The following is a 57,945-nucleotide window of genomic DNA, read 5'->3' on the forward strand; positions in this document are numbered from 1 at the left end:
TGAGACGGCGGCAAACAACAGGTTGGAGTGGAACTAAAAAAACACAAAGAAGTGAACACTCGCTCTGTTATATTACTTAGAATAGAATAAAACAACCAAAAATACCAAAGCTTTGCATTGTCCGCATATTATGCATGTCAGGACACGGGCCGACATACCGAACGGCTTAACAAGGGTTCAAAGGTCACCGAAACCCCTGGAGATACTACTTATGCTCAGCATCTGCTCCCCCCGCACTCATAAAACAAATGTGTCAAAGCTGTATTTTATTTTTGTTGTTTTTTTTCAAGCGTCTTTCTTCCTTTCTTACATTATTTATTATAGTTACAGTTACAAATAAGTCATAATGATATCTGAAATAAAAAATAAAGGAAGGACAACTCAGTGGAATTGAATTGTGTGTTTACAAAACTTACTGAAATTGTCGTCTTTGCACATTTTTTTCATACAAAAGCCTTTTGGGTTTTGAGTTTTTCCCTCTGCCAGCAATTTAGAAAGGTTGTATTTGATTTGTTTTGTGTTTACGATGTGGGACGTAAGGCCGTGCAAGTTAAACATAGCATTTGGGTTGAGTTGCTTCATCTAAGTGAATTAAACCTTTAGTCTAGGGGTTTATTGTGTTGTTTTATTTCAAATTTGTGCTCAGATTGAGCTCCCTGAGACATTGTTTATGTTGTTATGTTCACGCGTGTCTGATTTTTAAAGGCGCCATATGAAAGAATGTGGCCAAGAACAGTTACTGCACTCAAATTCAAAATACCGAGGTCTTTTTAGGTTTCGTTTTCTCCACCATTGTAGCTTAGAGGTACTGTAACTGGCAACCCGCAGTTGCTCGGCAGCTGAGACTCCACTGACTGCAATGATTGGTAGACGGCGGTAGGTGGCGCCACATGGCAAGTCTCTGTGACATATTAGGAGGATTTTATGGCCAGTTGCTTTAGATTTATTACATAATGCACATTTAACCGCATCCGACCTCAGTATGAAGCACTTTACTCTACTTTCTTGTACTGTTATGTTTGATTCAAGGATGGATTAAAATGGCATTTTTTTTTATGATACAATTCTCATTATGACATTTTTTTTTATCATGCAATTGGCAAATACGCCATATTCCCAAAAAACTAACACTCAAACTAATCATTAAAAACCAACAAAAAATGAATTAAAACTCACTGATTCACACAGTCTGGAGGATTTGGGAATGTGAGTAACATCGGCAGGAATGGTGCGGCTGTTGTTGGTGGGGGGGAGAGCTGCTTTCTTTTTTAACTCTAGACGTCTAATGGCTTCACTGAGACCAAGCAGACAGACAGTGAGTCATGACCTCTTTGCGAGAGCGGAAAAAAAAACAACGTCCCTGAACGCCCCTTTTAGTTTCATAGTAAATGCTTCCATATAGAATCAAATTGCATCTTTTGCATGTATAAAACGGTTTTAAAAGGATCTCACTTTTCCCCACTAAGACACAGGCATTTGCATCATTGTAGTCGTAGCATCCATCTCCTCCCTCCACCTCAGCCACAGCCTCTCTAGTCTGTAATTTTGGTTTTTGGGGTGTAGGCTACTCCCTGAGGACCAAACAAGAAAAAAAGAAAATCTCCACAGTCTCCAAGCCAGTTTTTCACCACAGACAGGGAAACACACACACACACAGTTGAGTATGTAGCATATCATACAATAAAATTGATGGGCCTTCTTTGACGCGATACCAGCAACCATGGAAAGTTTAAGTCTGATTCTGTGGTTTGCGTTTGGTCAAATAGAAACTGAAACGCAGCTTTACTTGACACTTTTACAGTTGTTGATCTGAAACAATGAGCATAAAGAAACGAGACAAACAACATTTACGCCTCTTGTTTGCACGTGACTCCACAAAACACAGTGGAAACTTGACTTACTGTACCCTTAAAGCACCCTTAAAAATAACGATTTGAATCTGAAATCCGAGCACTAATGAATATGTGGCTGAATAACCTATAATCAAAAGTGTATGATTTAATTTTTAAAGAGCGAGCACACATATTTAACACACTGTAACACAGATTTTCCGATAGGAAACCCCAGACAACATGGCTTTTTAACGAGCAGACTCTCCAGGAACAACAATCGGAATTTTTTTTAATTTTCCCTCAGAGATTCCTTTATTCGCCATTTATTAGTGGTGACGAGTGACGGCGTCTACCAGGTGTGTGTCCGCGAAAAAAACCCCACAAACTATAAAAAAGTACTGTATCATAAGCAGGAATTCTCTGGAAGGATGTGGCTGTGTGTGGATGCCTGAGGCTGGGATGAAAGGGGAGGAAGCCCCCCCCCGCAGGATTCTTCCCTGGATCTATGGGGAACACGGACATTAAGACAGACACACACAAGCACGTACACACACACACACAAAGCAAGCATGTATGTAAATGAGAGGCTATCCTCGAGATCTGGCAAACAGATGAAGTTAATTGTTTCCATCCTTCGACAAGCAAAGTCAAATTACACACACACACACACATTCTCATATTTCTATCCTTTTTAAGACTTTCGTTTACTTCCATTCGGTTTTACACGACCTTATAACCTTAATATATATACAATAACCACTTAATACCTAACCTTAACCTACCCACGATACAACGAAAGGTCCTAAATATGTCACATATACAAGTTTGTACACACACACATTCCTGTACAGCAGTCTTAGTGGGGACACTCATGTATTCCCTATTGCCCCTTGCTCTATATTTAACCATCACAACTTAATGCCCTCACCTTTGACCTAACCAAATAGCAACCAGTCATGAAAATCATCTAGTTTCCTCTAACACACAGGTCTCAAACAACACTTGACGTCCTACATATGTTTATATTGTGTGATATTTATTGTTTTATTTTGAAATTATGTGAACTATCATCATAAATATCATGTCTTTTTCCTTTAAAAAGTTGTACTTTATTTATTCACTCAAATATTCACCAAACCCTCAGTAACGCCCAGGTCATTAAAATGCGAGACCCCTGCTTTTAAACATTATTTTATGTGCCGTTGAAGATAACCTGAAATTAGCAATTAAGATCTCTATCCTCAAAAAATGTTCAATGTGAAAAATCAAGGGGAATGTACAGGAGGCACATTTCCCCATAGATTTCCATTCAAACAGACTGGAGAGTTGCCCCGTAGTGGCTATTCAATATATTATTATTTCCTGGTTGGCTTCAACGGGAAACCAGAAGTATGATCTGTGACCTAAACCCAATTCTAACCCTTAGACCAGGTCTTAACCCATGCACAGGTGTGATAGAAAGTGTATCCTAGTATTTCTTTGCATCCCATGATTTATACGTGGTTTTGGTCCTTACAAGGATATTTATTTATTTATTTATGTTACCCATCAAAGACAGACATATATGGTCTTGAGGATGGGTCGGCTGCACACATGTCTCACTTGCTGGTGATTGTGTTCCTTTCTTTTGTCTGTTACTGTGTTATGTAAGGATGGGAGTAAAACAATCTTCAGATGGTACCAATACCACAATATAAAAGTGCTTAAGTCATGTGGTCACCAGCCTACAGTTGGGGATCAGGCCTCCTCTGAGGGTATGCTAAATATTAAAATGTCAAGAAGTAAAAACAAAACAACATATTTCTTGGATCTCTCTAACCTGCTGCATAATATTAAAAATGTTTATTAAATGTTATATTAATGGATTTTCTATTCTATATAATTCAATGATTATTCAACTCAAACCTTAAAAGTCTGTTTAAGATTTTTAATATACAGCCTAGAAGCACTTAGACAGTTTGAGGTAATTACCAAATTGTGCAGCAGAGGGCGCTGTGAGCACAGATTGGCCTATATCCATGCCTTCTTTGCTCATCAGGAAAACACGACAGTGATGTTTTATTTTGAGGTGACAATGGAGATAAATATCAATCAGAAAATCTAATTTTAATACAGGAAACACTGATTGATGATTGGGGGACAAGGAAAACATGTGGAGTTGAAAAAGTGGCACCTACTATATTAACTCTGCTTAAAAATGTTTCTGTAACTCGATTCTTTCTCCGTGAGAAAGAATCTGCCTCTCCTCCTGTGCCAGACTCCGTCTGACCCGCTCTGTTTATTTGCACTCGACATTCAGATTTCCATTAAGCTGACGGGGACCTGGTGTGTGACCTCACTGCGGTCGCGCAATCCTCCCGATCCTTGCCCACGAAATCCTCCCAGTTCTGTGGAAAGCAGTCAAATAGATACAAGAGGACAATTCCCTCATTTCCTCAGTGGAAACTCTAATCCCTCTGGACATTTGCAGGGTGTCCTGGGATGGATTCCACGTCACGGGGTCACAAACCTGCAATCAGTTAAATTTTTTTCTGTCTTTTGAACACACAAGCACGGGTGTGTATCTCAATATGTGAACCGTGTTTTCTTTCTTCTTCTTAACACAGGATTCTCTTCAAGGAAAGAAATCAGATTTTTTGATCGATTACAGCATCTCGATTCTTCCCTTTGTGTGTCAGGAGAGGGGAAACTGTGTATTGCCTTACAACCTTACATCAGTCACGTAATCAAAGACAGTTGATTTCCAGGAAACTATCATCAGATTATTATCAAATGTTGATTCAGTTTTTTTTATGTGGAATTTAAAGGTGCATTATGTAATAAATCCAAAGCAACTGGCCATAAAATCCTCCTAATATGTCACAGAGACTCAGGAATAATGTTCATATAACAAACTGAACTCACCAACAACAACAGTACAGCCGAAATATTTGCATTAAAATAAATCTTTTGCAGACTGCAAATCATATTTATGTTTTGAAATCATGTTTTGCTATGTGGCGCCACCTACCGCCGTCTACCAATCATTGCAGTCAGCAGAGTCTCAGCTGCCGAGCAACCACGGGTTGCCAGTTACGTCAGAAAACGAAACCTAAAAGACCTTGATATTTTGAATTGGAATGCAGTTACCGTTTTTGGCCACGTTCTTACATATGGCACCTTTAAATATGGTTTATACTGTTCAAATTTCAAATTCAACACGCACAATCTGGTGTTGGTGTACAATTACAGTGTTTTTTACAATAAAACTTTTCTTCATTTTAAAGTGTTAATACACCATTTTAACATGGCAGTACATTCTAAATAACTGCCAGATATTGAAAGTTATTCTGGAAAAAATGGGCAAAATCACTTAGTTACAGGACATTTTATGGTTAAAATAAGCAAAGCAGCGCCGTTCAATAACGGCATAGAACACATCAAGGTTACAAAGAGGAGACGAGGCCTGTAAATAAGTTTGGTTTCCACATCAGGGACGACACATATACTCGGGTAAAGCTGATACTGTTGTGAATCCTCATGTGTCTACGACGTACTACTCCAACAAGTTTAAATATAGACATTGCAGACTGCATGAATCATATAAAAGTGAATGTCATATTAATATACATAGTATTTGTTGACAGGGAAGATATTACTTCACTCCAGAGGCCGGCAACGTGGCAGATCTCAACCCGCCGCAACGCTTAAATGTCAAACGTTTGCTTAAAAATAGACACACATGCACAGACACAAACAATTTAGACCAGGAATTGTTGCCAAAATGCTTTAAGAATGTCACTTTTCATATATTTCATATACATTTATCATTGCTTGATGTATTTTATATTGTTTATTATACTCATATTTAGTACTTGTCACTTGTCTCCTACTTTAACAAGTGAATGAGTGGACGATACCAGCTGTCAACACAAAATGACTTCTTTTTTTTTTCAAGCAATGGAGTTGCCCCCTAGTGGCGATTCAATATATTGCTACTTCCAGGTTTGCTTCAGCAATGTCCAACTTTATTTCTATGCAGCCTATGAGTGCAAAACGACGCTATATACTGCAAACTTTAGAGATTTTCAATGTTTTCTAGGTGGTTTTTCACCTGATTCATAACGGTGCAACACGTATTTCACAATGCGACCCTGTTTTCTTCCTCATGCATTGGTAGCGTCCATAAGATCTGTGTACATTTGTCACTTCCTATGCGAAAGTTACTTTCCACAGATCACATTCGTTCCATATGAGTCACGGTGTTGTTCCAGTAAATGTGTACAGTCTCTGCTGACGCAGCCGAAAGACATTTCTGTGGAGTCACTTAGATACTGAAAACACAGGCTAACACTGTCGGCCGCATATGTTTTTTTTTTTTTGAGGTTTAGGCTGCGGGAGGTAAGAAAGTGAGTTTCCTCCAGTCTGCCGACAACGCGAGGACGACGACGACGACACAACTGTGGAACAATAACCCTTGGACTGTGCACAGAGATCCACTGTCGTCTCTGAAGAATGACATCAGGAACCACAGTTTCCCCCAAATGCACCATAAAAGACATAAATGACGCTGATTTATGTTGTTTTTGTGTGTGCATGAAAGCCAATGAATTATCTATCCAACAAAGAGAACGAGTTTGATTGAGTGTCGAACGTAGACGCGCGCACGTGATTTGACCATCTGTAAACAAAGAGTTAAGAGACTTTAAAGGGAAAAAAATAACACTTTTCATGTGTGTGTGTGTGTGTGTGTGTGTGTTAATTGGGATATTTAAAACAGTCCCCCAACACTCATGAAAGAGAGGCTCTGAAGCAGGAGGGGGTTGTAAAAAAAAAATCGCCCGCACAACCCCCAGGTTGCGTTTGTTGTGACTACAATGCAGCGTTAAAACAGAGAGCTGGATCCTGCCTCCTGGGTACGCAGTCACTTTTTCCAAAAAAAAAAAAAAAAAAAAGCCTGATTTATGGTGCGACCAGTAAGCAAACAAACACATGCAGGACATGCTAAATACAGCATCTCACCATTTTTCATCAAGTGATAAATCCTCATCACTTGTACATGGACTGTGCACACACACACACACACACACACACACATTGTGGTGTAAGGAACTGTCCTGGTGACTGATTCCACAGACGACGTCAACATCTGTCATGGATTATAGGTTACACTTTTTTTCTTTCTTCTGCGAACTGCGAAGACCAGCAATTTTGGCCGAGTTTATGGGAAAACATGGTGAGACATGTCTTAGAAGACAGATGGGTGAACAATTAAAGGGGGGGGGGGGGGGGGAACAACAACTGAAAAATAAGTGGAGAGGTACAGGACGTCCAAAAGACACAAGTGGTCACTGAGTGAAGCTGATGTGGATTTTTACACTTTGGCCTTTTTTTTTTTACGGCCACCTGATATGAGAATGGTGGACTTATTATTCTATTTAATCACACGGATAATGCAGCATCTCATACAAACAACAGATATAACAACATAAACCCAAAGCAGGCACACTTTATTTCAACTTTCACATACTTGTGCAGGTCTAATCTGGAGCCCAAAAATAGCCTACAAAACTGATTTTATCCAAAAATGGTAACGCTACACTACACAACACTACACTACACACACACACTAATAATAAGAGGCTATTTTTGACCAGAAAATACATGATTTAATAGTTAAGATTGTCCAGGCGACCAGCGAAGATTGAAGGTTATTTTGAGGAAAACTCACCAAAACTATCGTAAAATGGCAGGTAATTAGTTGAAATCAAACGAGGCGTGGTGAAAATTAGGCCAACGCCATTAACAGGTTTAATTAGAGGGTTGCTTTTGAGAAAGTAAAGCGTCCTCTTTCACTCCCCTTCGTTTTCTTTCAGTCAGGAAAAACAACATGACAACATTCATAGACCTTTACGAGGAGAATAAATCATGTCGAAGAGCCAAACTGCGAATGCTAAAGAAACTCTTTAGACATATTTAGCCACTATTTGGTGGAAAATGATTATTATTAGCCCGAGTTTTCCTCCAGATTATTATTATTACATCTTTTTTGAGGGGGTTAACATAAATAAAAACGCTCTGCATGGAGGTCAGCTGTGGCAAAAATGCAATATTAGCATTAGCTCTATATAGCGCCACCCAAAAGTGAAACACGGATAGGGCAAGCCAAAACTAAGTTGCACCAAATTTCACAAAACCTGGTGGAAACATGTTATAGCCCTAGACGAACAAAAAAGTCAATCGGGACCATGGGCTCAACTCAGCAGGAAGTCGGCCATTTTGAATTTGGCGATTTGCAAGCTTCGCAAATGGAACAAACTAGCCTGAGCACGTTTATCGTCCATAAAAAAGTGCCAATTTGCACTAGAGCTGGAACAATCACTCGATTAATCGATTACTAAATGAATCCTCAACTATTTTGATATTTGATTAATAGGTTTGATGCTTTTTATCATGATTAAAACAAGATTTCTGATTGTTTTAGCTTCTCAAATGTGAACATTTTCTTGATTCCGTTGCTACACATAACATTTTTTCACTTTTTCTTACATTTTATGGACCAAACCATTACTTGATTAACCGTGAAAATAATCAACAGATGAATCGATTATGAAAAGAATCATGAGTTGCATGTCTAATATACCAGTTCTAAATATTATTATTTTATCTCTTGTACCAGAACACACTGAAGAAGGTCAGTTGGTCAGATTACAGTTACATAAAGCAATATGTACACAGTAATAATAGCAGTTAAATTTGAAAGCGTCTCATGTGCATGTGGTTTGTCCCGTTCTGAATTAAATAAACATGAACATGTGTGCATTTTTGCCCATGTTTTAACCCCAACAGCAGATACTTGGAACATATGGTGTTCCGGGAAGCCCGGGAAGGTGACGGCGATGTCGGCGACAGCTCGCACACGCGGGGGTAATGAGGAACATGCTTTACTGTATAAGAAAAAAAAAAGTCGTCTGAACCCTTCACCCATGATACATCACTGAAATGACTTTTTCCATATGGGAGACAGGGGTTAAGGAGACTTATTGTTTGGTGTCCCACACAGCATTTTTTAGCAGTTATGTCATGTCTACAACACAACATGCTACATACCCCCATCACACCGATTATATGCATGCACGCACTGTACTTCGCTCCCATTGGATCCCTGCATGCAGCTGTTGCTGGGAGTTATATGGGCCAGAGTGCATTGTGGGGCAGAGGGTGACGTGAGAACCAGCAGCATTGCATCACCGCCATCACTTTTCACCTTGGATTCAGGTCAGCTGACTCCACCTTCATGTCAGTGCTTTCACTGCTCAGTGATTCAGGGTGTTCAGACAGCTGGCCTTTAACGCTGCACTGTGCAGCCAGTGCATGACATACTGAATAATGGGTAGTCAACGGTAAATTAGCTGTAAAAATCCATCATCATTCCTTTGTATTCCTGAATTAAATTGCTTTTACTACTTTTATTTGCTCCCATATGACATTGCCTTCTCGTTTTTGTTGATATTGACTGATATTTCTGAATTTTTCAGGCTCTGATTTGTGTTTTTTCTCTGTTACTGTCCAGTTATATGATTTGGAAATGCAATTATTTAGTGTAAATTAATATTTACCGCCATCTGCTGGCCAGTCACTGCAAGTGCAACATGATTTAGTGACTACGTCTGTTTAAATAAACAACTTTTTCGTCTTCAAAAATAGCAAAATAAAGTTCACAAATACACAAACAAATTAAAGTTGTTATAAAATATATCCACGTGATTTCCCCCCAGACAAATACTGGGCGATGTGTTGAGCCGTTGCTATGGTAACCAGGACACAGGACATTCGGCTAAAACCAGAGTGAGACCAGTGATTGTGTATTTTTCTTTGCTAACTTGCGCTGTAAAGTTATTCAATGTATTTAACTATTTAAGTTCATGCAGCTTTAGTGGACAAAAACACGAAGGTTTTGAAGACGGAAACGGAAACTCAAGCCACTTAAAAGTAAGACTTTTGTCGAAATGTTTATTGTTTTTTATTTGTTTCGTAAAACAGCAACATAAAGCACATTAAGCTAACTAAGCTAGCTAGGTTTGGGTTTGTGTCGGTTTTAAATGGACACGGGGGGGACTTTAAGTGTTTTAGCGAACTTTTAAACTACGTGGAGAACTTTTCACAGCAAGTGCTCAATTAGTAATTAACTTGAGTGAATTTTAGACATGGAAAAACAGTGTTTTGGTTCACAGTATGACAGTTACAGTCACAAGAACTAAAACGGGACTCGTACAAGTGCAGGTTTTATGAGGTGTTGACACATTTAAAAATAGCAGAGCGGAGATCACCTAATACAATCTGTGTTTGTCTATGATAGATAAGAAAGTCTACAATATCTTAAGAATTTGGCACTTTTTCTTGCAGTCAGACAGAGTTTTCCAACTGGAAATTGAGCCTCACACCAGTGTCCATAGAGAAAATCAGCACATTTACATCAGAACAAAGATTTTTAATTGACTGTTAATTGACAGAGTTTTTAATCATTTGTTTGTGATTTTTCAGACTTATTAAAATAGATTCTCTCACTATAATTAACAGTTAACCTAAACTAAAAAGTATGGTTTGAATAATAAAAATAAATAAAAACACTGTTGTTATTGACAGCCAGGTTTGGGGAGCAAATGTCTGTACAATAACTACTTATGTGCATATGTTAGGCTCAAATAAGAAGCTGTAATTCTTAATATTAACAGTACAGTATCTTAAAAAGATATTACATATATCAATCACATAAACTATGTGTAAAACTGTTTATTTACTGTGTGGCTTTGCTTGAGAAATGTACCCACACTGCTATTCCCTGTTTCAAAACTGCTTTTCTCTTTCTCTACCTCCCTCCCTTGCAATCACCAACCCTCTATCTGTGAATGCCGGGTGATTAGTGAGTCTATGTGAGCAGGATGGTAGCAGGCCACCCAGCAGAGGTGAAGTGGAGGTCACGGAGGAAGAGGAGGATGCGGAGAGGAGAATGGATGAGGACTTCCCTTTATCGGCCCTTGCACCTGATGCATCACTTCCAGAAGAGCAGCCTTCTGCCGCCGGCACTGATGATGTTTTCCAGTGCCTAGATGAGGTAACATCTCATAAATGTTGTGAGGTGATTTTTGTGTGAACGGTCGTTCGGAGGTTTGATAGAGAGGATAAACATCTCGCATGGCAGATGCAGGGCCTTGTAAAAAAAAAAAAAAAAAAGATAATGCAATTTCCAGCTGAACAGAACCGTGGTATTGTAAAATACTTGGTACGAGAAACCATTGCATGGAAGAGCACAATACTTTTTATTAGCTTGATCATCACATACAGTGTACAGACAATAATGTGACTGGCCCACAGTTGAGTCATTATATCTCCTGCAAAACTGATATAAACCCACTCTCATTGAATCTCATACACCCATTCAGAATGGGCACACAGCACCTCATCCCCCCATTTTTTACAGACATCATGTTGTCCCTAAAACAGGAATGTAGACACTCTACTCATGGATACTCATGCTTTAATCGTGTGTACTTTTTTGTCTACATTGAAAAAGAATGGGTGACTTTTACACAGACGATGCTTGAAAATAAGCATTAGGCATCAGTATTTTTTCAAAACTGCCAAACACTGCAATATACAGAGCCTTGTAATTGGAACCATATGATTTTTTTTTTTTTACATATAAAAGTGCATTTTTTTTGGCATGACAGCTTATTATGAGTGATAGAAAAGATCAATATTATACAAAAAAAAAGCTTCAAATACACATATATGGTCACAACAATACTCAGACCTTATCACTCAGCTCAAAAATGTCAACAATCGTTAGACTTTGCACGGCATAACCTACGTATTATATAAAAGCTATCGTTACCTCACAAAATAAATTAAATACTGTACACATCCTTCAAAGTGAAACACTCTTCCTTTCCCATTCACAGTGTATATAAAATGGATTAAATGATGCTATACACTTTTCTAACATTAGGTAGCAGTATTGTACAAGTTGAAAGTGGATTTGTTTTTTCCCCCACATGAAATTTGGTGTCTATCATCAAGAGTTGTGTAGTTGTTAAGTGCACCCACGGCTATGGAGGAGAAATAATTTGAATATTTTCTCCTCTTTTTTTTTTTCATTTCTGGCAGCAGTGTGGCTGCTGTCGAGCCCAATTTGCAAAAACATCCATCGTGCACAATGTACTTTGGAATGACCCAACATAAATTTATCTCAGGCTACATATTCTTACTGGGATGTTTTATATTGCAGTGAATGATGATACAATAGGAAAAAAAAGTGTCTCACCGTAATTAAATAAACAACACGGAAGCTATTAACTTGTTCACCGCTGCTCAGAGACCGGCCGTGTATCATTGTCTGTAGATTTTTTTTTTTTTTTTAGATCAGTTTAAATCTGACCCCAGCGTGCAGGGTTTTCAGACCTGCACAAAACTGTATCATCAGCTCTCGTATACCTCACTTGAGTGGTTGCTGTTAATTATAAAACCATTTGGAGTGGAGAAAAATGATAGCTCATTAGTTTTTACTACTACTGTGTGCCGTGTGCTCTGTGTCCTGGCTGGGTTTATAGTGAGAGGCAGCACAACAGGAACTGGAAATGTCAGAGAGGAAGTGAAAAATCTCTTATGGTAACCCTCCATATAATATTACGGCCCCTGCAGGAGCCTGGCCTTTACACTGTGTGGCTTTTTTATTAGTCTATCATCGTTAATAGTCCATTCTCCTTTATTATTATTATGATTTTATTCCAACATTTTGAAGGCCGCACACACACGACAATGGGAAAAATGTAATGGGACACTTAATTTGTCTTTCTTTCTTTTTTTGTGTTACACGGTTATTTTCATTACTACTGCATTCAAACTTCTATGGGGCTTGCAGACTTTTTCACTGTACAAGTATGCATGTGTGAATGAGTGGAAATGAATATATGCAAGTTTCGGAGTCTACTTCTTCGTCCGTGTTCTTGTTCCTGTTTGTGTCTGTCCTTGTGACTACACTGAGTATATTTACCTGTCCCGCTTAAGGGGCATAGTTCTTGGGCCGCAGCATCATTTTGACAGTTTTGAAGGCCTGCCTGTAGTTGGTGGGGTAGTACTCCGTCGACATGTTGTGCCACGTTCCCCAGAAGATCCCGTTCCGGACTCCTTTGTACCTCTTGTGGTAGTACTTCCCGTTGAGGTTGGCCGACATGCAGGCATCAAACCACCAGCCGGAGCTGTAGTAGGCGCCGCAGTTTCCGGAGTGGTACATGTCGTTGTCGCGGTCGGGCGTGGTGAAGAACTTCTGGTCGTGGTTGAAGTGCCTGTTGAAACTCATGGCGTTGCCAGCAGTTCCACTGAAAATGACATATTGGCAACTATTAGATGGTGTGTCCTTTTTCATATTTGAGTTTATTTGAATGCAAGCAGGCACAGAATCAAAAGGATCTACCTGTATCCACTCAAAGACAACCGGTAGCGAAGGAACTCGTTGGCGACGTAGAACTGGTCATACTTGGCATATTCCCGGACACCCTCAAAGTCTTCCAGCTCGATACGCAGAACCATGTCTTTGGCCTTTGTTAGCAAGTGGATGTGGTCGTTGCCCGACCAGAATTCACCTCTGCATGGAGGACAAAATGAGTGATAGGTGATATAAACAAGATTTGAAGCTGGATGCAGTTGCTCAAAGTGAATTAACCTTTCGCCACAGGGTAGAGTAGAGGAAAGACAGAGAAGTCTGACAGTTAAATAAAAAAAAAAAAGAAGGAAAGAAGACCAAAACAAGTTGTTTTTCTTTTCGTAAGAGGTAGCCCTATGTTTGTTGATGACGAAACCATGATTATATGTGAAATAAAAGTCAATATTGCAGAAGGGGAGAGGTGAAAAATGTACTACGTTTAAAGAAATGACAGCATTGTTGCTCTTTAAAAAAAAAATGTGTTGAATTTCACTTCACGGATTAATAAGCTGTTAAATGCAATATTTTTATGTTGCTTTGCACACGATAATCCATCGGTGAGGGCGAAAACAAACAGGTGGTGAACAATCAGTGATAGTGACGCACAGGTGTGCCTCATTAGGCTGGACAGTCTCATGTTGTGGTAGGAGGGGGGGAACTGATCTGTAACTGATTATATAGTTACACGCGCGGGACACTAATTAGTGCCTATAAATTTGTTGTATTAATTCAGATTTGCTAAACTCATATCAGAATTTGAAAATGAACATTTTGTTTCATTGTTGTTTGGAAGCTTTGCATCAGTCAAGTACACCCCTATGACGACCTGAGGGAATGGAACATTCTGGCTAAGATGGGTTGAAAGCCATTGACTTGGACACAGACAAGAGTTTGCTCTTGTGCTGTGTGTATGTGGGGGAGGAGAAGAAATGTTCATTTTTATTCATTGTGTTTCACATCTGTGGCTCTAGTCGACTTTTGTTGGGGGTTTCACAAAAAAATGGCCACTTTTCTGCACCCAAACCTGCTTGTCATACTATATTTTCCCCCTCTGCAGTAGCTTAAATTTTCCTCTGCCACTCAATATGAATTGTCCTGTGGGGTTGCACTACTGCAGACTCACTGCATGAAAGTCAGCGACTTCCTGTCGTTCACCTGACTTTGCTTTGTTAGATTTTTCCACGCTGCTGAACGCTGATTTAAAAACGCATCAAATTCAGAGTAATGTCATAAGGATCGAAGTGCAATACCTGAGGTTGCCGAAGCCCTTCTTGTACTCGGCCCAGGTGCGGTTAAAGCTGACGGAGCCGTTGAGCCGTTGCTGTATCACAGTCCATCCGCCTCCGAACGACTCCATGTCGCAAAAGACGTCAAACGTCCCGTTGCGGGGATCGGGGGTCACGCGATACACGCCGTTCTTCCTTGTCTCCAGCACGTTGTAGTCCGAACAGTCCCGAGGGGCTAAGATGACTGCATGGACATGGGTTGGGGGGGAAAAAAGAGAGGTCACTTTTAATGGGATTTTACAAAAAGACATTTGATAATCTTTTACTTGGCTGTGGCATTTTGCTCTGCACGACCAAGAGACTGCAATAGAAATGGCCCCCGAGGCTCGGAAAGACCAAAAAAAGGAAAAGGGAATGAGATGTCTATTTTGTCCCAGACTGTTCCTCTTGACTTAACAACAATTGCTTGTGTGACTCCAACTAAATTTCAGCATGCCGCAGAGCATAAACGTTTCACTGAATGCTGTCCATAATAACTTCAGTATTCAAGTCTGTTCCCATCCTGCTTAATATGGCACTCCTTATCTAAAGATCTTACTAAGAACGGGAACACTCAAGCATGAAGTCCACTGTCAGAGGACAAAAGTCGGTGAACACCCTTTGTGCTGTTGCGCCATAGGCTCTTTTTTGTACAACTGAGATCTCGTCTCCTATGTCTTTTTATATCTTCCCCTCTTATTCTTCGACCGTCGTGTCCCATCCCTTATGCTGCACTGCAGGCCACTGACCCAACCCAGAACCAAGGTCCAAAAGCCCCTATCAGATAGTGTTTGGCAACCGAAAGGAAACCGACCTGTCAAGTCGTGGGAAAGTGTAAAACTGGATTAGAGAAGCGTTCCTCCTCCCTGTAAACTCGACACCTGGGGCCTGAATCATCCTGACATTGGACAGGCAGTGTATATGTGGACTCCTCCTGAGTTTCACTCTCTCTCTGCTGCTGTTAAAGCTTTGTCGTACTTTGAAATCTGTTTATTGGTTAAGTAGATTAGAATAGCACAGAGAGTGCAGGGTGGTGGTCATTATGTACATTAGGTTTTTGAAAGGTGTCGAGAGGAAAGTCTAGGGAAATCTAGGGAGCCAGGTTATCGTTTGTGATTGAAACTCAAGTGTTTTTTTTGTTGATGTTATTGTTCTCTGTCCTCAGTTTGTTTTTGTGTGGACAGAAACGACGTTGCATGATTTGTATGCTGCAACTCGATGTTTGGTTTCCTCCTCCACAATCCAAAAACATGCAGAATTGCGGGGGGAACAAGAGGCATTTATCCTGTCAAGCTGCTCTTTAAACTTTTTTTCTGGGTGCCTCTTTTGTGTTTTCGGTCGTACTCAAACCTGTTTGTAGTCATTTCTTTACTCTGTGCTGCTCATGGGAAAACGTTGTCCTTGTACCACATGAAATATCGGAATAATGGTTTAAATGTGAAAGACGCGTTTACAGGCTGCAGATTTAAAGACCTGTTGCCTAACATAAAGGCTTCGTCCCAATACCTCCCCTAACCCTACATTTTTCCCCTAACCCTACATTTTGCGCATTCACGTGTAGGGGGGAGCAAGGGGAAACGCGATTTTGCCCCTATAATCAACCCTCAAAATGTAGTGAGCTCTGATGCGGGCTTAAAAAGAAGTGGAAGATGCAATTACCCATGAGGCTTTACGAATTCAGTGAGCCGGCTATCACATTCGTGATATATCGTTTACGAGGACGGAGAAAAAACTGCGTTGACTGAGCTGGACAGCTGGATCCGCCGGCATTTTTCCTGAATGAAAATAGCACGCTCCACCGGTAGAATTGTCAACATGTGACGTAGGCTAGCACGTTCGTTACGTAGTGATGTCCCAATACCACTTCCCTCAATGAGGGGAATTTACGGTTGAGGGCACTCAAAACCAAGGGGAAATTTTAAGGGGGAGGTATTGGGACGGAGCCAAAGTCACCAACCTCCCTTTTGTTTTGAAAATACTTGAGGTCCAAAGTAGCCACAGAGGGAAAATCACTCCTTAAACGGTCTGGGAGTTCAGTGTGAGGCTGAAATGCATCCTCGTCACGTTAGCAGCTTTGTCTGCGCTGACCTGTAATTTCTTTTTAGTGCCTCCTTGGCTGTTAGCGTCTGACTGTGGTTTCTTGATTTCACATCTCCCGCTCTCTTCGTCCGTCTCCTTCTATGTGACCGGGGACTGTCGCCATCCCAAGACACGGAGACACGAGCCAACCTCATCTCACTCCCTCTGGCGCGCTGCCTGACCTAAATAACTCTAATATCAGCCACTTACTGATGCCCAAACGACTGTTAGCTGATTGGCTGTCTTGACTTGTTCAGATGGCTGGGTCAAATTAGCCAGCTGATTGCCTTGCGTGCTTCTGTGCTTTATTAACTTGCATAACTGTGTACGTGTCACCCCGCTCTCTTTTTAAACGCTGATTTCTTGGATGACTGACGTGCTTTCTAAAGACTGACCGTTTTAATACGACGTCGCTTATTTGACTCTTGACAGAAAAGGAAACACAGGTGCGTTTTTAAGGAAGTATCCCTTTTTGACAACCAGTCCTCGTGTGAGATTAGCACACTTTTAATTGAAAGGAAATGTGCATCCAAAGTGATTAGTACAATCTTTGCCAACAACAGCTCTGACCCCGAGTACTACTGTCACTTTTTGACGCAATGAAACTTTCATCTAAAAACGACACCCTTCCTATAGGAAGTCGAGCAGTTCCTGACAAAGCAGACAAGGCTCTTTCCCCCGAAAGACAATGGTGTAGCTAAACATGAATTGCTGTCAATTCACCTCAAGGCCCCCACGTTAGAGTCTAATGGGCGTGAAAGTGAAGATTAGTGCTTCCAGAAAGGAGTGAAATAAATACTTTCTTTTTTTTTTTTAGCGTTGCGAGCTGGATGAGATAAATGCACCTTGACAATTCCTTCTTGATGTTGAAATTGCTTATACACTGGTGTTTTATTAGCTACACGTTCCTCATTAGCGCTTGTATTTTTCTGGCTTGCAACAAAACAGTGCAGATAAGAGGACGGAAAGTTTTCAAACATTCGAATGTCCTCAAATGCCCTTTCTAATCCCGCTGTGTGTGAATGTTGCTCGGACTTCAGTGTGGCTTAATGAGCTGTGTACAGTGTTGACTGTTTTCTAGTTCCCTTCACATGTGACTGGTTATCATTTGCTTGCCAATGATCCATCACCACAACTCCTGTCAAGATATAAACGCACATCTGTCTCGTCACGGCTCTCCCAAGTGTTTTATCCGTTCTGTCTTTTGTAACAAAAGCAGATTTTACATTTTGTAAATTTCTATTTGATTGTTAATGATGGCATCTGGGCAGTTTACTCGTGATTCAAGCAAAGACATTTAGGCATGAAGTGCTTCACTAAGCACTTTTTGAAATTGTGATGACATTTTTCATGAAAGGCCGTCTTCCACTCCAGTATTAATGGAAAATGGAGAGGTGTATTAAATCAGCATTTCTGTATTTTCATTTTAAAAACGAGGAATTAAGGATATTCGGTTTGTTTGCTAAAGCGGAACTTTAGCATACAAGGCAAAAATTATTATCACTTTGATAAAAACAACAGTCGCAGCACTGTTGAAATCCGGACTGTGAGAGTGCACAGGTCTTAGAGTCGTGTTTATTTCCAGATTACCAGCAGCTGTCTCCTCTCAGATTAAATTCAAACACCATCAAACATAATTGCCAGCAAAAAAAAAAAAAAAAGTCTGTTGTTGCTTGATCTTACCATGACTGATTGATGTACAAAGATGAGTGTTCCTGACCCTGTGCGCCATCCGTGACTAATGTCGCGGAAGCTGCCTACATTACTACTAATGTTTCTGGCAAGAGATAATGAGAGTTGGTTGTTTTATGCAGGAGTGAGCATGGAAGTGCGTGACCTCCAAAGCAAGATGGGTCAGAGGCGAGGAAGAGGAAAGAAAGGGGATTAAGGAGTAAAGAATTTACTTCAGAGGAGAGATGGAAGATGAACTGTAATAAGTGAGATGGAGAGCAGATGTGCTTATAGGATAAATCTATGAAAGAGAAGGACTATAAATCTGAGGAGAGTTTTGAAGGAGAAAGAGACAAGTTTTAGAAAAAAAAACAGAGAAGCAAAAATGCGTGTATTCCCTTCACACCACTGTCCCAGCTAATCATTTTAGAGATGAGCTCACATCTGTTTCCACATAAAAGCCATAATACAGTGCGACATTCACTTGTGCAGTGTCGGGACATTGTTCCATTTCAGCCTGAAAAGAGGCTGACATTTCAGCGTCCAATCAGCTTTAATGTAAAGTGGAGCATCACTTAAGCTCAGCCAGTTTGCAATCTCTGCTGATGGCTTTGGATGGTTGTCTCCAGCGAGGGATTACACTCTTTTTAAGCTATATATTTTTTTTATATGTTAATGCAATGCAGTGCTATTTTTCTCTCCCTCCATTTTGGGTTTTCTCCATATGCAGAATCACAGTGGAAAGCCAGGCAACTACTTGAATTAATAAGATGGAATGTACTACTTCACTCATGGTCCAGTATGATCTCAACCTTGAAATATTGTTTTGCTATAGCTACAGTAAATAGACAGGCTGTATACTGTAGTAATGCATGGACAAGGCACTCTTATGTAGGCAACATCATATTCTTTGCTCGTGATTGTACAAATCACATCAAAATAAGTGATATTATTATGGGTTATTGGGAGGGCATGTCACAACAAGCCTCGTGTATTGAGTTTATTGTCAGTCTGGAAGATTTCATTCCCCATTTCCCAGAAACGATTTGGCCCTCAGTGGGTGAAGGTGATCACCCAGTGTTGGGTTATTCGTAGTAATTACATGTCAACATGTCCCCCCCAGGCATGACTGTATCGACTCTGTGGCAGAAATGTTACCTCTCAGCAGCCCCCGAGCTGCTGGATATGTCTGGTGGTGTGTGCCGGAATTTCATTACCATAATAACATCTGTGGTGAATTTGTGGAAATAGACAAGGGGAGATAACAGGGTTTTTTTTTTTTTTTTTAACCTGCTCAGAGAAGCTAAAGAAACATTCATTAAACTCAGAGCAGCACCTTTTGAAGTAGAAAATGTAGTTTGGATTGGACATTAGAAATATAAGATCAAAGAAATGATTTGAAACCAGACTTACACTGAGGGGTATTCTGTACTGCACACTGGGTGGTGCAGGTGGAGCTGAGCTTGTTGACCACACCGGTGATGTTCTCCACCCGCCTGTCCACCATATCCTGCACGTTGTCCATGTTGAGCAGCTTGAGACCCTCCATACGACCCTGCAGAGCAGAGATCTGGCTCCTGGCGTTGCGCAAGCTGGCTGACATCCTATTCAGCTTCACCTGGGAAGTGCCAGAGAGAGAAAGAGAAGAGGAAGAGGAGGGAGGGAGGGAGTGAGGGTGGTTGTTATTTCTATGTGCGCAGAATACAAAGCAGGTGGATTACTGAAGTCGCCAATCTCCTTCGTCGTTTCACCAGACAATTTGAATTTTTAACAGAAACAAGTCTGCGACAGCGTGATGATTGGCCGTCTGCCAAAGTGGCCGTGAAAGTCAACAGGCTTACCAGACAAAGCGAAATTGACTGCCCTTTGGCTGGTGTCTGAAGCCCTGTTTACAGTACTAGGAATTTTCCCTGGTGAACTGGTGCCAAGTACGACTTAAAACCTCTTAACGTTTTGTCCGGTTTACATTCTAGCTGGGTTACTTTGAATGGGCATGTTTAGATGACTTCATACACAGAATGGGCACATTTTGAGTTTAGTTTGTGGAGATCGGTATCACTGGAATCTTCACAAGGCCGCTAATGAAACTGGCTTAAGAGGAATTTAAATGATATTCATGGAAATGTAAAGCCAGTAGTGTGAAAAGTATGAAGTACCCTAATTTGAATTAGGTTGACAAAAAAATCCACATAACAAGACAGTCAGAATTCTTCCAAAATATTCCTAAAAATGACTGGTTTCATCTTTGCTCTGAATCAAGTGTCTTTACAAAAACAGCCTTCATTCTTTTCAAAAAAATCTTGACTTAGCTGCTTCTTACCTGCATTTCCTGCATGTTGCCTGGACTCGGTGTAATCTTCCCAAAAACAGAGCCTTGTCTCAGTCCAGTGCCGTCTTCAGAAGCTCCTGCTCCGGGAACCATCCCATCTCCCCTCTTCTCTTGACTCGACCCATCCAGAACCTCCTGTCCCATCGGGTCCAGTCTCACTCCTTCCCTAGCATCCTTCTGTCCTTGGTCGGCTTGCTGATGTCCTAAAGGTCCACTGCCTTGCGCCCCACTGCACTCCTGGCACCCACCTCGCAGCTTGTTCACCACCTCCTTCAGACTCTGCAGTTCCTTCATGGTCTTCTCCAGCAGCCTGAACTGCTTGGGAAGGTGGATGGTGAGAGGGGGTAAGGTGAGCTGGTATGGACAGTCCTCACTTTCCTCTGCCCCAGCCCCAGAGCTCCCACACTGGCCCGAGGGTCTTAGTTTCATGGGGCAGGAGGCGGGCGGACTGGATTCAGATCCCAAAGTGAAAGGTCCTTTAGCGTCCCATCTCTGGTGCGAGTTGACGGGGAAGTCCGCTGCCTGGCTGGTGGCCGTGAGAAGGAGACTGGCACAGACGAAAAGCGCAGTTGTCCTCATTCTTCTGCGTTTAAAAAAAAAAAAAAAAAAAGGAGAAGTCTGTGCGAAGTTAAAGTGTGAGCAGCTCGCTCTGATTAAAAAATAAAAACCCTCTACTGTGAGTGGAAGTGCATGTATAATAGAGCAGCTGCAGTTTCTAGAAGTATGTGAATATGTGTCCTATTGGTTTAAGAGTGTGAGAGTGTATCAGCGCAGCCTGCAGGAGGGAGAGAGCGCAGAGAAACTGCCGCTGCCTCAGATAGCTGTGTCATTAATATCAGGACGAGTGAGAGAGGGAGGGAGGGGAGAGAGAGAGAGAGAGAGAGAGAGGGGCAGAGCGAGAGTGCTGAGTTTGAGATGCTGGGAGGGGTGGCTTTATTGCGTAATGTAAAACTCCATATCAGCAGCAATGTGAAAAAAACCACAGAGGTGGGGCGGCGGTAGAGGGGGAGATAGAGAGAAAATCAAGCATGGGTGGGAGGTACAGTTGGTCCTTTTGCCTGCAGTCGGTGCATGGTGCCATAATGGCTCACTCTGAAGTCGGGTCATCGCCCTGAAAAAAAAACTAAATGACTCATTGCCCTGGAACAGTGCGCTCAAAATGTGTTTTGAGTGATGAGTCCTCGTCTTCACCCGAATCAGAGTCTAAATTCTTCCTGAAAACGACCGCCTCCTCCACAACAAGTTACTCTTCATGTCCAAACTAGGACCAGGTGGGCACAATTACTGTAAAAAGCTGGACAGGTTTCCTTTTTTCACAAATGACCTTCTTACCGACCACCAACAGATGGGCAGGTATTGTTTTGACTGTAGAAACGTGCTACTGCTTAGGTTCGGAACAACCGCAGTGTGGCAGCTTATGTGGAAGTGTGTGTTTATGTGGTAAACGGTCTGTATTTATACAGAGCGCGAGTCGTGTTGACCACTCAAAGCACTTTGCGCTGCAGTTTTTGCCATTTTCTCATCCGCAAACCAGATATTCACACTGACACAACCACCAGCAGCAATTTGAGGTTAAGTGTCTCTGAGAGACATTTCAGCATGTGCACTAGACGAGCCTGATTTTACTCTACCATTATGTGCAATATTCAGCTGTTAAACAAGTGTGTAGTCGAGATCAAAATGATCAGACGATGAGTTAAAATCATAGACCATATACTTGCTTCCTCGGTGAAGCCAACCCGGAAGTAAGAACAAACTTAATCACCACCAGGGGGTTGCAAAAAGAACTGGATGGTGGTCTATGGGAACATGTCCACTTGATTTACAACATCAGTAAACATTTTCTTGGGAGTTATTGTGTTTTAATTGCCTTTTTTTCCCCATGTTTCATAATTAAAGTATGTTCATGTTTAGAGGAAACCACATCAGTGTGATTGGCAATTAGTATCGTCAAATAGAGGCCTGGTTAAACCCATAAGTACAGAGTAATCTGATAATTTAGCAAAGGCCGAGCGTTCATGTTGGCGTTTTAGTTGGTGTGGTCCCGTTTCCAGATCTCTGAATGCATGAGGTTTGCTCAGAATAAGATTCATTGGAGTCGCATAATGAATTAGTTTTCCCTCCCGAATCCTGATCCACATCCTAGAATACTAAGTGTGTGCCGATACTCTGCCCCCTGATCTGATTTATACTTCCTAACCTAATGCACCTGCGGTGTTGACTTCACATTAAAATGAAAGCTGAAGTCGTACTTCATCACAAAATCCAGAGCGCACATCGCAGATTATGTTGCCCTAAGTTTGGGGAATGAGTCAGATTTGAGCGTGGATATGCTGGGCTGGATTTGAGACCTTTTCATTTCGACTTGTTCATACCATGATGGTGTGATCATTTTTGGTGGGTTTGAATGAACGAGCAGTGTTTTTAAGATGAGAACCAGCGTCACTTCAACCAGAAGTAGCTCTCACTCTCGATGTCACCTTGTCTCGTTATAAACTTCATAAACACATTATGTGCTTGTGTGGGCTGTAGCTATTGTTTCAGTGCATGCGATTCGATTCACAACCACAGGGTCCTGTAATTGGATTTTTGCTTTTTTTTTTTTCCCCACAACATTCCAACAAGACATGCCTCATGCACATGTCGGCTTTCCGCATAAGTGACACACTTTCTGTAATTGATTTCATTTCCAGCGGTGGCACTCGGCCCTGTTGGAGCAAAGGGGAAATATTCCAGCAACAAAAACACATGTAACAAAGAGATTCAGTCTGGCTGAAAGCTCAACTCCACTTCAGAGACTAAAAAAATGAGAAGATGAAGACAGAGATGCACACACAGAAAGATGGTTTTCTCCACCACATGGTGGAATGGAACGTCGCGCGTCGTGGTGATGGCCATTACTTTTCTCCCCAAGGTGCAGACTATTAAAGCCCACATCTTCTTTTTTGTTGTTGCACGCCAGCTGCACCACACACTCGTACATTGGAGCTTTAGTTTAGCGCGGTAAACTGACAGGTATGCGTGTCCGTGTGCCTGCCTAAATATCTTCCACTGTTTGTCTTCATCTCACTTCAAAGATTGTGCTGCCACATGTGAGCCTCATGCAGCCACCCTGCAAAAGCCTTCAATATTCTACACCGCTAAAGATAAGTCTTGGCACTAGAATTTAGAGAGTCTGCCTTAAACCCCTTCAGGCTGCCTCTCTCAGATAAATTCCCACTCTTTGGCTGGGATGTCTGTCGTGTCACTGATATGCCATATGCACTGCGCACACCACAAACCTGACCTCTTTTTTAAGTGTTATTTAGCCTAACTTTGTGTCTTGAACTGCTATTTTTGTTTCACTGCCCTGAGATCATTTTCAAATGTTCCAGTAATTAGTCTCTTATTTTGGGGACAATATGAAATGGCATACTAAAAGCTGCACTTGAAGCTGTAGCGCATCTGCCTCAGAAATGGACTTTGTCAAGCAAAACTATCAGACCTGAGTGAAGGAGCATTTGTGTGTATACAGCAGCACGGGGCAGGTGGGGGAAGAAGCATTTATCCTGTGCAAGTGCTTACTGAGCAGTGGAATTCACTTGTGAAATTTTTTATGGATCATTTTCAGTGATACACCAACACTGTTTGCAGCCGTCTCGCTTTACTAGCGCAGTTTTGCTGCTGCCTCCATGGACAAACCTAAAAACTGTCAAAACTCATCTGGTTTGAATAACATTTGATGTGTGTATGCAGGATCAGACACGAGGCTGTCAGACTCAACATCGGCTTAATTCGGATCTGATCCAGATTACAGATTTGGTGGCAATTAATTTAACACGATTCGGTCCCAAATTCAGATGCATTTATCTCAGGGACATCTCAACATATCAGGATGAATTGTATCATGCTTGGCGATGTTAATCGCTATAAACAAGTTATCCAGTGGATCAAAATGTAAAATAATGCAGGTGTCGGTTTGTAAAAACACAGGTGACGAAGTGTTTTTTGGTCTATCGTTTGACAGTGGATGTAACATTTGCGGCGTTGTTTGTCTTGACAAACTACCCTCTCGAGCTTTAAAGTGCTGTTTTTATTTCACTGCAGTGAGATCATTTCAAAGGTTCCTGTAATTGGCCCTCTTTCTTTGGAGAATATAAAAATGGCATGACTGAAGTCGTCCTTCACTGAAGTAGGACCAGATGAGACTCCCTTAACGCTTCAAGATGTGAAGACGACAGATTTAACGCCGCCGCTCGTGTAATACTATTTGGTTGTTTTCCTTGTCGTGACGTGACCTTTGCTGACTGATAATCCAGACAAAGTGAGTGAAAAACATCAGAATAAATCACATTAATAAGATCCATTATCTATATCACTCATAATAGTATAAATCTCCGTCCTTATCAGCCCTTGGTACGTGGTCTTTTAACAACGGCGAGATAACATTAAAATGCAGTGAATAAAAAAAGCATATCATCGGCTAATGTTTGAAGTCGGGGGGCTGATATCAGCCTAGTTGTTTGTGTGTGTTCGTTGCTGTTAGATTACCTGCTACACAGTCTGGTCTGAGATATGCTTAGTCCTGCAGCTCTTTGATACAGACAAGGCTATCCTTCATTACCCCCAACTTCACCAACCTGGCTCTCAAGATAAGAGGGGGAACAGCACCTGTCCTCTGTTTCTATCACTGTTTCACCACAGAGAGAAATTCACAACAACCCCAGCAGATAATTTCCCCCCCTCTTTGTGCAAAACTTTTTCACTCACTATCTTTTTCTTCGCCGTGGTTTTTGTTTTGTTTTGTTTTTCGCCAAGGTTTCACAGCTGTGAATCTTTCTTTATCGACCTTCTGAATCGCTACCCTAATGGTGCCTTTTTTCGAAAAAAAACAAATAGAAGTGTTTCTTATCATTATATATGAGCTATTTTCAATAATTTGTCCTCTCCCTTTGAGATTACAGATACTTGGAGGCTTGTTTTATGCTGATCATGATAAGGTGTTCTGATACTGTGATGATTAATGTCTATTCAGGCCAACTTGGTTTAAATCCCTTTCTGGGAGGTTGCTGTGGTCGATCGCACCTTGAGTCCAGATGAATATAACATTTTCTTTCTTTGTAAGTCAGCAATATTATTACAGCAGAAACGTTTTTGTCCAAAAGGAAACATTTTGAAATCCAAAGCTCTTTTGGGGTCTCTTTTGATTGAGTTTTTTACCTGCTGCAACCTAATTTTATCATGAAACAATAACACAAAACTGCTTACGGGTCAGAAAACTCTTGTTCCTCGCTGCGCTGCCCAATTGCATTATTTTATCTGGGATGGGGAAAAATAGCAACAAGAGATTTCCTCGGAATGTGATGTTTTATCAATATATAGCTTTTACGCAGACAGCTCTGAGCCAGATCGGAGACTCTAAATCAAGTGGAATCCTGCGCTGGCAAACCCATGCAGGAGAATCTTTAGCCGACCTTTGTGAATGAAGTCAAACAGTTTAAGGTATAGTGATGCCTGGCTTTAGCCGGATTATCCAGATGTGGGTGATTGACACAAGGATAATGTATAAATCCCAGCTGCCATTTACTGTATATACCAATAATAAATGTTTTTATTCAGGATTTTTAAGCTGTTTTACATTTTGAATTTAATTGATAGAAACACAGAGTGTTCATGTCTGCCTTGTTGGTAATAGCTTGTTTTTTTGTGTCCCTCAGTTGTTGCTACTGGGCAAGATCGACCAGACCAAAGCAGCCAGACTGAAAGCAAGCTACAATCTGCTGCACGCCAGTCTGAAGCGGTACGTGTCCTTGTTTTTTCCCTCCACCAAAGAAGTTTATACTTGTGTCTGTGACTGCAGAGACGCAGAAAGAATTGCACATTAGAGAAATAAATTGGGAGTCATCAGACCTGTGTTCAAGCCAGAGTGAACCCAAAGTAAAGTGTCCTTGAAAACTACTTAAACGCCTTATCAGATCTAGTTTTGCTGCTCGCACACGCAGTTAAAAATACACTGAAGTAGCATCTGTGACACCGAGCCCTGATACCTAAAGCGACAAAGCAAAAATAATGATTTGAGCAAAAACGGGTACTGTCGCTGCAGCATGATGAAGGTGGAACCACCACCGCCACCGACTCAAATAGACAGAGGAAGCGGTCCAAGACATGACCCAAAGCACACTTCTTGTTAATCTTTATTAAATCCACGAACAACGATTCTCATAAATCCCTGCCAAGCCACATTTAAGGCCACATAAGATGGAAAGCGAAATTAACGTTTGACACCTCAGTTTCTTGTGAAGGCGTGATGGTGGAAGAGAATCTGTGCGTATTAAATTTAATTGGCTCATTGCTTAGAGGTATATCTTGAAAATCAGACGCTTGAGTGTGCCTGCATGCATATTATACCACGTATTGTTTTTAAAAGGTGTAACTATGTATTCAGACTAATGATGAGATTAGCATTATGCATTTATCTTGGTTACTGGTTGGTTTTCTTGCCAGAATAATCATGAAATTCTGCAATCATCTCAATGGCCACCTTATTAGGTGCACATGACGCCTAATAAAGTGGCAGGAGTTGTCTCCTGCTGCTGTCGCCCATCTGCTTCAAGGTCCAACATTTTTGCTCAGAGACGGTATTCTGCAAATGTTGGCTAGGATGAGTGATTGTTTGAGTTGCTGTTGCCTTTCTATCATTTCAAAACCAGGCAGTTTGACCGCTTTCCTCTGACCTCTGCCGTCAACAAGGGAGAGAACTGCTGTTTATCTTCTGGAGTTTGCTGTAGGCAACCAGACTTGCTTGAGTGAAGTTTCTGCAATGTTTGGTTCGAACTTCAGTCTTTATATGTTGGACCATGACCCTCATGTGGAGGACAGAGTGGTAGAAAATGGATGGATGGATAAAGCAGTGGAATAGGTGTTCCTAATAAAGTGGCTGAGTGTATACTTCATTTACAGTGTTTCACAATTCACTGTAGACAAAATACATGTGTTTTAAAGAAGATGAAAAGGTGTAAAGCTCCCATACAGTGGTCCTATCGCACATATATGCGAGTTATGGAGATCTACTTACATGCATTAACTTGTTTTTATGGTAGTTGCTGTAAATGAGCCGATAGAAATCTCTCCTCACTGAAGCTCTCGTCAGTCGCGCTGTTTCAGACTGTAATCTCACCCCCAGAAGACAGAACTGTGTTGTGAGAACTGGCCAGCCAGCGTAGAGCCTTCGCTACTGTCTTGTGATTGGCCAATACCTGGAAGTACCAGCTCTCAGAAGCACAGCTCCCCCTCTGCTACTCATTATCAAATGTTTCAAGGTGCTATATGTAAGAATGTGGCCAAAAACATTCAAATTCCAAATTGTTCCCTGAGTCTCTGTGACATATTAGAAGGGTTTTATGGCTATTTGCTTTAGATTTATTACATAATGCACCTTTAAAAATAGCTTCGTCACGACTCCCTGCCGCAGTCCCTTTTACGTCTTTGAGAGTCAGAAGACACTGTCGCAAGTGAAACACCTCCACAACGGACGTTCTTCTTCTGCGGTTCAATGTACGCAACCAAATGTGCCCAGACTAGTGCCTGGAGCAGGAGGCTGTTCAGGAGAACTGCTGTTTGCGTAACCAGAACAGGTTTGAGATCTCACTGAGCCCGAGATTACGATACATCAAAGCGTTCTCAGCAGTGGCTGAACTGTTTGTTTCGAAACCTTCAGGGGTTCATAAACGAGGTGCAGATACACGCCAAATAAACAGCGTTAATTGGTACTTCTGTTTTATGGGAGCTTTAAGAGAACTGTCTTAATCAGTATTTCATCCATACCTACAGATGTGACAATCCCTTGGTCTACCTGGTGATATACTGCTGACCACACTCACTGACACCTTTAAATCGTTGCTTCACCTTACAGAAGTCAGGACTCTGAGCTCCAGTGTTTGGGCGAGGCAAAGAGGCGTCGTGCTGAGCTGGAGCGGCTGCACGCTGAGCTGGAGAGAACAGAGGAGCAGAGCGCTTCAGACGAGCCTGACAGTGAGGTCAAAGAACTGAGGCAACAGCTCCTTCAGGCATACAATGAGCTGAAAGCCGCGGAGAACACGGCGTACAAGACACAACACCAACTCAAGTGGTGAGTCGTTTGTGTACACACTCGACCCGTGTTGTCGTTGCAATTTCTAGTTTCATGACGGTGAGATGTCAAATGGCACATGATGACACACAGGAGAGTCAAGACAAAAGAAACACAGAAGTGAAAGTGGAGAGCTGAAGGCAGAAGTTGTGTCCAGTGAGAGAGAGAGAGCATACGTACGTGTGCTCAGAGACACACACACACTACTGATAGTATTTGGCTTCGACCTATTTCTCTGCTCCACAGATACTGATTGTGTACACAGACAATAATAAAAACTGATATCTCCCCGTTTACTCTCCCAGAAATCAAATTTTTTATATCACTAGGGTGAAATGAAACATTGAAACACTCAGTTAGTGTGGGAAATACCAGTTTCTGGTGGATTTTCCTATGGACGCGTGAACCTGTTTACTCTCCACTCTTGCTCCCAGGTTGACGTCTGTCCTGTACTCGTTCCTTTTTCCTCTTTTTTCCAACTCTTTCCTTTCCTTTTTTTTCTGACAGATTTCCTATTTTCTGCTGCAGGTTTCCCCCAAATATCAGTCATCACCCCCCCTGTCAGTGCGTCCGAAGGGTCAAACACGCCCCCACAGAGAAGGAAAACAGTGCATTCACTCACTCACTCGATCATCTTTTCTCTCTCGTCTCTGTACACAAACTTGACTTTATCAAAAGGCCAACGGGAGGTTATTGGAACATTGCTTAGCAACATGGTAACATACACTGGCGTAAGTGCAAAAACAAAGCACTCAAGGCAGTCGCTTGAAGTGTCGTTTGAATTGATGGGTGCAGTTTATAAATGGTACATTTTGAATAGCTAGGGTTCCCAAGTTTATTCCAATTCTCAAACGCAATAAACGGCAATGGAAAAATTGTTTTGAGAAGAAAGTGAGGATTTATGGGAGGTTTAAAAAAAAGAAGTAAAAAGGGTTGTTGACATTTACAGGTGAAAATATCAGGGGTAAGAAGTTATTATGAGGGTTACAAGTCTGAATAATTTAGTGTGTAATCTCTTAAATGTTAGCAAAAACTGAAAGCAGTCTTTCAGGTTATCTACTGAAGCCAACCAGGAAATGAGAATATACTGAATAGACACTAGGGGGCGACTCTGCTGGTTGCAAATACATTTGAATTGTCTATTATGAGACCAACATCGCACTTGATTTACAATGTCGGTAAAGATTTTCCTGAAGGTTTAATGGTCTCAAATGCTAGTTGCACGTTTTCTTCAATAGCATATTATATAGACAATAAAATATGGTACATCATCGTATGTACGATGACCCAACTGTTTTGCCACTTGCGTTCAAACCACTGTCATATGACTTCACACAATGATCTGATCAAGCCTATCAGCTCCACAAGACTGTTTATCATTCCCGAACTGCACACAGGAAGTGATTTGTTTTGTGTCAAGACGGACGGAGGCAACGGCACCATTGATCTCGTAAAGCGAGCCGACTGAAAACACAGAAGCGTCCACAAAAAGGTCTTCCCCACCCCGCTACTGCGCTTCAGGTACATACACACAAACACTCCCTCAGTCAGGTTTTGATAGCGCTGTATGACGGAGCCCATTTCAAGCTGAAGGACCGTGCAAATAAGGTCACGTTATTTCTTTCACCAAGATAAGAAAAATCACCAAAAGTTGAAAATCATAATTTGATAAAAGATAAATTCATCATTAAAAACACTCACGTCACATAAATTCCCTCCCGTCTTGCCGAAAGGGAATTATCCATCTACTGGATATGGTGATTAGTCACATTCTGAGGCAGAGCGTTTTTCTGCCCAGGAGTAAATAAAATATTAAATGAAAACACTTTCAGGGAGCGCTCCCTATGGATGCAGCAGTATTAGACACTGAGTGGGTATATTATCAGGGATAGTTATGGGTGGTGAGCGTTCTTGTCCTCTCCAGCCTCGTATCACCTCGTCTTCCTGGCGGTCTAAAAAACACCCTCTCTGTCTCTTGTCCACATGGCTAGTTGTCTCTGCATGTGCCAAGCAGATGTTCACCATTTCAAATATGCCTTTTTTTGTGTCCTTTATCTTTAGCCAAACAGACACACAGGAATTCCGCTCTTCTTCTTCTTCTAAGTCGCACACTTGCAGCAGTACTGCAGGTTTTTCCTCCTCTCTCTCTCTTTATACAGTGTATATCATTGACTATCCAGTATAAGAAAGATTAATATCATTTACTTTATGAGCAGAACTGCTGTGTGCTGTTGTGTGTGTGTGTGTGTGGGGGGGGGGGCTTCTCTCTCAATGATGGAGCTGACTTGAAATGATTTTTCACACAAACTTGCTGAAGCTCTCCAGGACGCTTATGCCACAGGGAAATAAGAAATTCATAGAAATTAGGTTTCATATCATGCACATTTGAGCTGGGTTTGGTTATTATTTGTTTGTGTGTGAGAAAGGGTTTTGTATTTGTATGTACTGTATATATAAATAAAATGTTCCCCTTATGGGACTAAAGAAACATTATACACACACTGCTGTGTCTTTAGTTTGAAGAAACATATTCAAAGACATGTTTTAAAGAATATAGACTAAGAATGAGTCAGCATGAGTGATTAACCGAACGCTGTACGTCAATGTATTTTTTTAACGCTACTGCAGAGGCTTTCTTTTGAATCAGGAAGTGAAACGTGTAATTTCCTTATTCTAATAATCTGTTGATGCTTTCCTTTCTCTTTCACACTTCCTCACCAACCCCCCTCACCTCACGTTACCTCACCTCACCTCGGTGCTATGCAGTCTCTGGGAAGAGAAGCACTACCTGGAGAAAGAGAATGAGATTCAGCCTGAACCTGCGGTTAGTTGCACCACGCTGCTCAAAGTTTCAAAGACGTGGATTACTCCTGCAATAACTGTCTTCAGAGAGGATAGATATGACTTTCACTTTAAGCCTCCATTCAAGGCTTAATCCCTCCCCATATAAAGACTTTGCTCTTTTTATAAAAAAGAAACGTGAAATCTTCCATTCGGAAAAAATAATGTTAACAAGGTTTTTCCCCTTTGTTAAAGCAGGCGAACATTGTTGCTGGTAATCACACATGCAAACATCACACTAAGTGATACACCACAGTCCATTGTATAATGCTGCGGGTCATATTAATAGTGTATTACTTTTATTATTCAGCGTATCAGACGTCTGCCACAATGGTTGGCCAAGAAAATCCTCCAGAAGCTGCTCACTCATCAGCAAAAACGATAAAGGATCGTTCCAATAGGACAAAACTGTGAGTGCGAACATTAACGGCCATAAACAAATCTTAAAACTTAAAATTGTTGCCAGTTATTGTTGAATTACCGACTGCAACAACACAATATTTTAAAGAGTCACAGAGGCCCAAGGAGATGGGTGCAAATGGTGCAAAACAAGTAACATTTGGACAATTTTTTGCTTATTTTAACCATAAAAGGGCCAGAAAATGCCCAGTTTTCCAGGATAACTTTCAATATCTGGCAATTTACTGCATGTTAAAACAAGTATTAACTATTCAAAATGAAGGAAAAGCAAAAAGTTGTACACAAGCACCAGATAAACTAACATTTGTTATGAGTTTTTGTCTCAATGTGCAAAAAAACAGGCCAACAAATGGAAACTACTGTATGTACAGGTGTTTTTCCAACTCTCTCCTCTCTGGTGACAAAGACGCTGATTTGCCGGCTTCCTGCAACAACATGAGTGAAATTACCGTAATAACCACACGTTTCAGCTTTTAGAAACCGTTGGATATTGGATTTTTCCGATAGCACAAACCGCCACGTACTATAATTACGATAATGCAACGATACTGTGCTTGTGCAGAAGTGTCGTCCGCGATACGTTCAGTGTTAAAGGGTTAAAAGAATAAACAGTAGGGGGTTTGAAAATCCATCATCATTCTGCTCCCATGAGCATGAATTAACGTCATGTTAAAGAAATTAGGAATGTAAGCAATAACAATGTCTTTTTTTTTTCCATGAGGCACATGTGTGTCGCTTTAAAGTGAATATAAACAAAATACTTCCAGAAGAAGTGACACTTGAGCTGCTCTTTAGGGAACAGTTGATGAAGGATACTGGTTGTGCACAGGAGAATTATTCCCAGACTCCTCAGTTGAATCCTCATGTTCAGTAGTAGGTAACCAGTAGTGGAACCACAAAGGGGGTGTGGTTACATTCTTCCTTCACACACGTACGGTTAATAAACATCTGCGCCTCGTCGCTGACGTCTCAAATGCATCTGTAATTGCTTCGCCGAAAAACACCCGCAAACAATTTTTTTAAGTTTATGACATTTGACAAGTGTAAATTGATAACAGCTGCTTCTGTCGCATCCGATCACTCCTACATTCATACGAGCGAAAGTGCTTACCTCTCTGCGAAATTAAATGTTTAATATGTGACCCCAAAAAAAAAACTAAAACCTCACTCTAACAGAAGAAATACAGTCGAGTTTCGAGTGTTTATGATTTGACGGCATACCTCGTGTGCAAAACAAAGCCTGAGAGATGAGAAGCATCATAAAAGGAGGGGGAAAAAAACAATAGAATTTTAACTGTGGAGCCTGAGCCCAATTAAATTCTCATTACTGACATGAAAATGTTGATTTGTGTGTGTTTTGCCATGGGGTCCTGCAGGAGCTGGAGAGCAGAACACAAGCCCTACAAGACAAATGTGAGGATTTGAGGAAAGAGGTGGCCCAGAGACTCCTGGAAGTCAGGTATCTCATCGCTGTACTTTTTCGATATAGTTGTGGAGTTTGCTTTTGTTTGGTTTTATTCTTTCTCTTTTGCGTGTGCCTGCGTCTGCCGAGTTGCACCGCAGCTAAATCCCTCAAGTGCCTGCAATCACCATGCGTGTTGCTCTCACTCTGCACAGAGGTCTCACTGAAGATGTGGAAGCCCATGAAAGTCAGATGGTGAAAGAACAGAGAGAACTGGAGGAGCAGAAGAGGATCATAGAGCTCAGAGAGGTCTGTGTGCACCAGTGTGTGTGTGGAATGTACTGACCATAGCTTACAGCAAACCATTAATACAATAACATATGTGTGTGCATGTGCGTCATAAGGCCGAGAAAGCGCAGCTCATCAGCGTTCCGGGACAGATTCTACAGAAGATTGAAAGAAAACACTCTAAAAAGGAGTAAGTATATACTATAGTATATGAATTATTAAATGTAAGTTAAATGTTTCAAACTCGAAGAGTAGAAATGTGTAAATTTGCGAAATCCTCATCTGTTTCTCATAGACACAAACTATATGGATTTAACTGAAAAAACCTCTGTCATCATATTTGTTATTTAAGCCATATACATGGGCTTTTCTCCATGCATGATATCATCATATGTTAACCAAAAGGAACATTTAAAAGTGCAGGAAATGCTTGTGCAGCGAACCCCGACTGCAGGTGCAATACTGTAAACAAATAAATGACAGCAGCACAATAGTCATACATTCAACAAAATCAAAAAGTAATGCAAGTTGAGCCCAGAGTGTGTGCTGCTCACAGTTTTCTTCATTGGATCCAGCAAAGCGAACACAGACTGTGCAGAACTAGAGTTTCATATTAGTTTGTTTTCCTTATTATTTTTCAGCAGTAAACATAATTTTCCAGATTAATTTGTTGTTTGGTTTTTCCCTCCCTGTAGCATATCTTTCCAGACACACTCCTTTTTGCAATATGCAGTCGGCTTTTGCAGTCCTGTGGAAAGATGCACATAAGTTTCAGTAATGAGAAAAATAAGGCACCGTTTATAGTCGACAGTCGAGTTTATTCTCAAGAGTTGGATGGCTGCGATCTTTCTCGCTTAATCATTTGAAAGACAAAAAATGGAAACCATGTGTATTGGTTTTGTATGTAAGTGCAGCTGCTGTCAAAAGCCCCTTAATCACCAGAGAATACAGTTCCAGTTGCACCACCACTTCATTTTTCTTTATCTTTATTCCAAATTAATATTTGGCTTGCGTGTGATACAGTGGAGCCGTCTGTACGAGCTTTGTGAGCTACACTTTTTGAAATTCGAGCGGCTATAATTTCACAAGATCTGCACCCTGACGGCGTCTCAAACGACGCTCCATTTGACTCTCTGATCATCTCCCTCGCATCGTCAGGGCAGCAACGAAGACGACGGAAGCGCTAAACGCAGAGATTGCAGAACTGGAGCAGCAGCTGACGAAGGTGGAGGTGTGCAACCGCTCCCTCGGGGTGCAGAAGGAGGAGGCCGCGCAGAAGCTGCATGCTCTCCAGGCCCGAGTAGAAGCCAGTCAGGTGCTGAGCAGGCAGCTGCTCAAAGAGCAGGAGGTCAACCGGGAAGAGCAGACTGAAATCATTGGCACCAGGTGCTGAACAAAAATGCGATTGGTGTTTTCAGCGACATAAATGTACTCGGATAGAAATGCCATATTTATTTATTTTTTTTTTTTTTTTCATCTACACCAGAGGTATCCTGGAAATGAAGCTGCAGAGCATCATGTGTGACAGGAAGCACCTGTACGAGAGGCAATCTGTGCAGCTCAGAGAGAAAAACAGGTACAGAGAGCGACGCTGACGTTCACGGAGCTGCATGTAAATGAGTCTCCACATTTTCACATTTCCTTTAGGACAGTAAAAAAAACAAAAAAAAAAAACATTAATACATTGTTTTGAGAGACAGTGAGACAAAGAGCTTGTGGTTTTGATCAACCACAAAGGTTTTGTGCACGCTGTTACTTTCCTCATGGGTATATGCTGTTTATTTTTGTTCTTTCTGTGGTTCTGTTGTTAGTTTAAATCCCTCATCATCTCATAATGGATGTCAGTTGCTGTTCTGTATATTGGAGACAATGGCTGCAGCAGGAGTACGATGTTGATAAATATTTAAAAAGCTGTGTTTTCTTCCTCTTTAGGCAGATGCAAGCCCTGAAGAGGATGGAGCATGCGTTGACCATGGCCACGGAGCAGCAAGAACGCACGCAAACTGTCTACAATGAGCTTCAGGCACAGGTGAACTGTGGTGAAGATCACTTAAAGAGAAAGTGAAGAAAAACAAACAAAAAAACAGAGAGTCGTGGAAAAGGCATCGGCACTTGTCGCACAAGCACGGAACTGCATGAAAGCAAATTGTTACAACTCATCGGGGAATTACACAATTAGATTCACTCATTGACAAATCTGCCAGTCCCACTCATCTGACAATTTAAATCAAGAGAGGTTTAATCGTTAAAGCTGTGATGTGTAACATTTAAATATGTGTGTTACAATTCAAACCGTCATCAAGTGAGGCCCCAGAATGCTGATACCAGTTCCACACGACTCTGTTTCTCGGTATCGCCGTTTATTTTTGGAGGATTTTTTGTCTCTGTGCTCACTTTACATCACTATTGAGCGAGAGAGAAGAGACGCTTAGTGTGTGACTAAGCGTCACTAAATGGAGCCATCCACACAAGCACCACTGTGGCTGAAAAGTTTCAGAAGTAGATTCTACTAAAGCTAAAGATAAACCTGGACTTTCGGTAGAACTTCCAATCCCGATATTAGTCCAATACAGTCACATTTCCACCGGCTCAACACAAATATTAACTGATACTCTCTAACCACTGCTTTACAAGTCACTAGTCACTCGTTCGTATGTGTCGTGCTTAAAATGAAGGCCCGACAGTTTCATGCAGCGGTGCAGTGATGACTCCCACGTTGAGTAGGTACTATTGGTGCAAGGTGAACTGGGATCATAGGTGAAAAAGAGACTATTTTAGACCATTTATGAACTATGAAGCCGTTAATAACACATTTGTGAGTCATTTCAAAGACGTCATTCTCCACCTGTGTAACAAAAGAAAGAAGAAATAAACATCGGCCTAAACATGACACGACATTTTGACCAGTACTGATACCGATACAGGACAAAAGATACAGTTTCCCCCGTTTCCCTGGTTTTTATTGCGATCACGACTAAGTGCAATGCTTAAAATTAAAAGCATCGCTGCAGTAGTAGTAATCAAGCTCTCCCTAAATAGCTGCCTGACCCCATGCTGCTGCTGTTTCCTTCACCACGCAGCTCCAATTAGGTTTCCTTCCTCACTCCCTCTCTTGCATGTGTGTATGTGTGGGTAGGAGCAACGGAGAGAAAACGCGATAATAGAATGTCGGTACATGGAGACCAGACTTAATCAGAAATCTAAAGTGGGCAGCTGAGGTTCCACAGTGAAGCTTTTATATAGTTTTATAAACAGTACCTGATATTTGGCCTCATAATTGTCTGCTATGTAGGAAACTTGTGAAATACATTATCTTGACAAAACCCTTAAGCCTGTTGATGAACTTTCTTCATTTTCCATGGATTAGCAATCTTTAAATGTGGAGCACAAGGCCTGGCAACCCTGCAGAGAGGTGCAACGCCTGAAGGCATTCATATTTTATAAGCTTCAGTGAGCATATTCACTGTCACTGGAAGTAAAGGCTATCAGAGAGGCCTCAGGGAAACTCTGATATATAGTATTAATTATTTTTGCAGTGTCTGTTTAATGTGGGATTGAATATGCACTGACTGAATTTATGATGAAGTTTGGTAATCTTTGTACTGAATCCTCACAGGCTGCCCCGTCCTCAACATGTAAAAGTTGAAAGGACACATATAATCATGGAAATGTGATTTATGACATTTTATTAAGGGTTCAGGAAGTTACTACAGCAGATGTGTGCACACATAGAGAAAAATAGAAGAGGCTTATAATGTTTATGTATGTTTTTTTGTTTTTTTTTGAATTCTTGAATTTCCAGTTGCAAGCTGTGCCCAGAAGAGATGCCAGTATTCAGCAGAGGATGGAGCTTCAGAGAGAAGTGGATGCTCTTAAAGTCGGCTTTGAAAAACAGGTGGGAAGCGAGCAGGTTGTGGGTGGACATAAAACCATCAGCAACTCCAAAATGTAATGTAGTCTAGTGAAGTAGACATCAACCAACAAGTGTGAAATCAACTGTTAATTATGTTTCATGTCCTCTTTTATTATGTTCATGCCCTTTTTTTTTTTGTTGATATTTTCGCTTTATTGTACAGACAAAATGACATTGCATAATTCCGCTTCCGCTGTCTCATTGATATACAAAACTCTTATGATCCCCTTGGTCCCTTCAATTTCATCCGAATGTATTCAGATTTATTTAAATATAAACATCCTGTTTCCATTTGTTCGCCCAACCCAGCTGTTGGTGGCAGAGGAGGAGAGCCACAAGCAGCAGCAGTACGGCGTGATTCAGGAGCTGCTGAGGGAGTCCAACCAGCTCCGAGAGGAAATCCACAACCTCAGATCTCTCACCAAGATCAAAGCCGAGGAAAGGGGCCAGAAGCACCGCGACCTGCTCCGCGCTGAGGTGCAAGCACACACACGGATCAACATCTATTTGACACGGATGTCTCCAGACATTCACACATACACATTAAAGGGGACATATTATGCAAAAGCAACTTTTTAATCATTTAAATCCTTATATTTGGAACTCTGGAGACCCTATCAGTCGGCAAAGTGTGAAAAAAGATGACTCGCTCATGTTTTTGTGGTCCTCCTTAGTCTAAGTACAGGAAATGAAACACGCAATGTTGACTTCCGCGCTCACTGGGACGTCACAATGCGCTAAATTCCCGAAATTGTTGTCTCGCGGAGCTCCGCTTTGTCCGTAAAACACACGAGAGTGCTGGTGTGGGCAACGGTATCTGAAAACCGGAAGTCTGCGAAGTCCACGAAATTCTTGGCTCCACAGTGCAGCACAGAGTTCTACACAAACTTCCAGCCTCAGAGGATTTATCTGTCCAGTGGATTCATGTGATATATGATGGCAATGTGCCTGCTAGAGCCTGCAAATGATCTCTTTGCCAAATGCTAAGGTGAACCTTTAAGGTGGACCTAAGGAGATACTACTAAACAGAGCATTCTGAACAGGGCTGTTTTGGCAGGGTGATTGAACTGCTGTGGGTATAGCTAGGATAGTGTATGACCCCTTTAAAAGTGATACAACGTGGGTCTAGATTGATGTTGCTGTAACATGAACACAGATTATACTATTTCCCTGCACACTTTCCAAAACTGTAACACACCAAGATGACCATTTTACCTCCAGAATTAATCGCTCATAAACCGAAATTCCTTCACTAAACTGGGACTGCTTGATCAGTACAGATCAGCTTCACAGAAGACAGTAACAGTAACCGACACGACGCCATGTTTGTGAGAAGAACGCCGACACACCCGCGCAGAAGTGATGAAACTCTAGTTTGACTTGTGAAACTCTTGTGTCCACAGCAACTGCACCAGCTCACCCAGCACGAGCTGCTCGAGAAAGACCTGATCGTCATGGACCAAAACAAACTGAACACTATGCTGCAGCGCAGGTGTCACTGCTCTTTTCTCCTCTTTTTCTTTGAATATCAATATTTATTCATCATTAAATCAGAAGGTGTGTGTGTGGTAAAAGAGGATTTTTTTTGTCACAGAGAAACTACTGAGCCATTAAGGAGTCTGGGAAGAACTATATTCTCTCTCTTCACCGCCTACTTTACTTTCTTACCTTTTGTTACATAATTGTATAATTTATATATACATATATGTATATGTATATGTACATTATTATGTAGCATTAAGCAGGAAAGGCAGCAGGAATGGAGTCACATTATGCAGTAAATTGATGTAAACAGTTCGTCGACTGAGAATTTATTCTGTGCTTGTTGTTTTTGGCTCCCTTTGAATTAATTGTGATCCTGGCTGTTAGTCTGATAAGACATCTGCACATGTCGTCTGGGTAGAAAACCATAACTTACTAATTGGTCATACTCCAGTGTTCAGACTAATGCGGCTGGCACCACCCAGATACAACATAGGAGTTGTGCAATCCTCAGTGACTGAGCTCACGACCGCAGACCAGAGGGATGTGGCTGCTGTTGACACAGAATCTGCAAAACTGTACAAAACAAAACAAGGAGCTTATTTTAGATGAATATGGTTGATAATGTCTGTAACGCACAACACATGGGTCCCAGCAAGTTTGAGCTAATGCTAACTTGCATCCTGTATGATAGGTGATACATGGTCCGCGGTACCAATAATATCACAATACAACGTGTCTGTCACAAGCGCTAATGCTAACTTAAGCTCCTGTATGATACATGGTTGACGATACCAATAATATCACGATACGTGTCTGTCACAAGAGCTAATGCTAACTTATGCTCCTGTATGATACGCGATACATGGTCGACGATATCAATAACATCACAATACGTGGCTGTCATAAGCGCTAATGCTAACTTATGCTCCTGTATGATACACGATACATGGTCGGCGATACCAATAATATCACCATTTCTATCAACTGATGAAAACAAAACGTCTGTGAAAAGTTAAAAGTGCGGGATTGCTCTATTTATTCACAACATAGAGGACAAAGTGCATAAAGTCTATGTATTAAACATGGATAGGGAATCTCCTAGCATGGCTTTCGCCACCATTATCCCTCTTCTTTGGCCAGGTAACTTCCACCCAAGTTTCCTTAATTTATTTGAGTAGCGCCATCATGGGGAGACATGAAGAAGCGACGCTTGGCGAGTGAATCTGGCAAGGACCGTTTACTTTAGAGCGCCTTCATTTGTGAATTAAAATATCCATATCTGCCCTGGCATATTGATTATTGCATTTCACAAGGAAGCGCGATGATGTATCACCGTGTCGATGTTTTGAGCTTATGTATGTATGCTACACTACCTTTAATCTACCAGCCAGACGTTGTAATGCAGATTTAAAAAGCGGCTTATCTGTGTTTTCTCCCTCAGAGTATTACAGTATTCTAAACTGTGTGACATGATCGTGGAGGAGAAGATTAAGTACATGACGCTGAAGCAGATTGCCTCTGAAAGGATCAGGGAGATGAAGGAGCAGTTTAGGGTCCTGGAAAACGAGATGGACATCCAACGCGCAATTGTTGTCAACAAGGACAGGTGTGTGAATGTGTTTCCTCAATGTTGGTAGAGACACATTCCTCATTAACCAGTCATGAGTTACTCTTCCTGTTTCCTCTATGTTTTATGATTATTGTGTTTACTGCATGTCTCCGTTTCCAGATTGCTCACAAAGGCTCGTATGAAGCTCTCAAATGGCTCCAAAACCAGAGACAAACTGCGCAACGACATCTCCAAGGTCCAAACAGACACATACTCGTCACCTTCTTTGCCATAAGGCAGTATGACACATTTAACAGTTTCGGTAAATAGATTAAATGTGTCACAGAGGGTCGTAAACATTCAAAGGGACTAGTTGAGATAGAGAATCAAAGCTGTTGTTGAACTGTTTCGAGTTAGTTTAAGACAGGGCCCTAAAACCATGTTTTCTACAGCTGTCGAGTCCAAACAAGCGCTCAGTTTCCCTCATGCGTAACGTTTGTTTTTCTTTCGTCAGGCACGCTCAGATATTACATCAGATTGTGAACTTTTGTGTTGTCTACTAGAATTCATTATGTAGCATCAAAATGGGGTAAAAAACATGGGACATGCATCAGGATGACGTTTCTTTGTAACCTAACCTGTCCTCCAGGTTGCGTGGAAGCACGGTCAGATCGGTCAGCAGACTGAGGACAACAAACTGGATTTGGTAAAACTCACAAAAATGATCAACCTCCAGGAGCAGGCGCTTCTGGAGATGAACAAGAGTCACGAGACGGCCGTTCAGCGTCGCAATTTTCTGTGGGTTAAACGCAAACTAAAACTACTACACACTGTCAAATAATATCCCTGACCTTGTGAAATATGTGTGGGTCACCTGCAGTGGCATTCAGCTGCTGGAGCACGAGGAGGTGTTGTTCAGCTACCGCGACAAGGTGAACGTCCAAGAGGCGGCGATCACCAAGAGCAACGTTGAGCTGGAGTCGACGGAGAAGGAGATGAAAGAGCTGCAGTCGGGCGTTAATGAAGAGAGGAGACGGATAGATGTGAAGAGGAAGGAGGTGCCTGTCAGTAGAAAGCTGGAAGAAGAGGTCACCGTGTTGCAGATTGAGGTAGGAAAAATAAACCTTTACATGCAGAGACAGTAGCTGTGGTCGGGTGACTGTGGTACTGCACACACTGGCGCCTTTTTTTAACAGATTAACAGACAGATGTTCTCTATAGATGAAGACACTTTTTTTTTTTTTTTTACAGACACTGCACTTCTGTGACTCTGTTAATATTGCCACTAATCTATGCACAGAATGAGCCTATCGTACTCTGTTGTCCACATTCCCTTAATGTCCAATCTTAGCACGATTACATCAGGATGTGGCTCAGATCTTTGGCTTCAGATCCTGCCTGCAAGCAGTAAGACGTGTCATTTAGTGTTTTCCCCACATGATGCAATTTGTGTGTGTACGAAAAATCAACATTGCCTCAGGCCAGGGTCCAGTTTGGCATGTTTGTTCCATATTTAAAAACCAAACAATTTTAGATCTTCATGTTATTTATATGATATTCGAGAATCCTTATATGGTCTAAGGAAGCAGATGGTTATATAGAAATGTTTAAATGAACTTTTTTGGACCTTGACGACATTAATTACAAGCTGTAAACAATGCAAATATCACTCAGAACGTGGCGAATAAAGCGCATCGTCTTGTAAATAGCTTTCTTTTTTTCGCTCTATAATTAACAAATTCAATGTTTGTTTTAATCTTTGATCATTTCTATTTGTTCATCATCATTATTGTAATCATGTGCAAGTCTTGACTCTGACAGTTTGTGAAAACTAGTTTGTTTGTAAGCCTTGTTTTCAGGGAACTCTTCCCCTCTCTTCGTGTTGTTGTGAACTGACCACAGTTGAACCGCCACAGAAGTTTGAACAGTGGTGTAAATCGTGTGTTTGCTCCCCGCCAAGTGGGAAAAACACCCAAACCTCCATACACTGCACAAGTTGAGTTTTTTTTTCTTCCCTAGAATCTGTCTCAGACACATGAATAAATAACACGAAAACACAAACGTGTTCAAGCAACTCTGCAATGCACAAAGAATGACACATGGAAGGAGAGAGATTTGAGAGAACGGGAACGCAAAGTTTCCTGCCAGTGGCGGCGCCGAGGGATTGGGTGTGTTGCTGCTCTGGATCAGAGTGACTGGGTTTGACTCGCTGCTGGACTCTCTCTCATTTTGAGTCTTGTGCTCTTTTGGATGAACGCAGTGTTGGAACGAAGTTCGCCATGTGCTGCGGTTTTAAAAATCCGCCCCTGTCCCTTCCCTCCATCTGTTTACTCCTTCTGCTGTTTATGAATTGCTACAGTGGTTGCCATTTTTCTGTTGTTTCACTGGTCATTGCGTTCTTATCTATACCTCCTCACCCTTCTTTGACCATCCAACTTTAAGTTCCCACCCACATTTTCTTTAGTCTATTCCCCCTTTTTATTATTTCCCTGTTCCCTGTTCTACTGGCCTTGCATTCGTTTGCACAGCCCACAGAATTATTTTCATTCCTCGGTTTACCACGTTGGGTCAGAACGGAAATATCTCAATTTAATTGTTGTCATATTTTTCAGACCTTTGTGCTCACCAGAGGATGAAGCCAACTGACCAATGCTTTGGGTTTTCAGTCACAGTCACGAGCAGGTCAAAGTATCAACTTTCCCAGTGATTATATACAGAACTGTTCAAAAGTCTCACGGCACGACCAGCTTTGCTGTTTTTATGTCTGTGATCATTTGGCGTTTGGAGCGGAATGGTGTGATCGGGGGTGGCTTTGATCACCTGGCGTTAACTACTTGTTTGAATTTCAATCCGAGTGGGTCCACAGGCTGAATTCTGTGCTGACTTTTATGTCAGCCGATAGTTGGGTCAAAATATTATTTCTTCAGCACTCACAAAACGAATTGCAGTCAACCTTAGCTGGTTTGTGCCAAGTGCATTTCAAGAGACTTTGGGGGCCCAAGGCTATAGGGGCTACTCAACCCAAAGCAAGCTAATGTTATTGTGGTGTGTTTTGGATTATGCTGCATTTTAACTATTTTCAGTTAGTGATGGGAATCCGTATCTGTATGGGTAGTACGATACTGGTCAAAATCGCTGGATCGGATATCGGACAGATACAAATCGGTCTCGGTCTAATATTGGTATTGGTAGACAAAAAAGTGGTATCATCTTATCCCTATTTTCAGCCATTGTAGATGTAATTTGCACATGTTAGTAAAGCTGTTTTGATAGTTGATAGTTGATAGTGGGAAGTATGTTAAAGCTGTCCCCTTGTCCTGTGAAACTTTCACCACCCCATATTGTGCCTATAGTTTGGGGATTTACCATTCTGCAGCAGCGATTATGTCAGTCAGTCAGCTGTACACTGCTCATCATAAAATTCAAGGACATCCTCTTTAAAAGTGTTGTAGCTGTAAATTATCACAGGCAGGATGTTCTCCCCTCAGATTGGGGCCTCTTTCCCGCTGCCAACACGTCCATGCTAACACACTAAGCTAAGACAGCTAACATGACAAACAATACTGTTCCTGCAGTATTGTTATTATTTTCACTCTGAACATAGTATGTTGAAGTCATGCCATTTTCTACATGCTTTATGAAAACCCAAATATGCTTGCACTTGCTAACAGATATCTAACATAAAGGTAGTCAGGCAAGGTGTATTTCTGCTCATAACCGTCTCAATAATGTGTCACAATCACATGTTCTGCCTTTGTGTCTTAATTTTTCTCCGTCCCGAAATAATGTGACACTAACTTCAGAGCAGATTTATGTCGGTGCCAAGTGCAGCCGCTTTCCGTTGCCTCAAAATGGCAGCTCGTCAATACACTTAATCGTGCCTCATTTTCAGACTAACACACCCGTGGGTGCACAGATGGGTGCGAGTACATCTGCAGTCTAAACAACACGGGCGGGCACTGGGTGGGGGAAAAAAAATTATTCTTCACACCATTTGCTCTGCAGAGTTTAAGATTTGTATTTGTCTTGGGTTTCGTAACATTTGGAACTTTCCAACACTTAAGTGGAGTGGTTGGAAAGTTCACGGATGTACTCACAGTACATCCCTGATTAGAGCATTTGTCATTATTCATCTGCTCACTCATCCATCCATTCCATTCCATTCCCTCCTCTATGTGTAGATTGCAAATCATTCTCTAAATCACAGTTTCCCCTTCTTTCTTTTTTTCCAGCCGTCGAGCCCCCCCCCCGGTAAAAAAAAGTGAATCGCAGGAGTCTTGCCAGCTCAATTCATTCTCTCTCTATGTGAATTCAATCCCCCATGCAACCACCTCACTGTTGATTTATCATATATATTGTGTATTTGTATTCGTCTGTGACCAGTTTATCTGTTCATTGTAGATGAATCCCCCCCCTCCCTACCCCCTCCTCCTCCATTTGATGGGAAATTTTGACAAAGATAGATCGGGCCATCTGTGAGACTATTGAAGTTCAATATACTCTGAGGCTTTCATTTGCTCTGAAGAATTTTAATTGATGCAAAATAAACAGGCGCTCATGGTGGATTCTGAATTTACTGCTTTTTTTTTTTATTAGTATCTGGCACAGTGATGTGACAAACACAAATACAGGTAGACATGCATCTGTACACACACACATCAGTCAAGTCAATATTGCCCTTGCGGCTACATCTGAATATCGTCGAACAGGCCTCTAATGACGAGCTGTTCATAAGCAAATATCACAGCGTTACAGACAGATATTGTATATTTATAGAATATATGCTCAGTCAGTCATGGATTGAGATTTATCGCGGGGTGGGGCTGTTGACAAACTGCTGTGTCCCTACGGTGGTGAGTCATATTACTTGTCAGTCTGTCTCTTAAATCTTTGTCCGACCTGTCTGGAACTTATTACCATGGGGGGGAAACCTGCTGTGAATGGCGGACTGATGCACAGCTTGTGTGAGGATGTGGTGGAGTGTGTGTGTGTGCCCTGAATTTGAGTGACTTAAGTCAGTCAAAAAAGAATGTCTTTATCCGGATCTAAAGAGGCACGCACTTTGCAGTACCACGATTACGAGGTGGTTTTTGCTGTCGGAAAAAAAATCAGAAAACAGTTTCTGAAAGCTGACAAGTTGCACATCAAAACCAACATGTGGTAATTACGGTAATTTCACTCGTGCTGTTTCAGGAAGCCGGCGAATTGGCCTCTTTGTCGCCAGAGTGGAGACAGTTGGAAAAACACCTATGCATATGGTAGTTTCCATTTTATCTGCCTGTTTTTGGACATTGACACAAATACTCAAACAAATGTTACTTTAAATATGTTTTATACTGTTGTCCATGTACAACTACAGTGATTTTTTTTAAAGAAAATTTTGGGGGTTTTAACATTTTCAAACTGTTAATACTAGCGCTGGGCACGAGCTTAACGAACATCGCGTTTCCATGACGACTGACCGGAAAAAGATGCGTGTGACGTCATGTTTACGTGCCGTGACACTGGAGTCCAGGCACCTTTTACAAGTTAGCTCCATTAGCTGCAACAGCGCCGTTAGCGCGCCCATAGTCGGACTGGATCGGTCTGTTTATTAAACGAAAAGAGCAGCGCTACAAATGTGTGTGCCTCTGTTTTTAAAGTTCTTAAGTTAGTACTTTACAGACTCATTTTAACAATCCGGAGTCACGTAAACATGAAGCCACGCGTGACTTTTTCCTGTCAGTCATCATGGAAACGTGCTGTGCATTAAGCTAGTGCCCAGCGCTAGTATTAAAGATGCCATATGTAAGAATGTGGCCAAAAACGGTTACTACATTGATGCCGTTAACGCGCCCAGAACTAGTTAATACACTACTTTAACGTGCAGTAAATTCTAAATAACTAGCCAGATATTGAAAGTTATTCTGGAAAAATGGGCAAGAGCACTTAGTTAAAGAACATTTTCCGATTCTTTTAAGGTTAAAATAAGCAAAGATGGTGTTTTAAAGATGGAACATTTTACTGTGGTTACTTTACTTTCTTTTTGATTTGGTTTATAACCCTTTTTGAGCAAGTGCTATCATAAATAAGGCCATTATTTATCTCCGCTTTTACTGTGTTTATTATGTGCCTGTTTAAGCCATCATGTTCACTGCTAATTGAGCTGAAATTATGTAGATGATATGCAAAGTGTCTGTTGCCTGCGCGCGCTGTCATATGTACAATCCAACATTTATGAGGCGAGAAAGCAGCTATTCTTTGTGACTGTCGGGGGAAGAGCGAGACAAAGATGCAGGCAGGCAGAACAGGGACACTGACACAGATGGATGAGTTCAAAGGGAAAAGACAAGCAGGGGGACGACGAGTCTGTGTATAAGAATGTTACTCACAAGTCACGGCGACTAAGAGAGAGAGAGAACAGGAGCAGAGAGGGAGAGCGACGGAGTGCTGTAACTCCATCCATCATGTCGTGTTTGAGTGACTCGCCGTGGCTTTGAATGAGGCAGGAACACAGATCAATCTAACATCGCTTGGAAAGTTAGAACTCGGCGTCACATTTATCACATTTGCAGATTTCGAGGATTAAACCTTCTTCGGCTTTGATTGGCTTCAAAGGCAATTATTTTTAAAAAAAAATCAGTGCCGTTGAAGTGAAAAGTAATTTATCTGGCGCGACCCGGTCCGTAAAGATAATTAGTCGTGGGCAGTATCTCACTTAAATTGGTTTATTCTGCTGCTGTATCGCTGTAATCCCGTTGCATTGTCTCATTCTTGCTTTGACGCCTTTATATCAACTTTGCAGCTTTTCCAAAAAAAAAAAAAAAAAACCTCCTGACAAAGGGTGCACAGCAGCAGCAGAAGCAGTAGTATCATTTTAATTTATAGCCCCTGACATAGCGTGAGTAAAAAGAAAAAATCAAAACTCACTCTGCCAGTGTAATAATATGGTATCATATTTTAGAATTTGATGGCCTTCAGTTTTACATTTGGCATAAAATCCGATCGGTGTAAAAATCCCTGCTTTGTAGATTTATTTTGGCTTTTAAAATGACCAAATTGTGCGTTCAGTCTGATTTTTACCTGCAATCTCTCATTCCTTTCCCTCAGAGTTGCCTTCATATTTTTGGTGTCTTCTTCTTCTTCTTTCTTTTGCGCTTTATGTTTTCCTTCATCTTCCCCAATCTGTTCGTCTCTTGTCAGCCTCTGTTGGAGTCTTGTTGAGTTCAGCGTTTTTTCTGCCTTTCATTTCATTTCCGTCGGAAGCATCTGTAACTTTTAGCCTTGGCTAATCACGCGACGGACAGACTATTAAGTTAAGTCGAATGATCTCTGAGGCAGAATAATCTTGAAACACCTTTAATCAGCTTTGCTGTCTGTTTGATGACCTTAATGAAGCCTCTCACACTCACTTTTACATTACAGGCAAACATTCACAGGTTTCCCAACACTCCAGTCTTTCCCAGTCCTCCATCTCGCTTCCTTTTTTATGTCCTTTCCTCACTGCTCTTCCAAGGAATCTATTAATATTTCCTCAAGTGTTCTCTCTTCTTCTTCTGTCACCTGATTTATGTTTTTTTTCCTCCTTTCTATTTTCTGCTTATGTTCCTTTTATGGCCCCTGACATGGCTCCTTGATCATCTCGGCTTCATATATTTTTATATATATAGACTGCCTTTGGGTCGGGTGGGCATTTGCATTAATTTCCCTGTTGAGATGCTGTCGCTACTTTAATTGCTCATTTCTCAGCCACGCTCGCCGCACCTGACTCGGTATTTATCTTTGTCTCTAAAATCGACATTACGCCATGAATATGAGAACCTTTTTCTTTTCAGTCGTAGATTCCAGATTTTGTTCCTCATTCCTTCGAGCTTTTTGTAAAAATACAGCTTTCTTTGACCAAACCAAGAGATCGGAGAGTCTCTAATTGCAGATGATGGGGTTTTGTGTAAAAAGAGGAAAGTATACAAAGCATATTGTGAAGAAAGTTATGAAAAGGGGTAAATGAAGCAGAACAGAATCTCTGTGGAAAAAGGAACTCGCATTATGTTTTTCAGAAATGTATGTTTCAAACCTCAAATACTAAAACTAACTAGATAGATTTTGTAGCATTGCTGCAAAATTGGCAAAATTGGTGGGGCCCTTCCTGTCGGACTTACGGCAATGTCGTCATTGACTTTTTGGACCGTCCTGACATGATCAACATGTGTACCAAGTTTCATTCATGTGCGTGAAACGCGACAAAAAGTCACCGAATGAAAGCATTCATTTTCATAAGCCCCTCCCACTTCCAATTTTTTCCATTAGTTTTGGGGTATGTTCAGGCCCTCAAAAAGGAAAAATAACAATAATAAGAAGAAGAACTCCGTCAGTTTCAATAGGGTTCTTGCACAATTTCCTTTATATTCCTCACTTTATAGGACTACACTCATAGGTTAAGTGTCTTGTGTGCCTAATAATGTGGCCACTAAGTGTAAAATATACACTTTCTATCTCCCAACTCTTAATAAAAGCTACTTTATATGACCCGCACTAGTTTCCCTCTTCAATTAGCTGGTAAATAGTCAACAACTCCTGTGTAGTTTGTCCTTTTTAGCAACATTTCCACACAATAAAGTCTCTATAATCACTTTGTTTTCGAAAAATAAAACTCGACAAACAACATTAAATTTGTATTAAAATGCAGGAAATCGGACAATGTGAAGCTGGAATTTATTTATATAGTTTGGTTGATAATAGTTTCCATTATGCATTATACTCGCCGTCACACATTATCTGCAGGTTTGACATTTAACTAATACCCTGAATGCATCTCTTTCCCATTTTGGTTTTAATCCACGTTTAATGGCTCGCAGTTTTGCATCTCGTCACGTGTCATTACCTGCTTGTGGAAAAAAGTGAGGAAAAAACGTTTTTTACTGCGTTTTCCGTGTGCGTCGTCATCACACCTTAGAGTGTCTGTAATTAATGTTTTACATTTTAATTTTACCATTGATCCAAACTGTTAATCATGTCGGCTTCCAGATTCTCATTTCACTTTAGCGACTCTCTAAATGCCTCAGTCTCTTGCTGCTTCGGTGTTTTAGTGTCAGCTACCGGCGTGAATCTGAAACGACTGCGCCGCCTTCTCTCGTCCTCCTGGCTGCATATTTTTGTCTCTTCGCAATCGTATTCTTTTGTGCTTTTAGTTCACATCCTCACCTCCCCTCTTTGCCACTGTCTTAAGGGAAGTCAACAAAAAAAATCGCAGTCACTTGGAGGGATGTAGCGGTGTTTTGAATTTTGGCTCTCCTCCTTATCAGAGTTTGCCAGTGACTTGTAACGTAGCGGGGAGTCACAGCCGTGTTGGCACCACATTCAGCCGAGAAAAGTCTTGAGAAAAGGCATTATTTTTTTTAAATTTTTTTTTTGGTACAATCCCCTGAGCGTCTGAAAAAGCCTAGAGAAAAGAAGAAAATTGAAACGGAGACAGTAGCAGACTAAATCCATATTCTGTTACTTTTATACTTTGGTGTCGTTCACATATTCTTTTGTGTTCTGTGATAAATGACTGTGTTATTTTCATCTTAAAAAACAAAACAGAGACTTAAAGAGTACTTTGGCCTTGATAAAGATCATATATCTATATAACATTCGCTCACCGGCCACTTTATTAGCAACATAAGACACTAATAAGGTGGCAGTATTAGTTTTGTCCTCTGCTGCTTTCTTTCATTTCTCGCCAGTCTGGCCATTCTTCTCTGACCTCAAGCATCAGCAAGGCACTTTTTGCCCAAAGAACTGCTGCCCGGTGGACATTTTCAGACCATTATTTTTCAACTCTAGAGAGGGTTGTGTGTGAAAATCCCAGTAGATCAGCAGTTTTCTGAAATACTCAGACCAGCCTGTCTGGTACAAACAACCATGCTGTCTTCAAAGTCGCATAAATCACCTTTCTTTGCCATTTTGATGCTCAGTTTGCACTTCAGCAGGAAGACAAGACTGTGTTTCTACATGCATTGAGTTGCTATCATGTGATTGGCTGATTAAATATTTGTGTAAATGAGCCTTACAGTGAACCTAATAAATTGACGGGTAAGCTGGTCTCTGTTGTTGGCTCTAATTCCTCTCCGTTGCTCAGCTTTCAGAAGCCAGAGACAAGACGGTTGAATGTCTGAATCGAACCATGGATTACAAAGAGACAAAAGGCAACGACCCATCCACGGTGGAATTGGTCAAGAAAATTGAGCAGGTACCTTGAGAACGTTGTGATTTTCTTTGTTTGTTGCCTCTTATTCCTAATCTGTAGTGTAACACTTCTGTCTCCTGCGTGCACGTGTAGCTCGAGTTGATGCTCGCCGAAAGCGAGACGCAGCTGCTGGAAAAACAGCTGCTCGTGGAGCAGGTGACCCGCCTCTCGAAGCCGCTCAGCGAGCAAGCTGAGAACTGCCAAGAGGACAGACTCTCCGTGAGAAAGAAGGTATGCGGCAAGTTCCGCAAAACATCCGCTCAGACAGAGATGATGCCAAGTATGTTTTTTAAGCAAATCTAACACAAAAAGTACAGATTAATAGTTAGTTTTAAGCTTTTTTGTTGTTGTTTTTGATGATGACATTGTTATTCTGCCTTCGTTTAGTTACTGTGAATGCAAACGGTGTAACATTATTTGTATGCTGCGTCCTTTATCTAAAAACAGGCTCTGTCAAGCAATACTACCAGACCTGACTGAGGGAGCAATTGTGTGTATTCACCAGCAGTTTTTTTTTTTATATTACTTCTGAAACATTTTATTGTGTTGTAAATATATTATTAATATTGCTATTCCCTCCATCTGTCTTGACATAAAACAAATCACTTCCTGTATGCAGCATGCGAATGTCCCGAGGCGTTACAAGATCTAAGCGCCGCCATATTGAGAATTGCAGAGAGAGTCATGTGTAGCTGATTTTAGTTTATTTACAGTCTTATTTTGCCACATTGTGTGTGTGTCACTCAAAGAGAAGTTCACACCTTGTTTGAGGAGCATTAAAACCTCCTCAAATTTGCATGTGGACATGCACTTGGCCTAAATAGTTACTAAATTGTTTTTCCGTTTCCAGCTGAACGATCTCCGCACCCATATAATCAACGCCAACCGCCAGCTGATGGCTGTTTCTGCAGAGCTTTCCGTGAAGCAAGCGGCCGCTTTGTCTCAACAACAAGGGATCAAAGAGCGAGAGCTCCAGGTCAGAGGAACTTTGCTTTACAGCACAGCACATGCAAACACAACAACAGGGTTTTTCTGAGTCTGTCACTGTTTTTGTCAATTTATTCCTTTCAATTTCAAAGGTGAAATAGCACTCTCTCTCTGTGTTTACAGCCACATTTCGACTCAAAGTTATTCATCTCCGAAAAAAGGAGATGTAAACACACACAGTTGCAAAAATAATATTCAATCATAAGTATCAAAAATGAAATTCAAAGACAATGTATAATAACAAAGAAATCAAATGGTGGTAAAAGTAAATGTTAAACATTGATTTTTATGCTGAGAACGTACCGTTCACCACAGGCCTGCGAGATTACAATACATCAACAGTTTCTTTTCATGTTTTAGGAAACAAAAAAGTGGAGAAAGCCAGACCCCCTGTCTATAGTGGTTAGCCTTTTAGTAGAGCAGCCTTTCGACTGTTCTTTCCTGTCCTAACTTGTGTCAAGAGATTGCAGTAAATTAACATCAAGTGCTGTGTTTGCAGGACATAATATTTGCCGTTTGGTGCTCAGCAGGAAGTGTGCAATTGTATTCGGGGTCTTAAAAAATGATTGAATAGAAACAATGAAGCTGTACAACCAGAAAAATTAGCTAAAATGTGCTAAATGGTCCTATAGAGCTGAGGAGAACTTGTTTGAGGAGAATTGTTTGTATTAAACTTTGATTTGTGCAGCTTTAAGGTAAAAAAGAAAATCTTTGGTCTGCATGATTGATTAAATGTTTCAACAGTTTTCTGATCCTCTGAGAATCTACTGATGGAGAGAGTTCATCTGGCTGTAAAAGAAACTGGAAAATCAGCTGCAGCATCTTTAAATGTACTGATTTTACGCAAAGGTCCACTGTGTAACATTTACTCAGGTTTATCGCCCTAAAAACTGAAAGTAGGACTTATAATACGGTATGTTTGTATAAGTGCACAACAAGTATATAAAAGCGGTTTTGGTTTTCGTATCAAGGGCCTTGCAAAGGTGGCCATCTTGTTTCTATGTACAAACTAACGACAGTGTTTGCTTTGTGCTATGAAGTGGAAGCTCCTTTCGGCTTTCAGAAGGCCAACGTAGTTCCCTGAAGTACATAGGAAAGGGGGGGGGGGTTAATGGAGGACACAGCTAACAATTGTTGGTTCCTAGAACGTTCTGGGAACGTTACCTTTTGGTTCCCTGAAGTTTCCCCCCCTAGGTTGTCCTGTGCTTGATTTTAGTTTTTGGTGGCAAATTCGGTTTCCATAATGTTCCCAGAGAGTTACTTTTACACACTATTCAGACAACCTTTTGAGAAACGTTCTCTAAATGTTCCCGGAACGTTAGCATAACCACTTTTGTCACAAACGTCTGGGACTTTCACAAAATATTTAACTGATTTACCTGTGCTCTCATCTGCCATTATTATTATTATTATTATTATAATATTCTTGTTGTAAAATTGCGAATATAAAAATTGCCATCCACAATGGAGTTAAGGAAAAACTAAAAGCCATCGTCTAAACCATTGTTTTCGACACGTGGCACTGGTTTAAGCAGAAAGCCTTCACTGCTTTCTGTCTCAAACTATTTAAACTAATTAAAAAAGAGAGAATTGATTTCCCCACATGCCTTGTAAATGTTTCAAGAGGCGTTTATTAATAACCTGAAGAGTCCCTGCAGCTGAGCTGATGTGTGCCTGCAGGCACAGAAGAACGAGATGCAAAGGCATAACTATTTCCCATTCTGACACTAATACGACCATCTGTTTTCGGTCGCAGACAGAATTGAGTCATGCCAGCAGAGTGCAGGGTGGACACAAGCGATAGGAATACAAAGTGATTGTTTCTCACGTTGCCTCTGTGTTCCCAGATGGACATGTGCCAGCGGCGGCTGGAGCAGGGCCTGCCACCCTGTCCCGAAATGGAGGAGGAGTGGAGGAAGATGCTCCGGGACAAGAAAAGGAGACAGAGGGACAAAGCGGAGAAAGATAGGGTAAAAAAAAAAAGAAACTCAAGCACGCAATACACACAAAGATCACCAGAGTCAGAGAGTGAACAAAGCGCCCGGGAGGCAGGCGAAATAGACAGAGTGACAAAGGAAAAAGAAGTGGAGTTGGAGACACACTCCCGGGCAAGAATCGATCAAGATTCTTAGGAACAAAGAGAAGGGGGGGTAGCTGAATACCTGACCACACACACACACATGAGACAAGACAAGACTGCAATAGTCACTTTCACCACATGCACAAGAACAAGACAACTGCTGACAAACCGTGAAGGGGTGTCGACACCAGAGAGGCACATTTACAGGGATCAGTGGTGTCTGACACCAGTCCAGCTGTCTGCAGCAGAAATCTGTGTTTTATCACGAGGTTTATTCAGTCGCCAGACACAGACAGAAAAGAAGTGCCAACACTAAAACACCAGTGTGTATCAAGTTTAATTTGAATTTGTCAGTTGCTATTTTTCACATTAATTGGCAGCCAGTATCTACTTGATTCTTCCTCTCTTTTAAAGACATTACTGTCTTTCTCACACCTCCCAGTGGATAAACTTTTCACAGGACTTTTTCAGACGACTTAATTATGAGCATGCACGTACACAGAGGAATTCTTTTTTTTCCCTCCTTAGCAGGAGTGAGAAACTGGTCCATCCCCCTCGTTGGTTGGCCACAGTCACTGTTGCTCGAGATAGTTTGGATAATTTTGATGTTTTTGTTGATATGCGGAAGATGTAGAAAGCCGTTGTTGTCTTTGTGTAAGGAAATTAAATTAGTCACGGATCTGCTCAAAACCAAAATGCAGGATAAAAGAATCCATGGGGAGCTCACAATGACGCACGAAACGGAGCAATACCGCCTGAAATTGTGGGGGCAACCAGCAACTTCTCTGTTGCTGGTGAAGAATGAAATAGAGACTTCTGCCGGCCGACAAGGTTTTATTTTCTTTGCAAAGAAAAAGATTTATACCTGAGCAACTCCCCTTTCGCATTCCTCCAATAGACAAAGGAGTCTGTCTTTCCAGGCTGTGTTTTCACACCTCTTTGTCTACTGCAGGTATCAGGGGAGCTGAGTGGCTGCGGATGTTGTAGGAAGGTGCAAGTTCACTCTAGACATCCTTATCACACAATATACAATACACAAAATCACCTGGTATTCTGTGTTAGGAAAAGGGTGATGTGCAGTTGTAGCTCTGAGACAAAGAAATTGAATTTACCATTACAGAAGCAACCTACACTTGCAGTGCCCAATTCAAAACATGCTGCCACGAATTTGCTGGCTTATCCCCGTGGCCAGAAAACAGAGAGTAACTTGGCTTCACTCACTGGCACACTGTGGTTTCATTTGAGGGGTGAAGCAAGATGTCAAAAAAAGTCTCACATAGGGAAATGTTTGTAATTACGCTCGTCATCGGCTTCCAGTGAGTGGTCTTACATTCCACTGCCAGCAAATCTGCAGTCTATTTTGGATCGATTGCAGTAAATCAATGGTCGTCCATGTTTGTTGATGCCTGCAACTCGGCACTGCCCTCTAGAGGAGATTGTTGTTCAAACGTCAGTAGCAACGCAAAAGACGCACGGAGGTATGTAGGGTATGGACGGAGATGTTTGGGACAGAAGGACGAACATGGAGTATAAATGGGCCTTGTCCTTCATTGTTGGGAGCAGTATTTGTCCAATATTTATTTATTAATCTTTATTTAACCAGCATCATCCTTCATTAGGATTTAAAAGTACGAAATAATTTCAGTCGTGGTGCAGAATGGACAAAATCCGTTTTTTCTGTTTCTATTTTTACCTTAGTGCGGGCCTCGGGAACAGAGAGGAACAGATAATCCTGCAAACGAAAAGAGTAACGGCGAGTACTTTGAAGTGCAATCAGATGACAAATAGGTGGGCAGTCGACCAAGAATTGCCTTATAGATAAGGGTTTTTCCAGTGCCAGAGGCAGATGACTAAAGGTCTACCGACCTTGCAACAAGAAATACTCGTAGAATAAAAAAAATACTGTGAACATCGCAAAATAAACGACTGTCCAGGTGCACAGCTCTGCATACTACATCAACATTCCCTGCTGTAGCAAAAAAAATAATCAATACACATAAACCTAAGCATTTACAGTAATATCTGCTGACTCTTCTGGAACTTTCAGTTGCCAGTGGGAGTAACGTTAGCATCAGGCTAACATCTTGTAGTTGTAGCAGTGTGGTTTTTTGTTGTTTGTTGTTTTTCGACGAAATAGATCCTGCAAATACGATACGATAGTACACACCTCATGTAATTTCAAAGTATAAGTGTGTGCTTTGGCATGGAATCGTGCTCAAGAAAAATCTATTCCTGGCAAAAACAGACAAATACCTCATTTTAGTTACCTTAGTAACATGTGGACAACTTTAAAACACTAAACAAGGAGGTTGCAGTCTATGTTTTTATTAATAACATGACATTCATTGTCGGGGCCATGAGTTTGACACCTCCAACTCAAACAAAATGGGTCGTTACTAGGCTTTTGCAGAGCTTGTTGATGAGCTGACTTTTTGAATCAGGTGTACTGGAGCAGGGAAACATCGAAAACATGGAGAGCATTGGGTCCCGAGGACCAGGATTGTCTAGTTTTGAGAAACACACACACACACACATGGCCATGTCATCTTCTCCATCAGATAATACAGAACTCCAGTGTAGTCTGTCTTGTTATGATTTCAGTGCAGCGTCTCTGTAATCAGTATAAAGTCTAAAAAGTCATGTGCGTCAGGTCAGGTACGCGAGCTTCCTCTGGTGCTACAAAAAAAAGTGAATTAATAATAATTAGAGTCACCTTATCTCGCGCTCTGTCTAAATCTAATTTCTCTAAATCAGTGTCTGAAGATTATGTGAGGAAGAGGAGGATGAGGAGAGTGCAAATTATCGTATTGGGAATAAATCTGCCTCCTGTGAAAAGTCCGTAGCTGAGTTTTTGCTCGGCCTGTTTACACCGCTGCATATAATTTCTCAGGTTTCTCGGATGAGATTATAAACAGCCAAGAGCTCAACTGCCCTTGCGTTTGTCTTTAGATTTCAAGAAAAAACAAAAAAAGATGATGAATTAATTATTCCATTTCCATGATTAAAATTCAGGCAAATTGAATTTTTAACTATTAAGTCCAAGGTCGTGTAGTCTCACATTAAATATTTAAACTGCCTCTCTCTGTGTGTGTGTGTGTGTGTGTGTGTGCAGCTGGCTGAAGAAGACGAGTGGAACCAGTTGCCAAACGGAGAATACACCACAGCTGAATCGCGTCCTAATGCGTACATCCCCCGGACCGACGCGCTCCCTCTGCCCAAACCCTACGGCGCTCAGACCCCGTTCAAACCTACCCAACCGGGAGCCAACATGAGGCACTTCCGCAAGCCAACGCTCAAACCCTTAGAGATACAGCAGACAATGTAAATACGTGAGTGCCATCGTGATGACGTGAGTGCAAAAAAAACCATCATCCTCCTCTCTGCTGATGTGTATGTTTTTGTCCTAACCATGCAGCGTACCACTCATGTTTTGTTGTTCGTCTATTTGTAGACATGTGGTTTTCATTTTCTGGCTCTTTTTTTTTTTGTTTTTGCATTTACTGGCAAGGGTTTGTTTACAGTCACATCAAGAGTGCAAAACAGGTCAGTGGTGAGATTACAATGTGATTATTGTGACGTGATGCCTGTCAGTAACAACAATTTCCTTATCTGAGCCACTTATTATCATCACCTCGCTGCTTTTCCTCTCATAAATTCATTACACATTATTCCTCCGCATCCTTCAGGTCCCCCCCCACCCCAACTTATGAATGAACTGCAACGGGCTTCAGCTTTTATGCAGAGCTAAGAGTCCCTGCTTAATGTCTGAAATGTAAATATGCAGAGGAAGGAACACGCCGGCTATAAAAGAGCATAGAGAGTGACAGGGAGGAATTCAAATGAAGACAAACAGGAGATGACGGGAAAGAGTTCTGGGTGGAAGGGGAATCAAAGTGAGGCTCTAAATGGGGTGGAGAGTTCAGCGCCGCCAACAAAAGACGGCAAACAAAGCTTTAAACGTTTACTGTAAGTGTCTGCAGATTGTCAGCATGTGTGCGCCCTGTTTCAGTAGCGTTTTATACTCCACTC

General features: G+C 41.4%; 2 protein-coding genes across 2 annotated transcripts; one reads left to right on the forward strand and one right to left on the reverse strand.

The window, feature by feature from the left end:
- Positions 1 to 8,676: 8,676 nt before the first annotated feature.
- Positions 8,677 to 57,241, forward strand: ccdc146 (coiled-coil domain containing 146; the record flags this gene model as incomplete). The annotated part of the gene is made up of 24 exons (XM_083906810.1): positions 8,677 to 8,738; positions 9,590 to 9,659; positions 10,753 to 10,926; positions 26,334 to 26,416; positions 28,529 to 28,744; positions 31,511 to 31,568; positions 33,382 to 33,464; positions 33,623 to 33,716; positions 33,812 to 33,885; positions 34,854 to 35,081; positions 35,182 to 35,271; positions 35,628 to 35,724; positions 37,498 to 37,590; positions 37,918 to 38,085; positions 39,012 to 39,100; positions 40,535 to 40,699; positions 40,823 to 40,898; positions 41,292 to 41,440; positions 41,523 to 41,751; positions 50,742 to 50,852; positions 50,943 to 51,080; positions 51,700 to 51,825; positions 53,684 to 53,806; positions 57,029 to 57,241. 24 exons carry the CDS (start codon positions 8,677 to 8,679, stop codon positions 57,239 to 57,241), a joined length of 3,009 nt encoding a protein of 1,002 aa, XP_083762936.1.
- On the reverse strand, positions 11,185 to 21,216 carry fgl2a (fibrinogen-like 2a; the record flags this gene model as incomplete). The annotated part of the gene is made up of 5 exons (XM_083907223.1): positions 11,185 to 13,189; positions 13,285 to 13,455; positions 14,544 to 14,763; positions 19,722 to 19,926; positions 20,629 to 21,216. The coding sequence occupies 5 exons, from the start codon at positions 21,214 to 21,216 to the stop codon at positions 12,874 to 12,876; spliced, it is 1,500 nt and encodes a 499-aa protein (XP_083763349.1). The 3' UTR covers positions 11,185 to 12,873.
- Positions 57,242 to 57,945: the final 704 nt, after the last annotated feature.

The sequence above is a fragment of the Microchirus variegatus genome (genome assembly GCF_963457635.1).
Source record: "Microchirus variegatus genome assembly, chromosome: 20".
Lineage (NCBI taxonomy): Eukaryota > Metazoa > Chordata > Actinopteri > Pleuronectiformes > Soleidae > Microchirus > Microchirus variegatus.